Genomic DNA, 61600 nt, shown 5'->3' on the forward strand with positions numbered 1-61600 from the left:
ATTACCGGTATCCAGGCTATTGCTCACAAGGACACAGAAAATACAGCAAGCCCTTCCTACTGCTACATGGTGCCTCTGTACTCTTGATAATAGATGATTCATCTGACAGTGTTGGATTTTTTTTATAAGATAAGAACATGAGCTTGCGGTTTTCATTGTACACACTTCTGTGATAACAGGTAAACATATCACTTTCTTGGAATGATAAATACCATCCATTGTCCAGAAAGCTTTCAGAAGAGGAAAACACTGAGCAGTTCCATATGACACATTCAGTGGATTATTTGAGGATGATGAAGCGGGGGAAATTCCTCCCCTCTAAACCATCTGATCTCTGCCTCTAAACATTCAACTATCTCCATGCCTTCGTCCCGTCCTTCTTTGTTTTCCTGTGGGTTGTATTATCATTTGCTTGGCCATGCCCTGAGTCGGAATCTCCCACTGGTGTCAATGGGAGATACAGGTGCTCAGTAGCTTGTTGGATCTGACCCACTGTGGTTAGAGGAATTCAAGCTGCCAAATTCAGATCCAGATTTCAAAAGCAATGAAGTTTGCGTGTGTTCAGATCTGCTGTTTTGGCTGAGCCTGCCCTAATGACAGGGGCCACTTGGAAAATTCATAACTAGATCTGGATCCAGATTGCAGACACCTCTATAGACCCTGTCCATGAGGGCTTTTATCTGGGGTTTCTGTGGGGGCCCATCACTAACGGTGATGTGGTCTTTTACTTTGATCTGCAGCTCAGGGACTTTTGTGTCGCTTCTCCTTTCCCACCAGGAATTTCACAAATCTCAGGCTGCATCTGAACCCAACTAAATAGCGTGGATGAAGTTCAGGAATGACTCTGGAGATTATCCTCAGATAACTTGTGCCTAATCCAACCCCAGAAGACACAGCCTACTTGATTCTTCCCTCCACCCCCTTCTGTCAGCTTCTGCCACTGCCTCTAAGCCTTTCCTTTCCCTTCATCTTTACAGACTACACATTAGGAAGCAAGGACATTATATAGGAAGAGTTAGTTGCATGTTATTATGAGAAAGGGCTGAGCTTTTTTGTTTTGCTTTAGGTTTTCCTTTGTATATTAAAATTGTTATAAATCCAAATGTGACCTCACATCTAAAGGTATAATTTAAGTAAACGTGTCTCTGGGTCTTCTCTCTTTCCCCCTCCTCCTGTGTCTCTCCGGTGACCTTCTTTTCACTCTGTCAGTTTCCTCTTGGATGGAGGGAGGAGATGGGAAGGAAGTTCATTTGGGAGCTCGTGACCTTCCAACTTGACCTTAATGAGATGATTAGCCAAGGCAAATTCCTCATCATCCAGCATCCCGTCCTTGTCAATGTCAGCCAGTTTCCATATCTTGCCCAGTACGGTGTTGGGCAGCTTGGATCTCACCATTTCCCTCTTGGCGTTGGCCCCAGTTATTTTACCATCGACGGGCGACAGCGTGTAAAAGATCTCATCGTACATGGGCTTGTCTCTGGCCACCACCCACTCTGCATCATCGATTCCTTCTCCCGCTCCTTCGCCGTAGCCGTGTCCGAATGGGCCATGCAGGGTGCCCTCAAAGGCACCTCCCTTCACCATCTGCATGGGCCTTTGGGACTCTTCCTGGCGTACCAGCACCATGAGCTGTGCAATGTCATTGGCCAGCATGTCTTCCACTGTCTCCAGCAGTTTACTCTTCAGTGGCTGGAATTTGCTGAAATCTTGACCCTGCAGCTGATCCTTAAAGCAGGACAACAACAAAGAGAGGTAAACTGCAAGCATTAGTAAGATTTAGCCAGGCTGCCGGGCAGGAGGTGACACAACAGCAGCGCTCAGTACACCTCTTTTCTGCCACAGATCCCAAAGCACTTTCATAAAGGGGGGTGGGTAAAGATCAGGGACTCGAGTGAGGGGGACCAGAGGAGAACACGGCTCCCCCTCCTCTGCCAAAAGCAAAGGGAGAGCTCTCTTGTCCCCTTTGCTGGTGCTGGTAAAAGTGCAGTAGGTAGACAGACCCCTTCCTTCCTGGCTGCTGTGGCAAAAGCTCTCACTCCTGCTTCAATCAACTTTAACCCTTGGTAAAGATTATTATCCCCGTTTTATAGATGGGGAGAGACAAGGTGCAGAGAGGATCAGAGACTTACATAATGACCAGGAATAGAACCTTCTTGCCAAAAGCAGGCACAAGTAGTATTATGCAGAGCACCCTCCCCGCAAGCCATGACTCCTTGACCCATTCAGCCCGACATCTGCTTCTGCGTCTCAGAGCACTTCTGCATGGCTTGCTACACCCCAGCTGGTCTCTCTGATGCTCTGCACGGCAGAGCTCCCACACCCATGCTCCACAGAGGAGGGAAGCCACTGCTGGGACATAAGAATTGTTTGTTTATATGGCTTTGATTTTAGCCATCATGAACCACAATTTCAAGACATCAAAAAGAGGCCAGTACTTTATGGCATGTACTATGGAATGTACTACTCTATATTACTGTGTGGGGACATACAACCCTAGTATTACAGGGGAATGTACTACCTCATATTACAATAAAGAGAGGCACGGTTCAGTCTACATCCAAATAGTTTTAGAAGCAACTGTGACATTTCAGGAGTAATCCTTCCTTTAAAAATGCACGAGCGCCCCTCTCCATTATCTTATGGAGCAAACTGAGAGAGTGTCTGACGTGAGCTATAATTTCATTCTACCCCTTGTACTTCAGGGCATAAACTGATTGCCCATGAGAATAAGGAGGGGGGGGGGGTTCCCCTTAAGCGCAGCATTGCACAAATGGTGGAGTGTATACTTGTTTTCCTCTGACACATCAGATACCAGTCACTTTCTACACCTGCGTTCTGGCCTTATCTGATGTGACAAACTCTACTGGCCCGACTTTTCACAGCTAAGTAAAAGTGCTTAGAGCAAGTGTTACTAGTTCATCCTCTACTGAGAGAAGTCAAGTGACCTATATCTTTATCCTTCAACCTCTACTTCCTTCTTAAACAGCATTTACTCCTAACAGTGGTATAAAATTCACATCTTAACAACTAATGAACTAGATCCTCCAGCTGGCTCTCAAGGACTTAAGAGTATTTTCCTCCTCTTTAAATGAACAGCGGATTCCATCTGCTCCATAAAGATGTGGTAATAATCTTCACTATGCAACTGCTGGAAACAGGCTGCAGCCTGGATTGAAGCCAGCCAGTGGTTTGAACATCTCCAACATGGTTAGCATACACTATACGAGGTCCTGATCCAGAACTCATTGAAGTCATGGAAAGGCTCCCATTGACTTACATGGCCGTTGGTGCAGGCCCCAAATGTGTAGCACAGAAAACCTGCTTGTCCTTTTAAAAACACAGAGGGATACTTTAATTGTCACATCCTCTTCCTCTACAGGAGTCTTTCTTTGCCAGAAATAAACAAGCAAGGGAGTAGAGAGCAAAAAAAAATAGCCCCTATTTGAATACAGAATATTATAAATATTACATTAGTAGTATTTGTGAGGCCAGGCTGGTCCTGAAAGCTGTAAGTCTGAGGTCTGAAATAAAAGGCAGAAGGAGCTAAGTAACTCACTGTAAGAGTTGTTTGTGCCATAGACTCAAGTGACGGAGTCTTCCCTCTCGCGAGGGCGTTAACCTGCCATTGTTGAAATATCTATGTCTAAATATAGCCTGGACATAACACAGGTTTCATTTCTGTCTTACAAAAGTCCTGACATACTTGTAACAGCATCAGTTCAGCATTGCTTCTGACTGACTCCCTACAGCTGCTATAATGCTCTTGCCTTGGTCAATGCTCCGGCCTTGTTATTCCAGCACTTACCTGCATCTTTCTGAGATTCGGGAAGTCTCCTGGTGAGATCTGATGCTCCCGTTCGATCCGGCTATAAATCTCCCCCAAATTGTTCACAAGCTCCTTCTTCTTATTGTCTTTACCAAACACTGATGGCATTTCCTTCTTCAGGGAGCTAATGATGTAGGCATGGACCTGACGGGCATAAAAAAGAGATGGGAAAGAAGACCAAGAAGAGCATTAATGGGTACATCTGAACATGATCTCCAGCAGGTGGTACTCATGCATCCAAGCTTCGGAGTAAACCCTATCCTCTCTCCCTTCCCCTTCACTGAGCTCTTTCTCTCTGCCTGCTCTTGCTGGTTATCACTGCTGCACAACACATACCATTCTGAATTGTGCGTCCTGATTGGTCTGACACAAGAATATTGTGCATGCTGGGAGATGTGTTTGAAAGTCACCTGTCACGGGGAATCGTTTTGTTTAATTTTACACCTCCCTGCAGGACAAAGCATCCTTCCAGCTAGCAATGCCAGTTGGGTTAGCAGACACCATGCACTTTGGATCTAGCTAGAGTTTAATCTTAAGATTCATACTTTCTGTGTGGCCGACTTTAATATGAATACATAAAATGAATATCTTATGTGCAAAGATTCTGCCGACGCAAGGGAACTAATTCCACTGATGTCGACTTACATCAATGTGACTAAGGGCAGAATCTGTCCCAGTGCCTCCATTGCTAACCTGACCTACAGTACTGGGTGAGGCCATCCTTCTATTTCCTCCCCTAATAGTGTGTTATGCTGGTCCAGATATGATACAAAAGCCTGAAGTATCACCTGGTCCCTCTTTTCAGGCAGTGCAGGACTGTGCCCTACAGTATATTCTCAAGAGCTACATTCGGCCCAGTTCAAATAGTTCCAGTGGGTTTCCACCATTTGCTTTGAGCAACTCTTCCACAGGCTGCTACTAAGCTCAAGTATGTTTCAGTGAATTGCACTGTATCTCCTTCTCCGGTGTGCATTGTTCTTGTGGGTCTCCTCTGAGCCAGATTTGCTCTGTTAAGACTATTCAAAATTGGAAGCCAAAGGCCCAGAGCTGACCAAACGCCGATGTGTGTATTATTAAGTCTGGTGATCCGGGGTGAATTTTAAAGTTGCTACTTTAAAGCAAAGAGACTGTAAGAGATGGTGTCCATCGCCTGCCACTTCCTGTGCTGACAGCCTCCCTGATATGATTGCTTTTGCTTCACCCTACTCCCACACACATTATTATAACAGCACCTCTGGGTACAGCAACAAGGGCTAGTCGCTGCTGGGACATTTGTTTTTTCCAACCCCCCCAATGCAACATGATGGGCAGTGGCTATGACCCAGTGAGCTGAAATAGCCAAGACCTCTCCTCCATCCTCCCCACCGTAAACTCTACAAGGCTGAGTTTCTCTGGCAAGACCCACCTTGGCCAGCCGTGCCCGCTTGATGAGATCGTTCAGCTTCCGCAGGGCTGCATTGCGGGGCAGGCTTTGAATATCCCTGAACAGGTCCTGTTCCTCGGCCTCAAACAGCTTGCGGTTGTCAGGGATCAGCAGCGGATGGGACCAGAAGGAGCCGATATAGACCCTGATCACCTCGGGTGTGTTGACGATCTTCCCCAGGGACCACATGAGGGCGCCATATACGCGCATCAGCTGCTGGGTCTCGATTTGGTCAGCCTTGTTGAGCACCACCCTCATCTTGTCCTCGTGGTTCTTCAGCGCCTTGATGACGTCAGAGAACTCGTCTGAGATGTCCAGCTTGTGGGCATCGAAGAGGAGAATGATGCGGTCGACCCGCTCTGCAAACCACTCCAACACGGCTGCAAAGTCATAACCTAATGGGGGAGGAGGAAGAGCAGAGAGACACATGGGAGACGAGAGAGGCAATGCGGTGCTGTATTCATTGACAGGCTGAGAAAGAATAGGCAGCATGCTGCAGATTGTGCAGAGCTCTGTGGGAGCCAGATAAGAGTGGTACTGGAGATATCACTCTCCCCTCCACCATATCCCTGACCCCAACATGTGTGCTTCCCACACCTCATTCTGACCAACACTATTTTGCTTAAGACATGCACAGTTTCTTTTACAGACAATAGTCCTCTTCTCTGGACTAGCTATAGGGGAGCAGCCAGACAAGTTTTAAAAGTCACACACACAAGAAACTGCTATGTTCAGAACGCAAACTGGTATATCCCTGCATACAGTCACATGACAGGAAAGGCTAGCATCTTAATTACTTTTCATCAAGGTAACCCATGAAGGCTGCAGGGTTCTGGATAATTATAACCTGTACCCTGGCTGCTCTGAGGTGTATTTCTTTCTCCATATTAACAATATTTAGCTGTGGCAAAATTCAGTTTGTATTTTTTTTATATAATTTTGAGGGATAATATGGATGTTTACTTTTAAACTTTTTTTTTTTTTTTTAGAGTTTTATCCATGTTTACAGTTGCAGGAAATTATAGGAGGGTATCAGACAATAATTATTTAATGATGGCAGATGTTGAGATTCAAAAAGTTAAAGCTTTCTAACTAGTAAAACAAAACCTGTCAACATCATGTCAAAAAATACAAATATATAAATATCCTTAAATCAAACTCTAATTTAATGTTCCCAAATAGCATTTTTCTTATGTTGCCTATCTGTAAATGTCGATGATTATCAGTGGCAATATTTTTTCAGCAGTTTGTGTGTGTACGTTTACTGACATTTAATGACCTTGTCAGGACCCAAATGAAGGGAGTAGCTATCGCATCAACTCAATCATTTCCGCAGCCAGCCTTGGTTACATACCCATCTCCCCTTTTCCTTTTCACAGATCGTCCTGCGCTGTAGAGTGCAGGCTTTCCCACCCCTCTCTTTTCCTCCTCTCTAAACTCTTTTGTCCGTTTTTAAAAAATCTCCCCCACCTGCGCGTGTTTTCCTTCTGAGTCTAGCTGTGCCTGTCAGTGCAAATGACAACAGGGAGGACTGGAATGCAGCACTGGTGCACGCTAGAGGGCTATTTATCACTCTGCTTGGCACAAATAGGAGCTGTGCTCATAAATTCCTTTGAGTGTCAAATGCAATGCAACACATCTGAGTAGAATGTAATTCCTCTGGGCTTTCCATGGCCTGCTTGAGTTAGTGAGTTTCATGGTGCTGATTGCTGGAACTTCACTGGCAAAACGCAGGAAGAGATATAAGCAGATGCCCTGCCCCAGGCATTTACTCTAGCTCTGAAATCACATTCCCTTGCTGCCGCTACGTAAGACTCGGGCATGAATGGAAAATGAGTCCCGACAGTGGAAGGGGAAGCAGACAAGATAAACAGGAAAACTATTTGCTTCCATCAGATGTTTCTTCATGGGACAGGTTTCCTTCTGCCAGCTTGAGAGGCAGTCAACGGATTTATCCCAGCTCCAGGGCTGACAAGCATTTCAAATTGGCAAGTCTGATGCGGGGGGGATTTTTCATAGGGTGGACTAAATTGAAAGAGATACAGGTCCTGTTGTGAACACCTCCGTGCCCAGCCCCAGCTCCACGCACTCTCTGTGGCACTTAGAGCTTAGTTACATGGGGAAATAAGATCAAGAGGGGATAAAATAGACAAGCCATTTATTCACCCCAAGTTGCCTTTTGTAGCCAGCAGCCTCCACTGTGCTAAACGGCGCAGCTTCCTGAGCCGTTTGGCTCTGTCCACCAGTGTTTTGGTGACTTCCACCCCCGCACACCTCAGATTTTGGTGTTGCCTGCAAATTTGAACCTGGCCACTGAATTTATACCAACGAAAACCCTAAGGAAGTGAGATTGCATCTTCCACCAATGGAGAGATTGGTTCTGAGTCAAAAAAGCTCCTCCTGGATACCTAAGAGCATCCTACACTGGGCTACAAACCAGTGGGGCATATCATGACTTGAATACTAATAGGCTCAACTGCTGTGACAGTATATCAGCTCTGGGGAGCACCTGGGATTGCTCTGTAGGTCAGTCTTCAGCACTATTCTAGGCCCTTTTGCATTCTGTACTGGCACCGCTCATGCTAACGCCAAATAAGTTCCCACCAGGCAACATAAGCCTGTTTCCATCAGCCTACTTTGGAGTAATCCCTTTATTGCATCCCCCTCAGCCTGTGATCTTATCAGATGTCACCAGGTAGGAGGGATCAGTTCTAAATAATAATAATACTTGGGACCTCTAAAGCAAGGATCTCAATGCGTTTCCAAACATTAATGAACTGAGTCTCATAACACTCCAGGGAGGGAGAGACGTTTTATCATGCCCAGTTTACAGATGTGAACACTGAGGCACAGAAAGGTTAAGTGACTTGCCCAAGGCTGCACAGTTAGTCAGTTGCAGAGTCAGAGAGGGGCACATGAGCAATGTTGAAGGAGCAGAGATGATGGTCAGGAGAGGAAGCAGCCACACTAAGCAATCAGAGTTTAGTGAGAAGATTGAGTAGGTAGCCACTTTGGTCAGAGAGATGAAATCAAATTAGGTGGTGAGGAGTCAGGATCTAATGGATCAGACAGGACATCAACCTGGGAGCCGAAACCACCAGGGTTGAGGGCAGGAAACTGGGCAGTGGAAGGAGAGGCAAGAGGCTGTGTCGGAGAAGTGGGCAGGGAGTCAGGTGGGTATAAGTGATGGCTACATGGAGGGGCAAATGGAGAAGAGTTGGATGGAGAGTTCTTTAGAGAAGAATGAGTGAGAAGGGGGAAGAGGACGGGCCTAGAGGTGGAAACAGGAGGAGCCCTGTGCCCTTGCCATGGCTCTTTGTCATGAATCAAGGTAGGGAATGTGCAAAAATGCTGCAGAGACAGTGGCCACAGGGACATGGGAATCTAGGTTTCAGCTGGAGCCAGGAGAGGGAGGGAGGGAGAGATGAGGAGGTCATGGATGGTGGTGATGGTCTTTGAGGTGGAGTGGCTGTTCCAGCTGGAACAAAGGGTGGAGGCATGGGGGTGAAGTCTGAAAGGGAGGAGACAAAGGTGAGAAGGAGGGCAGGAAGGCCAAGGCTTGGGCAGATGCCTCTCGAGATGAGGATTAGTGGATTTATGGGGAGAAGATAGGGTGAGGAGTATAGTTAGAGCTGGGGGGAGCAGCAGCAAAAGGAGGGCAAAAGGGAAGGGAAGATGAAAACAGAAGGAGACATGATGGATCCTATATTCTTCTTCACATCTTGTCCTAACCTATTGTTTTAAGCAGCTGCCCTGTTCCTCTGCAGAGGTGGCTGCATTTCAGTGATGGGTAAAGATATTCCTCTCTCCCTCTCTAGATGTACTTGTAAAGTGCATAGGAACTCTTCAGAATGAAAAGGCTTATATGAACGTGTCATCATTCCCAGAGCAGGGCTCACCATGATACTTCCGCCCTTGCCTGTGTTTAAGGAAATAATCCAACACAGAGCTAGCAATTTAAAGCACTAACAGTGCATGAAAAATGGTGGGTGGGTGGATATGTGTGTGTTAGAGAGAGAGAGAGAAACTGGCTAGCGGAATCAGGGCCGGCTCCAGGCACCAGCTTAACAAGCAGGTGCTTGGGGCGGCCAAGGGAGAGGGGCAGCACCCAGGGCCGGCTCCAGGCACCAGGCAACCAAGCTGGTGCTTGGGGCGGCACCTGGAGGGGGGCGGCGCGGCGCTCGGGCCGCCGGGGAGAGCGGGGCCACAGCCGGGCTCGCCGCCCTCCCCCCGGCGCTCTGGCCGCCCTCCCCCCCGCGCCCTCCCCCCGGCTGCCGGGGGGAGAGCGGCGGGGGCTCGCCGCCCTGCGCTCTGGCCGCCGGGGGGAGAGCCGAGCCCCAGCCGGGGCTCGCCGCCCTCTCGCCGCCCTGCCCCCGGCGCTCTGGCCGCCAGGGGGAGAGCCGAGCCCCCGCCGGGGCTCGCCGCCCTGCCCCCGGCGCTCTGGCCGCCGGGGGGAGAGCCGAGCCCCCGCCGGGGCTCGCCGCCCTCCTCCCAGGGCTCCGGCCGCCCTCCCCCCCGGCGCCCTGCCCCCGGCCGCCGTGGGGAGAGCGGAGCCCCGGCCGGGGCTCGCCACCCTCGCCCCGGGGCTCCGGCTGCCCTCCCCCCGGCGGGAGAGCGGAGCCCCCACCGGGGCTTGCCGCCCCCCCCAGGCTCCGCCCCCCCAATTCGGGGGTGGCAGGTCCCTCACTCCCTCTAGGAGTGAAGGACCTGCCGCTGAACTGCCGCCACCAATCGCGGCTTTTTTTTTTTTTGCTTGGGGCGGCAGAAATGCTGGAGCCGGCCCTGAGTGGAATCCTCTCACACATCTTGGATATGTAAATGTTTCCAAAGCAAAGGTACAAGTGACCACACTGCTTTCTCAGTCAGGAATGATGTGTTAATGTGAACTTTATAACACTAACATTTACATTAACAAGTATTTGGAATGGAACAGAGCAATCTCTGCTTTCGTGGTGTTTATTGTAGTGGTTTCAGGGCTAAGAAGAGACATGGGGCCTGATTCTGTTCTCGCAGGGTAAATCAAGAATAATTTCAACAACAGCATTTGAGTCAGATGGGTGTAAAACTTGGGGGAGATGAGCCAGTTCTCATGTTTCTAAACCGAACCCACGTTCCTGTCAACAGGCTGTTTATTTCTACACAAAATATAATTGCTACTTTCTTTAAGTGTTATATCTCATAGTTTGTACCAGCCAGACTAAGCATTTCTTGGTACTTGGAACCACATTTTGAAAAGAGTTCAAAGTGAAATTTTTAAGTGCTCAGCACCCACAACTGGGACCACATTTTCAGAAGAGCGAATTTCCCATTTAGGCACATAAATAAGCTCCAGATTTACAAAAGCGCGCAGCATCCAGCAGCTCCTATCGTGACACTTGTGGCCAGGTCTCTTTTGAAAATCTGATCCCATTTATGAATATTGACTTCTGAAAATCTGGCCCCAACTGAGAGTGCTGAGGCCTTGGAAAAATCTAGCCCTTAATGACCATCTGCAGTAAGAACCTTCACTCATCCAGCCACAGCTACTGACAACTTCGAAATACCTTCACCATCAATCATTATTCAGTGCATTGAAAGAAAAAGTGATCTGCTTAAATACTGTGAATTGATTTAAAATCTGATTCATAAATATGGTAGAACATTCCCTGATTAATAAATGAGACACTGATGAAAACATCTGTAAGTCACTATGGTTATAAAAATAAAATATCTTACAGAAACCTATTACAGAAACCTATTAGAAATTAAAATGTTTTATTTCAAAAATGCAACATTTGCCTCTCTGCTGTTGGTGGAAACACAACACAACTGCAGCATTTCCATCACTGAGCATTCAAGATTCATGAGTAAGGCTGTGAAAAAAAATCATGAGACTGGCTTAAAAATCATGAGACATTAAAAATAAATCTTGGGTTCTTTTTATTCTGGTTTCTGAGCCTTTAGTGTTACGCTCAGGTTACATTTTCAAGCTTTTCTCTGCAACTAGGATGGTTACAACTTGCTTTTTTTTAAAAGAAACCTGAGTTGCATGCAATCATATGACTCCAGGAGCAGAGGCATTTGGTAAAACACCAAATATTGTGATAATATTACAAGAGCTGGCAATACTGTAACAGCATTGTGCTAATGGATGAGAATGAGGAAGCTGAAATTGACCAATGTAGTTTCATCCTGTGAGTGAGTGAAATGCAAAATGTAAGCAAACAGCATCTGTGGTGAAGACTAGGCACAGGTTTAAAATTCTTCCCTTTTTAATTTTGGTTATCACACTGTTCTTGATATTACATAAGAACATAAGAACAGCCCTACTGGGTCAGACCAAGGGTCCATCTAGCCCAGTATCCTGTCTTCCGACAGTGGCCAGTGCCAGGTGCCCTAGAGGGAATGAACAGAACAGGTAATCATCAAATGAGCCATACCCTGTCGCTCATTCCCAGCTTCTGGCAAACAGAGGCTAGGGACACCATTCCTGTTCATCCCGGCTAATAGCCATTGATGGACCTATCTCCCATGAACTTATCTAGTTCTTTATTGAACCCTGTTATGGCCTTCACAACATCCTCTGGCAAGGAGTTCCACAGGTTGACTGTGCGTTGTGTGAAGAAATATTTCTTTTTATTTGCTTTAAAATTGCTGCCTATTAATTTCATTCAGTAACCCCTAGTTCTTGTGTTATGAGAAAGAGTAAACAACACTTCCTTATCTACTTTCTCTATACCAGTCATGATTTTATAGACCTCTATCATATCCCCCCTCAGTCATCTCTTTTCCAAGCTGAAAAGTCCCAGTCTTATTAATCTCTCCTCATACGGAAGCCGTTCCATACCCCTAATCATTTTTGTTGCCCTTTTCTGAACCTTTTCCAATTCCAATATATCTCTTGAGATGGGGCGACCACATCTGCACACAGTATTGAAGATGTGGGCGTACCATGGATTTATATAGAGGCAATATGATATTTTCTGTCATATTATCTATCCCTTTCTTAATTATGCCCAGCATTCTGTTTGCTTTTTTGACTGCTGCTGTACATTGAGTGGATGTTTTCAGAGAACTATCCACAATGACTCCAAGATCTTTCTTGAGTGGTAACAGCTAATTTAGACCCCATCATTTTATATGTATAGTTGGGGTTATGTTTTCCAATGTGCATTACTTTGCATTTATCAACATTAAATTTAATCTGCCATTTTGTTGCCCAATCACCCAGTTTTGAGAGATCCTTTTGTAGCTTTTCGCAGTCTGCCTGGGTCTTAACTATCTTTAGTAATTTTGTATCATATTGGTAAAGAAATATTGGTAAAGAAACTTTTTGTAAAATTAGTTTCATGTTGATAGTGTCCATTTAACTTAATTTTTCATGCAGGATAGGAGGTGAAAAGCCCTCTGGCTGCTCTCCTTTCTGCTCCAAGCACAGACATTCCAGGCAGAACCTGTAGTCACATAAGATTGCTATTGATTTCAACTTTACACTGTACCATGAAAATGCATGACTCTCATGGACAGACTTGCTTCTAAAAAGAATGACTTTGCCTTGCATTTGTCATCACTGATGCTTATTCTTCATAAGAGAGACATCTGGGCTAGAATATACATTTCCTTGGCTGTGCAGATCCCTGGGCTGGACTTGAGCCAGCAAAAATGGACATGACTAAATGCATATGTTGGAAATGAAACCTAAAGCCAGTTTAGCAGCTCTCATCCTTTATCGCCAGGCTAGGCTCTCAGGGCTTGTCTACATTACCCACAGGATCGATGGGCAGTGATCGATCCAGCAGGGGTTGATTTATCGCGTCTAGACTAGACGCGATAAATTGACCACGGAGCGCTCTCCCGTTGACTCTGGGGTACTCCATCGGAGTGAGAGGTGCAGGCGGAGTCGACAGGGGAGCGTCAGCTGTCGACTCACCGCAGTGAAGACACTGCGGTGAGTAGATCTAAGTACATCGACTTCAGCTACGTTATTCACGTAGCTGAAGTTGCGTAACTTAGATCGATCACCCCCTCCTCCCCCCCCCCAGTGTAGACCAGGCCTCACACTCAACCGCTAGTGCGGGAAGAAAAGCAGACTGGCTTGAAGGATTTTCATTAGAAGAAGATTTCGTTCACACAAGCACTCAGATTTCTGGATGTCTATTCAAACCTTACCTCAACCAGGAGCCCAATACAGCCCAGCCAGAACACCATTGCATTCAGTGGAATTCCATTTGCTTAGCCGAGGGTCTATCTTTAGGCCAGTGTGAAGCTGTCAATCATTGGTTAGCAAAGTGTGCAATGCTTAGCCCTCCAGTGCTGCACTGCTATAGCAGAGGATGAGTAATTGTTATCAGAGGATTATTGGCTTATTTAGGAGTGTGATGCAGTTTACTGCTCCATGCAGGGCATCACTGCAAAATAAACAGAGGCAGCATGGCCTAGTGATTTGCACATAGGGGCAAGGAGGCAGAAGCCTCTGACTCCTGGTCCCTACTCTGTTACCGAGTCGTTGTGTGACATGGCACAAGCTGCACCCTTCCCCCTTGTGTCACAGTTATTCCCATTTTACAGGTGCGCATAAAACTCCCCTCCCAAGAGCGTGGTGAGGATTAGTTATGCAATATCTGAACAACGCTTTGAAGAGACAAAGCATTCAGTATTATTATCAAATGATCAAAGCGGCCAAGACTACAAAGCGACCGCTGCTTTGGTAAGAATACCTCCATACAGGCATCTACGCAGACTGCTATAGCCCTCCTCTTGAGCTGGAGGAAATAAAAGAAAGGGGAAGGAAACGGAGTGAGAGACAGAGCTAGATAATGACAAATGCTTTAAATGTGGACACCGACACCCATCTCAGCAAGGGAAAGAAATGACCACTCTTCTCATGCCCAGGAGAGTCCAGAGCAGTGAAGGGATGCCCTGTGCTGTGGCTTCCAGGCAACACTTCCCTCAGGTACTTTAAATCAAGCCACCTTTTACCTCTCAGTGAGCTAGCTCCACCCCTGAAGCACAGCAGCATTGACCCTAGTGATCCCTAGGCAAGGAGCGTGCTATGCTCCAGGAGCGGAACAGGGCAGATCGCTATAGGCAGCTCATCAGCAAAGTTCCGCGCCTTTCCTGATTTCACAGCCATTTACCTCCCTCTGTGTAATTTCCCTCTGGCACTCAGCCTTCTGACTCTGGCCCTGTTCTGCTCGGCAGCACGAGCGATGGAGTTCTTACTGCACACTTAGATGCCCCGGACCTTTGCACGGACAGACAGTATGGGCCGTCAGCTCCTCAGCGTCCTGCACCTGTCTGTTCCTACATCCAGATTCTCAAGGACCCTCAGGACTTTCGTTTGGAGGGTGACCACTGGTAACGTTAGCACCTAAGGAGAGCATTGGCTTGGAGCTTTCTGTTTACCCATAGCATAGCTGCAGCGTGGGCTGTGATACTGCACTCCTGCATGCCTCATCCCTGCTTGGGAGGGACCACCCCCAGGAGTGGGTGAGGTATCTAGTCTCCAGGCTCTCTCTACTGAGACTGTCAGCAAGGGGGCAGTTAGTGCTAACATGTGCTGGTGTTCGGGGGGGTCACCTGCCTACTGGAAATGGACTGTGACCCCCCATTTGACAGTGGCTGTCCAGTAGCCTAGCAGACAGCCGTGAGTTTTGGTCAACGTGACCCTTCGCTGGGTTCAAATTAGTGAGAGGCTCCATACCTCACTCTCAGTCCCCTGGGCCATGCAGACACCAACGTGTACTGATCCTGCCTTGAACCAGTGTGTCCCTGCGGCACCCAAGACTCCCTGAACCACTGGGACAGGGATTATTTCTATGCTTCTTTTCTGAGGACTAGTGGAAACACGCCAGGCCCCTGTGGGTTAAACCGCTTCAACACAGCATGCAGGAGTCTCCTAGTGTAGTTCTAGTCTCCGTTTCCCAATAATGCCCGCTCCGCATCAGTGGGAGAAGGAGATCTACAGATGCCAGCTAGATGTTGCTAGCTGGAAGGAGAGCCCCTAGCTTTAAGGATTTAAAAAATAAAATAAAACGCTGGTTTAGTTCATTCAAGGGGAGAAATAAATCAGCTGCATCTTACGTATTTCACCACTCCTATTATCAGCCTTATTTTCCCCTTCAAATAGTTTTCAAATATAGGGATCCATGGAAGCTGCCCCTTCAGGACCCTACACCACAGGTACGCTGGGGCGAGGAAAGCAAGGCTTCATAGTTGTTACAAGTGAGCTCCCCGAAAGAAAGCCATTCCTTCCCCACTCCTAGCTATTTTGAAGTCTCAGCTAAGACACTTCAAGGTCTCCACTGGGAAACATCTGCCAGACATTTGTCTCAATTAGGTGCCCAAGTGAAATCTCAGTGAGCTGGCAAGGTGTGTGTGTGTGGGGGGGGGGGAAAGCATTTTGCTATGTCAGCAATTCCTGGCACTTTCCCATTCTCTTCCCAGAAACCACACTGCTGCTCCACCCGCCTCTGACACCAGCTTGCCAATGAGAGTAACTGGCTAGCCAGGTGGGTGGGGCCAGCCTCCCCACCTCTTCTTGTTTCTTCTCCATCATAGTTGGGAGTTAAAATTCCCCTTTTCAAAGATGGCTTCCTTGAGAAGAGCTGTGAATCATAGAATATCAGGGTTGGAAGGGACCTCAGGAGGTCATCTAGTCCAACCCCCTGCTCAAAGCAGGACCAATCCCCAACTAAATCATCCCAGCCAGGGCTTTGTCAAGCCTGACCTTAAAAACCTCTAAGGAAGGAGATTCCATCACCTCCCTACGTAACCTATTACAGTGCTTCACCACCCTCCTAGTGAAAAAGTTTTTCCTAAGTTTTTCCTGTGGGCAGCCTCTTCCCTCATGCATCACACCCTGACCCCTTTAGACCCTTTCTGTGCTGCAAAGCAGATCCTTCGGTGGTGCAAGTCACCATCAGGCCATTGATTTCAACAGAGCTACACTTATTTACACTAGTGGAGGATCTAGTCCTACAACCCTAACCAGGTCATTGTACAACCTGCTACAAGATGAATGTAGACACAACCCAGCCACATACCCATAATTTAGCTAAAGCCTCAGACGGTCCTGGATTTTAATTCAGTTATGGGGACATTAGGTCTCTTCTACACTGTACCCTCTGATTGGGTGGTGGTCAGGGGACAACCACACTGTCACTGCTTCCCTTGACTTGGTTACAATTTTAGTGTAGAAAGGGCTTTGGCGTGTGGGACAATTAGCTGCTCAAACAGCAGCAGATGGCCACGTTCTTCCTTACACAAACTGTGTGGCAGGCGGTTGCTGGTGATCCAAGATGCAACTGGAGCAGTACCCTTGATTTTTTACTTCAAGTCACAGGCCCAATCCATCACCATCTGACTGCATTAGAGTCAATAGAGTCAAGGGAAGAACTGGGTCCCATGTGCTGAAGCAGTCCTCCAGACTGTAATCTGCAAACGGGTACTGTGTGAACAACTCACACAATGCTCCAAGCAAGAGAGCTCCCATTATGCTGCCTGCCATAGCTAAGATGGGGGAATAGGACACAGGGTATGTCTACACTGCAATCAGAGTAACCCACGCTAGCTGTGCCCTGGGCAGCATGGGCTAGCTACTCGAGTACATACACAGGCTCCTGGGTGGGGTTGTACAGCCTGCAATGTCATGGTTTTACTGCTGTCATTATTCAAGCTAGCTTGGAAATATCCACAATACTGCAGTCACATCTCTGATTGCAGCGTAGACACACCCTCAGAGGCACGTAGAAAAGCACTGGGGAAATTTACAGCAGAGATTGCAGAAAACACTGGTCCATTTTGCTACAGGATATTGTCTGTGTATCTTATATTGGTTTTTTAACTGAGAACTTGCTACTGGGTGTCAGCAAAAAGCATTAAACCTTGTTCATTGCAGAGTTGATTACTCAATGACAAGAGAAAGTGAAATGCACAAGAAAAGCCCTATTTATGGGATGGAGACGAGTGTAATATTAGAAAAGGCATTCAGGGCATCAGAAACATTAGGGGAAGGGCATGCATTAAGGTGAGGGAGAGGGATTAGCAAAGCCTGCATTGAGATTTAATTAGCAAGCATTAAAACATGACTTTCACAAACATTTATTTTTTCAGACCTGTGTTTGGGGTTGTCGGTATCGCTTACTAGGTTATTCATCCTAATGTCTGCATAGCGCTTTCTGTCATCAAGACACTCTGCAGACATGAACGGCTGTATCACCATAATCTCAGGAGATGCAAGTGTCACCAATCCCACTTGACAGACGAAGAAACAGATTCCGAGATGTTATGGCCAAAACATTGAAGACTATCCACTCTTTTTGGGTGCCTAAGATGAGGCATCTGCATGTCTCAAGCTGGGCTCCCAAAAATGAAGACACCCAAAATGAGTGGACACTTTTGACATTTCTGTCCTCAATGATTCCCCCAAGATCACATAGCAAGGGGTAGAGGGGCAGAGCTGGGGTTAGCACAAAGGAGTCCTGAATACCATTAAACCACATTGCTCTCTTGCCACTCTCTTTTTTGAGTCAGGTCAGAACCCTGACAGTTACAGCCCGCACTCCTGCTGAATGCCCACCCAGAACCTGCAGTGCAGAAAATAAAATAAAATAAAAAATGGTGAGGAAATTACCAGGCGACCAGACCTTCTCAAGCCTCAGAAAAGTTCAGCTTAGGTTCCAGGTCAATGCTTATTCCATTTGTCTCGGTTCTCCCATCTCTGCTTGGGTGAGATGCAATTAATTCAGTCCCTGTTGGCAGCCCATTCTGGGACCATTTCCGGTACCATACTGCACACTAAGTCCAATATTAGATCAATATGACCATAAGGTAACTCTGAAGACTCCCATTATGGTTACCTACCTCTTGAGTTTTAATAGTTTGAAAAGAAACTCTGAATACTGGTCTCTATTTGTGTCTCCAAGCCAGAAGATGGCCTAGCCCTTACCTCGGCTAATTCTTTGCTTCTCTCCTGAAAGGATCCCTGGAGTATCGATCACACTGATGCTCTCTAGAACTGGGTTGGGCAGCTGGGCACATACAAATCTGTGTAAAAAGAAGGGGAAAAAATCTGGTGATAAATTGATACCTCAGGATGTATGATTCAGCTCCTCGTCTCATTTACACTGCGGTAAATCCAGAACTCTGTTGATATCAATGGAGTTCCTCTGGATTTACACAGGTGGAAATAAGCCAGAATCTAGTCCCTTCTATTCTTATTTGGCTCTTCTGGAAAATATTTTTATGTTCACTCTGTTATGCGGCACTTTTTCCATGTGGGCCCCAAATGTAGGTTGCTAAAGAAAAACAACGTGCAAATCCCAATGTGGAGAAAACTATTTTCTTTTGTTGTTTAGATTGCAGTGAGAAAGGATTTTTGTTTTTCTTCCTGTAAACATTCCCCTGCAGGGTTCTGGACTCAACTGAGCTGAAACAGCAACACATCTGAAAAAGCAACAGCATAGTGCTAATGCCAGGAAATCCAAAAGCAAAGCTGGCTATAAACGGGAAGCAAAACTGACCATTCTAACCTCACTGATGAGAAAGCCAAAAGAAGACCAAAAGCATACACTGTTATTTATCTTGTTGGCCCGTGGTAGCATTGCATGGGTGCCCCTTTGGCGATCATATCACAAGGGAGGGGAGTTGGTGTGGGGCAAGGCGCAAGGCAGTGGAAGTTGGCAAGAAAAGTAACAGCCATGCATTGTCATGGGAGGAAGCAGCAGCACCAGAAGAACTTTTGGCCCAACCCAGAAGTAAATTTGGCCCACCGGACAGCTGGGTGCAGTCAGGACGGGGGAACACAGTCCAACAGTGCTGCTGAAGTCACCATGGCATCTGGACAAACTAGTGTCACTGCTATCGGTTGTTTCTTCAATACCTTTTCACTCTGAAGTATGACACAGTCGTTTTTTATAGGAATGGGCTTAGTCATCTGGCAATGGGAGTCCCACAAACTTCTGCCCCACATGGTTAGGGATTTCAGTTCAAACACTACCCCAGCTTGGCAAGTGGGCATTTCTCACTGCATGATTGTTAGCTAACAAAACCGGAGTATTCAGCAGCATTTCTGGCGTGGCTTTCTCACTGCATAGCTTACGTATCAACAGTACAGTCAGCGCTAGAAAGACCCATTAGGACATGTAGCCCATCCTCTACCAAGACAGGATTGTTCCCTGCAGTATATGCCTGAGTACTCTGTCAGGGCTAGTTTTAAATGACCCATGCAATGGGACTTTCAGCACTTTCCTTGGGGAAGCTATTCCACAGAGGAGATCAGTTCTGAGGCCAGAAGACGGGGATTTAATAGAATGCCAGTACAAGTAATTGCATCCTGGCTGCTCTTGAAATCCTGCCGTTGTTTCCAGTGGGATAAGTTATGCCTCACTAAAACGTTGTGCGGGCAGCTGTTCTGTGCCAGCAATAGATGTTCCACCGCAGAGATGGTTGTGTCTCAGTAGTTACGTAGCTGGGAGGGAGGGGTTGAGCTGAAACCATTTTATTTACTAGCACACTCACCTCAGGTACCACTTTCTCCGAAAAATAAAAAGGGCAAAAAGCAGGCCTGTCTATTAAATATTAAGGGTTCTCTGCATCACTTGGAGGCAGCCACAATGTATTTTCCACAGTGTAGTTGCTATGATTCCACTGCTAAAGTGATCAATGAAACCAGAGTTTAAAATGTGGTTATACCAGGGAAAGGAACCACATACAAGTGACACCTTCTTTCTCCACAGATAATGCTTGATTAGTTGTGCTTAGCACTTCACGTGCTTAATGAGACATAGCCCCAGCCCCCTAGAGCATACAATCTAATACCCATTGCTGTGGAAACCAGGATGGGGTTAAACACTTTCTATGGGAAAGCAGGGCTGCTAGATCTGGTGGAAAGGGCTGGCAGGTGTGGCTTGTCAGACTTTAAGTATCAGAGGGGTAGCCGTGTTAGTCTGAATCTGTAAAAAGCAACAGAGGGTCCTGTGGCACCTTTAAGACTAACAGAAGTATTGGGAGCATAAGCTTTCGTGGGTAAGAACGAAAGCTTTCGTGGGTAAGAAGGAAGAAGTGAGGTTCTTACCCACGAAAGCTTATGCTCCCAATACTTCTGTTAGTCTTAAAGGTGCCACAGGACCCTCTGTTGCTTTTGTCAGACTTTGAGACTGAGAGGAGCAACTGACAGCTGTGCTAGGGTGGGCGTGAAGCAGCCTATAAAAGGGAAGCAGTGGGGTATGAGGAGGAGAGAGGAATTTCTCCTCAGGCAGTGGCTGTCATAGTCCTAGGCTGAGGGGAGAGTAACTGTGGAAGTTAAGGCCTGCTAGGACCCAAGAGGATCATATTATCATGGCAAGACTATTTCTGTTTTGTTTGGACACAGCGGTGAGGTGGAAAGCAGCTGCCCTGTAATTGGTTCATGCCTTGGGACCTAAGGTTAGGGGGAACCATGCCTGGGCTGGGCTGGGCTGTTTTCTCAGGACTGAGTCTACAATGTTTCTTTTGGTTCCTTGCTGTTTCTCTGCTGGGTTTTGATCTGCCTTCAAGGAGGTGTGACTGCAACTCCATCCTCCACACCCTCTCTATCCAGAGAGTAAGAACACTCCTCTGATGGTGGAGGAAGAAAGGGAGGGCTGGATTCTGTTCTGGCCCAGGCATTGTTAGCTCAATTTCAGCTGCAGGGCCAAACCCAGGTGAAGACAGTAGGGATTGCATAATTGTATCATACGTGGGGGGCAGACTAGCTTCCAGAGTATCTCTTACTGTTGACAATACAGAAACAAGGAGACCCAGTTTGGCCAATGGTGCAAACTTGATGTGAAAGTGATGGGCCAGATTTTTGGTCCTGCTCCATGCACTTTGTGCCATTCAAGTTGCCCTAGATGTGGGCACTGCCTATACCTTCTCTGCTGGGGATACTTCCAAGAGTCTGGGAGCCCCAGCTGATACAAAGTGCGTGTGTGTCTCCCTCACTTCAGTCCCCATGGCATGGCATGGTCAAGGAGGGGCCAGAGCATGATGTTGCCTCAGCAATCCCCAGCTGGTGGAGGGTCCTGCAGCTGGTGCTCTGTAGAAACTGAGAGCAACAGTTGTTACCTGCTTACCCCATCTCTGCTGTGGGAGCTGAATGCAGCAGAAAACCTGGCCCAATACAACAACAAAAATGAACCCCTATGATAGTGGTCCCCAAACTTTTTACCTCATGTACCGCCTTACCCCTGTCATGGCTCTGGCTTGGGGTGAGGGGGAAAGGGGATGTGGTAAGGGGGCTGAAGCTGGCAGGCAGGGACCTGTGGGGCTCCCTCCCTGCCCCTTGTGGGGACTGGCCTTGACCCTAGCTGTGCCCCCCCAAGCATTTCTCTGTGCACCCCACAGTTTGGGGACCTCTGCCCTATGATGTCATGCTGATACCACTTTTCAGAGTAGAACTGCACTATAAGGTGCAGGATCTTCATCCAGGAAAAATTCCAAGCACATTACACAGCTACAGCCCTGAAATGCAAGGGCGAAGGACAGGTAGTCTGATCTTCAGGGTGACTGGCTGACCATTATGATTGACTACTCAGATGACTCATTCACTATACCAAGTTATATTTGCTACCTCCTTTAACAGGCTGGTGAAATTCTCGTCTCAGTTAGAAATTCCACCCACTTCAGACATGGGTTGAGTCTCTTAATTTGCTTAGGGAATGTTACTTCCCCCTTCCCCCACCCAATGGTATCACTGGGCAAGAGTTCTATAGGCAACTGATCATATGTGCCAGAGTGATGGCTTAAAATAACCAGCCGCAGTTCACTACAAATACAGGGGATTGCCAGGGATGCACTATGAAATTTGGTTCATCAATAGAAATACATACAGGACAGAATATAATCTTTCCCAGTCTTGACTGGGACTTTTGGGTGCTGCTGCAATATAATGGCTAAACAATCACAACCATCCGGTGGTAGCCACTGCTAGCCTGGGTTGGATTTGAACTCCAAGAGGCTCTGTATCCACATACCATTCTCCTTAGATTGAACATACTGAGCCAAATTCACCTTGGTGTTACTAGGTTGGCAGAATTAGCCAAGCAGGGTGGTATTTGGCTCTCTGTTCCCTGGCTTTAACTCTTAATGGCCTGATTGTCAGAATTTAAGATACGTTCTTTCCAGAAGTGGGTTTACTGAAATCCCAAAAGGCTAATGAATTGAGCAGCACATTCATTCTCTGGAATGACCCATGGAACACAATGCAAAGGGATGGAGCAGCCAATGCCTCCCTGGGTGATGACAGCCCCATCTCCCCTGCATATGCAGATCCTGCAAGTGTTCACTGGCAGAGAGATACGTACCAAGAGCAGGATATTCCCCAACTGTAGCACTTGCCGCACTTGGAAAATAAGCTTCCTACTTCTTTTGGGAACCCTGCCTCCCTCTGGCCAGTGGGCCAGATCCTCAGCTGGTATATACTGGTATAACTTTGTTCACTTCACTGAGGATCTGGCCCATGACCTCTTGGGGATAAAGCAGCAGGACCATTCTTTTGGGACTTACTTATCTTCTGAAGCAGTTGGCTGTTGCTTTATATAGTTGTATGCACTATGCAAAATGCACCTCCAACTCTGCCATGTGCACTGTACCAGACTTTCCCCCTTTGAAGTCTCTACAGCCGGCAGTTCAGAAAACACTGCCCCTTTCTATTTACTGCATGGTGTTGGCAAAGAGGGGGTTAATCAGATTTCTTGGCTACTCCCTGAATTAACAGCAGGACCTGTGCTGCTGCTCCTGCCACTGAATCACTGGTGCAGACAAATGCCCCCCACGCACCCTACATGCACATATCCAGCTCCTTCAGCACAGAAGGATGATAGGATAACAGAGCACAGTGTGATGAGATGAGCTAGTCCACTGGAAGCTTAGCAACAATATGAAGATTCATGGTTTGTACTAGGTCACCAGCAGAAGTCAGGCAGCCAAAGTAAGGTGCATTTGTATTTTACACTTTGTGTAGCCTCCTTATTACTGCTCCTGTCCCCTACCCTGAACGTTTCTGGCAGCAAGGGCTCTCCTGCATTGTCTTTCTGTGGTGAGGAAGCTTCTGCAACTCCTTTCCGAGCTGCTCTTAATGGTGCTTTTTTGATCCAATGCCTCTGTGCCCTAAGCAGGGGATCTGTTATTTCCACAGTGCAAACCACCCCCTATCCCGGACGGCAGAGTGGGTTGGCACAAGTCCTGGTCATTGGCTGGATGCAGATGTTCTGGGCCCTGTGGGACACTGAAAACAGCTGGAAATCTCTCTGGAACTAGTGCCACATCACATTGGCATTGTCAGAGTGCTGTGATCAAATGTCACTTTCAGAGTCAACCAAAGGCACAGCGAGGCTCTTTGCAAACTGACACCTACAGGAATCCATCTAGCTCTCTGTGTCACAGGACAACTCTCCCCACCCGCCCTGTATGCCCACACCATCTCCTGCCCGGCTGCAGCAATACCCCCACGTTTCTCTCCTAATGGCAGCACTGCTGCTTTTTGATTACCACCTTCATGGCCTGGAAGCCAAGAGTGGAGCCAAAGTGCAACGCTGCAGAACATGTGGCAGAGTGTCTGCATGCCCCCCTTTGCTGTGTACCAGGAACCATCAGGGAAAGTGAGGAAGGGCAGTTAGAAAACTCAGTTTCTGTTGCCAGTGCTAGCACTGGAGTCAGACAAGGCCACAGGAAAGGCTGGGACTCGTGCCCTGTCTGCATTAGGGTTTGTGTGTTGCTGGGTCTCTGGAGTGGGAAAGGTCTGTGTGGCTGCCTAGACCTAATGCTCACACTGGCTGTCTTGGGCCTGGAGAAATGAGCCCAAACCAAGGACCTTGAATTTTGGAGAAGTTAAGATCTGAACGGGCCCACGTCTAGCTGTGACACAGCATACATCCCTCCTTGCAGAGATTGTCCTGGGGGAAGTTGGAGCCCTAGTCAGTTTGTATTTGAAACCAGTGCAACAGAATGGAGAGACCCATATACTGTTTCAAGTCATGCTCAAGCAATGCTGAAATCCAGAGATGAAACATGAACACATTGAGTCAGTTTCATAAGAACATAAGAATGGCGGTACTGGGTAAGACCAAAGGTCCATCCAGCCCAGTATCCTGTCTACCGACAGTGGCCAATGCCAGGTGCCCCAGAGGGAGTGAACCTAACAGGTTGGCTGATTAGGGGGCCTATAAAAGAGGCCTCCCAGCCGAGCAGCGGCCCTAGCAGCGAGCAGCGGCCCCCAGGAGCCGGCCAACAGGGCTGCTAACAGGGGAGTTTAAGTGGGAGTTTAAGTGGGAGTTTACAGGGGGAGGCGGAAGGGGAGGCAGGTGTGCTTTGTTCCCTCAGAGGCTGCAGGCAGAGACCACAGCAGCCATGAGCCAGGCAGCAGGGGACACAATGCAGATGAAAGCATGTAGCAGCTGCGGTATGTATATAGTCCTAGCAGGTGCACCTGATCAGAGGTATGTCTGTATGAAATGCCGCCTACTTGCCCTGTTAGAGGAAAAGGTTCGGGGGTTGGAGATGCAGGTAGAGACCCTGGTAGAGTTTAGAAGGGGGTTTGAGCAGCTAATGGAGCAAAGGCAAGGGGTGGCTGAAGGGGCATGCTCAGGAGTGCAGATGGAAGCGGGGGCTATGGTCTGTGAGGGGGGAATGTCGGGGGGAGAACAAGAGCAGTGGAAGCATGTGACCGTGAGAAGCAGGCCAAGGAAAAGGAGGGCTAGTGAGGGGGAAATAGAACTCAGGAACAGGTTTGGGTGTTTGGCTAACGAGGAGGGGACGCAGCAGGTGGTACCTGATGGTGGGAGGCAGAGGAAGAAAAGAAGGGCAGCTAGTCCAATACACAGGGGGGAAGAGTTGATGGAAGTAGCATCAACACTTGGCCCCGGGAGGATTCAGGATGGCAATAGGGGGACTATAAGGGAAAATAGAGACAGACAGGAGTTACGGCCGCAGGGAACAGGGGATAGATTGGTAGATTGCGCTGCCCCCAGGCAAAGGCAGGTTTATGTGATTGGGGACTCCTTACTGAGGAGGTTAGACAGGCCTGTGACCAGGGCGGACCCGGAAAACAGAAGGGTGTGCTGTCTGCCGGGCGCTAAGATACGGGATGTGGACCTGCGGTTGAAAAGGATCCTAAAAGGAGCGGGTAAGAACCCCTTGATCGTCCTTCATGTAGGAACGAATGACACGGCTAGGTTCTCGCTAGAGAGAATCAAGGGAGATTATGCCAGGCTGGGGAAGACGCTTAAGGAAGTCGAGGCTCAGATTATCTTCAGTGGGATTCTGCCTGTTCCTAGAGAAGGACAGCAAAGGGCAGACAGGATTGTGAGGATAAATAGCTGGCTAAGGGAGTGGTGCTATAAGGAGGGCTTTGGGATGTATGGCCACTGGGAGGCTTTCGGGGACAGACAGCTGTTCTCGCGGGATGGACTTCACCTGAGTAGGGAAGGAAATAGACTTCTGGGAGGGAGGCTGGCTCATCTCATCAAAAGGGCTTTAAACTAGGAACTTGGGGGAGACGGTTGGGAGATGTCCAGTTGATCTCCACGCCAGATTCCAACACTGAAAAAGAGGGCGAGGAGAAAAGCACAGATATAGGTAGGGGTAGGGAATTGGACATAAGAAGGAGGGGGCAGATGGACACTACGGGGTCCGTACCAAAGTGCATAACTAATGGGAGAATGGATAGACAGCATATGGTAAGATGTTTATACACCAATGCGAGAAGCCTAGGTAACAAAATGGAGGAATTGGAGCTCCTGGTCCAAGAAATGAAACCTGATATCGTAGGAATAACCGAAACGTGGTGGAATGGTAGTCATGACTGGAGTACAGGTATGGAAGGGTATGTGCTGTTTAGGAATGACCGGAAAAAAGGTAAAGGTGGGGGTGTGGCATTGTATGTCAATAATGAGCTAAAATGTAAAGAAATAATAAGTGATGGAATGGATAAGACGGAGTCTGTCTGGGCAACAATTACACTGGGTAAAAGAACTACTAGAGCCTCCCCTGAGATACTGCTTGGGGTGTGCTATAGACCGCCGGGATCTAGCCTGGATGCAGACAGAGAACTATTTAATGTTTTTAAGGAAGTAAAAACTAATAAGAGCTGTGTGATCATGGGGGACTTTAACTTCCCAGACATAGATTGGGGAACAAATGCTAGTAACAATAATAGGGCTCAGATGTTTCTAGACGTGCTAGCAGATGAATTCCTTCATCAAGTAGTAGCTGAACCGACGAGGGGGGATGCCATTTTAGATTTGGTGCTGGTGAGTAGTGAGGACCTCGTTGAGGAAATGGTTGTAGGGGACAACCTTGGCTCGAGTGACCATGAGCTAATTTGGTTTAAACTAAATGGAAGGGTTAACAGAAAAAAAACTGTGACTAAGGTTTACGATTTCAAAAAGGCCAACTTTAATAAATTAAGGCAACTACTTAGGGAAGTGGATTGGGCTAACATACTTAGAGAGCTAAAGGCAGATGAGGCCTGGGATTATTTCAAGCTGAAGTTGCACGAGCTGTCCGAGGCCTGTATCCCGAGAAAGGGGAAACGGTCAGTAGGCAGGGGAATTAGACCCAGCTGGATGAGCGGGCGTCTCAAAGGGGCGATTAAGAAAAAACAGAAAGCGTACAAAGAATGGAAGAGAGGAGAGATCGGCAAAGAAACCTACCTTATTGAGGTCAGAGCATGTAGGGATGCGGTGAGAAAGGCCAAAAGCCGTGTAGAGTTGGACCTCGCGAGGGGAATTAAATCCAATAGTAAGAGGTTTTATAGCCATATAAATAGGAAGAAAACAAAGAAAGAGGAAGTGGGGCCACTGAAGCTTGCAGATGGAGTGGAGATTAAGGACAATCTAAGCATGGCACAATATCTAAATGAATATTTTGCATCGGTGTTTAATATGGCTAATGAAGGGCTTAGGAATAGAGGGAGCGGGACAGAGGGGAATAAAGGAGGGGGGATTGACATTAAAGTATCAGAGGTGGAAGCCAAACTTGACCAGCTAAATGGGACTAAATCGGGTGGACCGGATGATCTTCATCCTAGAATATTGAAGGAACTGGCACAAGAAATTGCAAGCCCCTTAACGATAATTTTTAATGAATCTGTAAACTCGGGGGTGGTACCGTTGGACTGGAAAATAGCTAATGTGGTTCCTATTTTCAAGAAGGGGAAAAAAAGTGACCCGGGTAACTACAGGCCTGTTAGTTTAACATCTGTAGTATGCAAGGTCTTGGAAAAAATTTTGAAGGAGAAAGTAGTTAAGGACCTTGAGGTGAATGGCAATTGGGACAAATTACAACATGGGTTTACGAAAGGCAGATCGTGCCAAACCAACCTGATCTCCTTCTTTGAGAAAGTAACAGACCTTCTAGATAAAGGAAATGCGGTGGATCTAATTTACCTAGATTTTAGTAAAGCGTTTGATACTGTGCCGCACGAGGAATTACTGGTTAAATTAGAAAAGATGGGGATCGATATGAAAATCCAGAGGTGGATAAAGAACTGGTTAAAGGGGAGACTGCAGCGGGTAGTACTGAAAGGGGAACTGTCGGGTTGGAGGGAGGTCACCAGTGGGGTTCCTCAAGGTTCGGTTTTGGGTCCGATTTTATTTAATCTATTCGTTACTGACCTCGGAACCGAATGTAGGAGTGGGCTGATAAAGTTTGCGGATGACACAAAGTTGGGAGGTATTGCCAATTCGGAGAAGGATCGGGATATTTTGCAGGGAGACTTGGATGACCTTGTAAATTGGAGTAACAATAATAGGATGAGATTCAATAGTGGGAAGTGTAAGGTGATGCATTTAGGGATGACTAACAAGAATTTTAGTTATAAGTTAGGGACGCATAGGTTGGAAGTGACGGAGGAGGAGAAGGACCTCGGAGTCCTGGTTGATCGCAAGATGACTATGAGTCGGCAATGTGACGTGGCTGTGAAAAAAGCTAATGCGATCTTGGGATGCGTTAGGCGAGGTATTTCTAGTAGGGACAGGGAGGTGCTGCTTCCGTTATACAAGGCGCTGGTGAGACCTCATTTGGAGTACTGTGTGCAGTTCTGGTCTCCTATGTTTAAAAAGGATGAACTCAAACTGGAACGGGTACAGAGAAGGGCCACTAGGATGATCCGAGGAATGGAAAACCTTTCCTATGAAAGGAGACTCGAGGAGCTCGGTTTGTTTAGCCTAACCAAAAGAAGGCTGAGGGGGGATATGATTGCTCTCTTTAAATATATCAAAGGGATTAATACCAAGGAGGGAGAGGAATTATTTCAGCTTAGTAGTAATGTGGATACGAGAACGAATGGATATAAACTGGCCGTGGGGAAGTTTAGGCTTGAAATTAGACGAAGGTTTCTGACCGTCAGAGGGGTAAAATTTTGGAACAGCCTTCCGAGGGAAACGGTGGGGGCAAAGGACCTCTCTGGCTTCAAGATTAGGCTTGATAAGTTTATGGAGGGAATGGTTTGATGGGATAATGTGATTTTAGTCAAATAGGCATTAACGGGCCATCGCGGGTAAAATGAGAGTCCGGCTGTAGAATCTTGCCTGTATGCTCGGGGTTCTGCTGATCGCCATATTTGGGGTCGGGAAGGAATTTTCCTCCAGGGTAGATTGGCAGAGGCCCTGGAGGTTTTTCGCCTTCCTCCGCAGCATAGGGCAGGGGTCGCAGGCTGGAAGATTCTGTTGTGGGTGAGTCAGCTTTTGTGGCCTGCATCATGCGGGAGGTCAGACTAGATGACCATATTGGTCCCTTCTGACCTTAAAGTCTATGAGTCTATGAGTCTATGAGGTAATGATCAAGAGATCTCTCTCCTACCGTCCATCACCACCCTCTGACAAACAGAGGCTAGGGACACCATTCCTTACCCATCCTGGCTAATAGCCATTAATGGACTTGATTTCCATGAATTTATCCAGTTCTCTTTTAAACCCTGTTACAGTCCTAGCCTTCACAACCTCCTCAGGCAAGGAGTTCCACAAGTTGACTGTGCGCTGTGCGAAGAAGAACTTCCTTTTATTTGTTTTAAACCTGCTGCCCATTAATTTCATTTGGTGGCACATTGTTCTTATATTATGGGAATAAGTAAATAACTTTTCCTTATTCACTTTCTCCACATCACTCATGATTTTATATACCTCTATCATATCCCCCCTTAGTCTCCTCTTTTCCAAGCTGCCTCTTTAATCTCTCCTCATATGGGACCCATTCCAAACCCCTAATCATTTTAGTTGCCCTTCTCTGAACCTTTTCTAATGCCCGTATATCTTTTTTGAGATGAGGAGACCACATCTGTACGCAGTATTCAAGATGTGGGCGTACCATGGATTTATATAAGGGCAATAAGATATTCTCCGTCTTATTCTCTATCCCCTTTTTAATGATTCCTAACATCCTGTTTGCTTTTTTGACTGCCGCTGCACACTGTGTGGATGTCTTCAGAGAACTATCCACGATGACTCTTTTTCCTGATTCGTTGTAGCTAAATTAGCCCCATCGTGTTGTATGTATAGTTGGGTTTATTTTTCCCCAATGTGCATTACTTTACATTTATCCACATTAAATTTCATTTGCCATTTTGTTGCCCAATCACTTAGTTTTGTGAGATCTTTTTGAAGTTCTTCACAGTCTGCTTTGGTCTTAACTATCTTGAGCAGTTTAGTATAATCTGCAAACTTTGCCACCTCACTTTTTTTTTTTTTTTTTTTTTTTTTTTAAACCTCTTTCTCCAGATCATTTATGAATAAGTTGAATAGGATTGGTCCTAGGACTGACCCTTGGGGAACACCACTAGTTACCCCTCTCCATTCTGAAAATTTGCCATTTATTCCTACCCTTTGTTTCCTGTCTTTTAACCAGTTCTCAATCCATGAAAGGATCTTCCCTCTTATCCCATGACAATTTAATTTACCTAACAGCCTTTGGTGAGGGACCTTGTCAAAGGCTTTCTGGAAATCTAAGTACACTATGTCCACCGGATCCCCCGTGTCCACATGTTTGACCCCTTCAAAGAACTTTAATAGATTAATAAGACATGATTTCCCTTTACAGAAACCATGTTGACTTTTGCCCAACAAGTTTTCTTCTATGTGTCTGATAATTTTATTCTTTATGATTGTTTCAACTAATTTGCCCGGTACTGATGTTGGACTTACCTGTCTGTAATTGCTGGGATCATCTCTAGAGCCCTTTTAAAATATCGGTGTTACAATAGCTATCTTCCAGGCATTGGGTACAAAAGCTGATTTAAAGGACAGGTTACAAACCATAGTTAGTAGTTCCGCAATTTCACATTTGAGTTCTTTCAGAACTCTTGGATGAATGCCATCTGGTCCCAGTGACTTGTTACTGTTAAGTTTATCAATTAATTCCAAAACGTCCTCTAGTGACACCTCAAACTGTGACAATTCCTCAGATTTGTCACCTACAAAAGCCGGCTAAGGTTTGGGAATCTCCCTAACATCCTCAGCCATGAAGACTGAAGCAAAGAATTCATTTAGTTTCTTCGCAATGACTTTATCGTCTTTCACTTCTAATATTTTTCCGCTGGCTTCAGTGGAGTTACACCAAAGACTAATTTGGCCAAGGAACTGAAGTGATTGCATAGTAGAGAAATCTAGGAATATCAAATCAGGGGAGAGCAGAGTGGTATGCAGTGATCCTTCAACCCTGTTAGTTTCAAGGGAGTATATGACACAAGGCAAGTTTGGTGTTCTCAGCTCTCTCTAGTGAATGCTTGTCCGTGTTACAAAACAGCTCAGCCCAGGCCATTATGCCTGGTGGTCTGGCCCATGACAAGGAATGGTAGGGCAGGAGTGCTGCCCAGTGTGACTGGGGTGGCTTTGCACCGATGCAATGTGGGGAGAAGCTTGGGTGATGTCTTGCCCCCATGACACTCATTGTAGTGTTTGCCAGGGACTCATTATGACACTGAAGAGCAGCTCTACCTTGGTGTACAAGCGCAATACACTCACCTGTTCAAAAAAGCATTGCCAAAAGCATTGAGTTTCCTGAAGGGTTTTTTCGGATCCACCACCAGTGCATTACCAGGAATGATCCCCTCCACGTCCCCCTGCATCACTGCGATGAAGGAGTCAGTCGTAGGCTCTGGTCCAATTCTCATCCCTGGGAAATCCTGTTCCAGCAGGTACCTTGAGAGAGAAAACAGGGCATGATGATGCATGAGATCTGAGCTGTTGAATTCCTATCAGAGCTGCTGCTGAGGTGCACGGTGCAGCCCCTTGAGACTATTTTTAGCACTGGAAATCTGCAAATGCAATGGTAGGTTTTCATTTGGGATCTCAAAGCTACGGATGCCTCAGCATAATCAGATGAAGAAACGGAGAGAATGTCAGATGCTGTGAAGAGATTCTCATCATTAGTCATTCTGTAAGTCTGTGTCACGACCCCCTAGAAGTTTAGAACTGATCCATTTCTTTATCCAAGAAAAGTGCAAACTGCCCCCATTCATTGCAAGTGGGGCTGTTAACTCTGAAACCTAACAACATTCAATATTAACATTACTTCACTGCTGATCATTTTAGCAGAAGCGTTCAGCTGATGGGCTCAGCCCACAATCCAGAACTACTTTGCAGATGCTGAAAGCCACAACTATCCCATACTCCACTGTCAAAATCTCTCTTCCCTTCCTCCATGACAGCTTCTACAATGCAGTTCTTGTTACAATAGCACACTGAACTTTAAAAGGATAGAGGGGAGGTAAGTCCGTTTACTTACCAATTCTGTGCTACAGAACATCTCTCAATTAATAAAACCCTCAGGTATTTTTTAACGTAGACAAAGTTGGAACGCTGCAAAAATTAGGGCAAGTTTATCACAGTATATGGGGCATTGATTATAAGGCTGCTTGTGAATACAGGGCTGCACATACTGACTTGGCATTGCCTAGTTTGTGAGTACTGGATTTCTACAGATGATAGAGTGCTGGACTGTGCACATTAGTTTAATATTGTATTGATCATCAAAGCCGGGTAGCTGGCACTTTGTTTTTTCCTGTTGCTTAAAGCACACCATTGAACCTTGTCATGAGGTGGGGGAAAATACATATTGTATGGACTCTGCAAGTCAATACAGGGAAAAAATAGGCTGCATTTTGAGATTACCGTCTTTAACAGCTAGTGGAGAGACGAGGAGGGGGAGGTTATAGCTTTTCACAGCCAGTGTTGTTTTAATATGAGATGAGTTTTACGAAGGAGGGTGATACTGGGCATGCCACCCATAATCCATCCTCCATGTGAGGGTCTATGGGTCAATCGTTTGGGTGAATTCTCATCACCTAAATGAATGTCATCTCATCCAGCAAAACCATATAGACATAAGGAATGGCAACCTTTATGCTCATCCGGGTACACTGTACTCAGGGACCTGTGCTGGAGCTGCATTTTCCACTCCCGCTGAGCAAGGAGGAACTCACTACAGACAAGTATAAGATTTAAAAGCCAATTGAAAGGCCATGTGGCAAGGAAGCACACAAGATTGATGGCTATTGATCCTGTAAGGGATTAATTAGCAAACAGTGCAGCTACAGCAGCATTAACTCTACCGGTGAGTCTCCAGTAGGAGCTGGTCTTGCCCTGCTTCTCCTGTCACAATCATTTTATCTTGCATGCCTTTCATCCCAATGCTTTCGAAGCTCTGTACAGACTATAATATACCACTGAAATATAAGGAGCTTTGGGGTGAAATGTGGAAACTGCTTAACAGTTCACAGCAACACTCAATAATTTAGGACAGGAAGAGAAGAAAATACAACAGCCCAATAGCTCCTAGACTAGGCTACCTGAAATTCCTGAGCAGTTGACTATTGTAGAGGTTCTCAAACTTCTCCAGAACAGTAGAACCTCAGAGTTATGAACACCTCAGGAATGGAGGTTGTTCGAAACTGAACAAAATGTTAGGGTTGCTCTTTCAAAAGTTTACAACTGAACATTGCCTTAATACAGCTTTGAAACTTTACTACGCAGAAGAAAAATGCTGCTTTTAACCATCTTAATTTAAATGAAAAAAGCAGAGAAAGTTTCCTTACCTTGTCAAAAAAAATGACTTTCCCTTTATTTTTTAGCAATTTACATTTAACACAGTGCTGTACTGTACTTGCCCATTTTTTTTTTTTTTTTTGGTCTCTGCTGCTGCCTGATTGCATATTTCCAGTTCCAAACAAGATGTGTGGTTGACCGGTCAGTTCATAACTCTGAGGTTCTACTGTAGATGGGCCATATCTTAACAGAGAGATTATCTCATGGGCTCAGCTCCCCTCTCATTCATGATCGTATGAGCCACCTCCCTTCCTGATCATGATCACATAGGTTCTCTGTGGCAGTTACAGCAGCTCTTTACGTACAAGAATATTAGGAAAATATGGATGTATGTTTTACTATCTCTACTGGGATTTAGCAGCACTAGATGACCAGCCAACTTTCTACCACCAAGTGCTTCATGGAGCTGGATTCAATTCCTTGGGCCTATCTTTCTGCGTTAGGAAGGGCTAGCTCACTTCCTGGAAAGCTCATTTTAGCATCCCTGTTAGCCAGTTCGGAAGCTGTACTGATGGATTCTAGAAACTGAACATAGACTTCCTGTGTGGCAGTGCAGAACTCTAGCCCCTAGGCCAGATGTAGGCAACCTATGGCACGTGTGCCAAAGGCGGCACATAAGCTGATTTTCAGTGGCACTCACACTGCCCGGGTCCTGGCCGCCGGTCTAGGGGGCTCTGCATTTTAATTTAATTTTAAATGAAGCTTCTTAAACATTTAAAAAAATCTTATTTACTTTACATACAACAATAGTTTAGTTATATATTCTAGACTTATAGAAAGAGACCTTCTAAAAACATTAAAATGTATTACTGGCACGCGAAACCTTAAATTAGAGTGAATAAATGAAGACTCGGCACACCGCTTCTGAAAGGTTGCCGACCCCTGCCCTAGACCAATAGCATAGCCCTAAGATACTTTCATTTCTATTGGCTTTCCTCTGATCTTTTTGCAAAGTTTTTTTATCTGAGCCAATATACACAAAAGCTCTCCCCGCACAGACCTAGATTGAATCCACCGAGTTAGATATTTTAGAATTCCTACTTTAAAATGCGATAGGAAAATAGATATTATACTCTGAGGAGATAAAGGCACAAAGAGGAGTTAGGCGCCTTTTGAAGGCCTCCACCCTGACCTTTAACTTTGTAATAAAATCATTTTTACACTCCTTTCTGTGATGCACAAGCACCATGACAACATGCAACTAGTCTGTGAATACAGACTTAAAAAAAAAGCCTGTGGTTTCACCTTTGTTATAGACAAGACCTCTAAGAAAGAAGAAGCAAATAATGATCCTCTTCTAGTCACCTGGAATGGATTAATTTTATCACATCCCTGCTCATCTAGTAACCCCCCCCAACTGTTTTTGTTTATTATATAAAACACCTTAAAAAACCCCAAGCACTCAAACAGATACAAAAGAAGTTACAAGTTAAAGCTAATTGATGTGTAACAAGTGGTATGAAATCAAACCGATGAAGTAGATTCTAAGATACTTGAGAATTTACACTGCCCAGGGAGAACCCTCCGGGACATTTGGGCGCATTGTACAGCAGGGCAACTACCGAACAAGGGTTCTGCTATGCTGTGGGCAAACACAAGGTGATCTATTGAAGTGCTGTGTACACTCGTCTGCTGGGCTGATGGTCAGTGAAGCAAGGAGCCTGCGCTGAAAGAAGAAAACCAAAGCACGCTGGGGGGGGGGGGGCGGGGGAATCCTATAAATACACAGGCACAGTGAATACTGGCTTGTAAAAGGTGCTGGGTGACAGCACCAGTGTTCTCTACCCCTTGAGACTGGGCAGCTACAGTGCAAGCTTCCCCCAGCAGCCACTGTGCCTTAACCCTCAGCTGTGAGACCCCCTGCTAGGGATAAAAGGGAAGACAAATCTCCACTGCCCCCGTGGTCTATCAGGTCCAGACTGTCTTGGCAGCCTCTCCAGGGCACGCTTGCAGGCTCCTCCGTTCTAACCCCAAGACACTGCTGCCTCCTGCTAGAAAGGACAGAAGTGATGATCTTCATGCAAGGATGCTGCAGGCTGTGTGTGGGGAGGGGAGGGTTGCTTTAGCGATGAGTCAGGCAGGATGCTGTGGAGAGGCAGAGATGATGTAGTGATTGTAGAGGGGAGGCGGGGAGCAGTGGCTGGAGGAGCAGCTTGGAACTGGCCTGGGGAGCAGAGCATGAGAATGTTTGGAGTGAGGAGATGCCTGCACCAAAAGCAACCTGTGCTGACGGACAGCAGGGCTCTAGCCCCTTGTTTATTTTATTAACAGGGAGGCTGGACCCAGGCCAGAGCTATTTTTAGCAGAGACTACAGCCCACTAATTAATTAAAATAGTAACATCCTGTCCTGCCGTCCCCTCCCCAAGCAGGAAACATAAAAGGTAATAATGCTGCAGAGCCAGACTCTGATGGGATCCTGCCGCTGCTAACATCAGACTGGGCTGCTAGTGGTTAAAGGAAGCATTTTTAACTTCCCAGGTAAAAGTGCCAGCTCACTGCGTCTCTTCGGGCACGTATGCCCTTTCTGCGGATCTGGAAACTCTGCCAAGACAACCTTGGGAGGGAATGGGAGGAGTGAGTGATGGGAGGGTTGAAATGTACAAGCTGAAATTCAGGACAATACATCTTTCACCTAGCAAAATAAGGCTCAGTCCCCTGCGTCTCCGAAGGCAGACAAGAGAACAGGCTGGTTCCACCTAAACCAAAGGGAGCATTTCAGTCTCGCTTCACCGACTTCCAAACACACAGCAAGCCTCCCCCCTGCCGGGCCGCTAGAAATCTTTCACTGATGACCTTGATTGTCTTGTTTCCACCCCCACCTCCAGATACAGCAGGAGCCTGATCACAAGATGCTGCCGCTTAGCCCTTGAGAGAGAGAGACCCCGTAACATTTCATCTGGATCTAAACCTTGGCTATAGATGCCCCCCTTCAACTTTCAGGGAGGAGGCTTGGGGTCCAAACCCAAATTGTGTGGCTAAGGTCCTGTTTGTCGCTGGGAGCTCCTTAAATCAGTGCTCTGAGACTCAATGGTCAGGTATCTGAATGAGTTTTATTGATCATATCTGCACTGCACAACAGGACTGAGTAATCTCTCCAAGTCCTGCCCTGAAGCACACAGAGCTCAATGTAAAGATAAGATGGATTCTCTGAGGGCAGCCTGTCCTTTCATTGTTCCAGAGTCGTGGTCAAAAATCTGGAGGGGAATGTCCCCAGGATGGGTCAGAGCCATTGCTAACTTCATCCTAATGCTGAGGCAGAGGAGGAGTTTCTTACTTCTCTGTTGTTGTGGTTAGCTTCTGATGCTTTTATCCAGACTACCTGGACCCACGGGATCTGCGAGCTCGGGCTTCCTGGCATTTCCTGCTTCCAACAGGCTGGAACTACCTGGAGACCAGCCTCTTATGTTATTTTAATGCTTTTGTATCCAGTCCCAGCACCCCTACATCCCCCGAATTACACCCACCACCCACTGGCACATGCAGAGGGACAGACACACTTCGAAAGGCCCACTCATCCATCCTGGTGGAGCTGCTCCTGGGAAGAAACAGGCTGGCCTCTTCTGCTCTGCCCAGGGCTCCCACGTGTGTTCCTCACATCTGTGTCCACAGCAGGAGCGGAAAGCAGAGCAGCCAGGCATGGGGTAACTAATGAGAACTTGCTGCTTCAGGAGAGACAGCTGACTTACCAAACAAGTGCATCAATCCAAGAGGTGAGGGGATGCTACCCCCCCCCCCCGGCCACTAATTACCCCATAGCGGTTGTGGAATCTCACTTGTGTCACCTGGGCGTACTCACCTAGTGAGCAGCCCAGCTCTCAGGCCTGGAGAGAAGAGAGGGATTGAGTGGGGGAGGGGATCTAGGAGGGAAGGCGGGTAGGTGGTGGTGAGTCTCGTGCTGCTGGGGTTAGTGATGGAAGTAGGGGAGAGTGTGGGGGGGAAGCCAGTGGAGGCTGCAGAGACCAGGGAGGAAGCACTGGGTATATATGGGGGCTGAGAGGCAAAGAGAGGGAGTGGATGTGCAGGCAGCGAGCTTAGAGGGGAAGAATTAATGACCTCCCCAAAACTGGAGTCAGCTCCGCTCTGAAGTGCGGCTGAGGATGAAAATGAGGAGGGATCCAACATGTGACCCCACCACACCTTTCAGATCTTCCAAGAAGTCTGAAGCAGAGTTTAAGAACAAAGATTCAGGTCAGGTGTGTGGAGGAGAGGAGGGCAGGGTTAGCTCTGCCAGCCCGGCTTCACTTTATGCAGGGCAATTCCCTCCCCGCACCCAACCCATCTTTAAAAATAACTTCACGAGACCAAGCAAGACCCCTGCACTGTCTGCTTTCTAGCACACAGGGTTCATGCGCCAGCCAGGTGGCTGGCTGGGCATTGCAAATTCATTCTGTGTCTAGCTCTTGGTTACAGCATTAGGTTGCAGGAATATTAGAACAGGTAAAAACTCCTGCATTCCACAAGGACGTTCAGGCACAGCCAGTTTCACTGGCCCTCTCCTATTCTCCCCACACTCCCTTTCAAATGTTGGTACAAAATAAAGCTTCCTCCCAGGTAGACAAAGGGCTGGCCTCACCTCTGGCTTACTGCAGTTTTATGCCGGTGTTACTCCTTTGATTTCAATGCAGTTACCCCAGCATCACACTAGACACACTCAGTGGTGAATCTGACCCAAGATATTCATCTTGTGAATCCAGAGAGAAAATGGAGAAGGTGCAGCCCAAGTATGATCTGAGGAGAGAGGATACTGGGAGCTGATCTGGGGTTAGTATCACTGCTGAGGTATATAAGTGGTGCATCTGAATTGACCTGCAATCAAGACCAGCTCATCCTGAGATTGTGAATATGTTTAACCCTCCCTCTGCTAGTCTTCCACCAGACCTGCTATCTGCCATTAACCTTCCACTGAAATCAGTTCACCTTTAGGATGTACCTGACACCTGCAGCAGCACAGTCAGTACATAGGTGCTAGATGGATCTGAAACAGGTAGGAGGGGCTGCTTTTAGCGCCTTGAAGTTTGACCGTCCTTTTTCACACCCACCCCCTCACCCTCCCACCCTTCTTCATAAGGGCACCTCAGGGCACTATACAAAGAAAAAACAATCCTAAAATAACTTAAAAAATATAAATACCAGAGAACCCACAATAAGTTTTATCCAGGACTTGTCAGTTGGGAAATCAATGAATTCCTTGAGAGAAAAATGTCCAGGGGCCACACTGTTCTACCACCTTCCAAAAGCCAGGGGGATATTCGATAGTAAGCCCATATTAGGGGTCATGCTTACCATGCAACTGCAGGAGCACCGAAGTGTAAATGTTTGGCATACCTAATAAAAAGGTGTCAATGCGACTTATTTCTTGTGGGTGATGCCCTAACTCTCCAGCACTTTTGCTGTGGGTCATTTGGTCCTGATCTGAGTACTGTACATTTCTGTTAGAATTTGACTTACCCATTATTTTAAAGAAACAGCTCTGAGAATTTCCTATGAAGCAGCCTTTTTGTAAGTCATTGGTGGCTGGCACCACAGGAGATGAATGGAAGAGAACCAGGCCTGCCCTCGCCCTCAAACATAAGCAAAAGAATACAATAGGCCAAAACCTGCCCTGGAAAAGACACGTACAACCCCCATTGACAGTGATGGCAATTGTATGTGTGTATCAGACAGCAAAATTGGCTTCTTCCACCCCAGCAAAACTTTCCACCCCTCAAATAAATAGGCCAAGTTATTACCTGATAAAGGTGGTCTTCCCAGTGGAATACTGCCCCACCAGCAGCACCATTGGCTTATTATCAAAGTCAGCATCTTCCAGGGCTGGCGAATGAAACTCGTGGAATTTGTAGTAGTCTTCCAAAGGGAGCAGCTTGGTTTTGTAGAGCTTCTTGAGTCCCTCGCTCACAGTCTGGAACACTTCAGGGTCTTTCCTCCTCCTGTCATCGGTACCCAACCAGCTGAACATGATGGAATGGCCGGAGAGGTGATTGCCTTTCAGTGCTCTCTCCTTTTCAGTGAAGCTTGGTCTTCAAAGCACAGAGCAGAAGAGGTATATAGCTCAACCGGTGGTCTTTCTGGGGAGGGTTCCAGGCAGCAATTCCTAAATTTAGTCACTGTATATTTGTTTATGTTAAAGCAGCAAATTTCTGTTTATCTCCAGAGGTTGCTGGTTATCCTCTAGGAAAGAGCATTCTCTGTAATGCAAAGCAAGACACTAGGGCAGGATGCAGTGGAGAGGGGGGATGAAATACCCGTAGTGGCTGCAAAACAACGTCCTTTTTCTTGCATCAATGGAAGATGAGATGACTGCCCTTGATTTCCTCCAGGATCTCTTGTTATCCACTACTGGAGCTTTGATTGTTTTGTGGGTTTAAATCTGCAATAGGTAGGCTTTTTTAAGCATTTGCATCAAAACTCATCTTGAATTGCAATTATAATGCAAAATGAAAATGCCTCCCCCCCAGCCCGGTTTGCGAGGCAATTAAATGCTAAACTTCATTCACTCTTTCCTTTCAGATCGTAGAGGTGGGACTGAGGCGCTGATTTGCTCCCGGCGGGTGCATGCTGCAGCTCTGGAGAAGAGGTGGCTGAATCACAACAGCATCCTCCCCTGGTGCCGCAGCTGGTGTTTAAATGCCAGCATTTCAGGAAATTGACGAGCGACGGAAGTCATCAGCTCCTGGCAAGGTCTGGCCGTTCTCGCGGGCAGGGTGAGGCTGAGCAGGGAAGCACCATGTTTGGAGGAGGAGCTGGCTTTGCTCCTGCTCAGGATTTGCTGCAGTGGCTGGGCATGGTCAGATTGCAAGCTGCGATCAAGGACAAAGTCATCTCTGGGGTGGGAGAGGATCAGGGCACAGCGCCCTCTAGAGGGAGACGCAAGGATCTCGATTAGAAGATTACACACAGACACAGTTTGTTGATGTAAAATACTTCGTTTTTCATTTTTAATCTGGCATACATTGGCATAGCTCCACTGACTGCAATGGTGATGTGATGAGGCAGGCCAGGTTAGAAACTGGACCGTAATGTATGTGTATTATGGTGCTTGTCATCCCAAAGAATCTAGAATGACAGAGCTCTTTAACTATATCTCTCTATTTGTGCGTGTGTGAGAGAAGCCTTATGATCTCTCATACTGCCCCCAAAATGTACCTCAATTCTGACCCATAGGAATGACCTCCGGGGTCAAGAGGGTAGTTCAGATTCCAAGGCCTGTTTGGGCTTTGAGGTCTTCGCAGAACCTGCCAGCAAGGAAGCTTGTATTGTGGTGGATTTCATTTTTATGTGTGTCAGCAGCCACTAGTGTGGCTCTCCCGGATCTGTCTTATGTTTGCATTGGCACCACACCTTCCAGCTGAGTAGTATAGTTCATTGGCATTTTAGCTCTTCTGTTAGCAAACGTATTCTTTTTCTTTAATTGTGTTACATTACAGTAGGGTATATAACCACGCAATTAAAATATGAGCTATATTAATCCAGCCTGTCTACCATATACCATATATGTGGCTGGCATGGTACAAGAAAACCATGGCAAATATTTTCAAACTAGGATGCCTAGAGGTAGGTATCTAGCTCCACATTTAGCCACCTAAATAAAAGAGGGCTGATTTCCAGAGGAGCCAAGCAGCCTTCTCCCAGTGAAGTCCCTTTGAAGCATTACAGGTCCTCTGGCCCCTCCTGTAAAGCAGGCCCCTTTTATTTAGATGCCTAAATTTAGAGTGAGGTGCCCAACTTTGAATATTTTACCCTATAGTCTTACAGTAATAACTAAAGATTATTTAACAGGACACTTAATTTGGTTGGCCCATAATCCGAGTAACTTTTCTCCTTTAAGTGTTTTTAATGCAAAACAGCCCTCAATAAAACCAGCCAATGGGAGATGCGGAGCTGGCACTCAGGGTGCAGACAGCATGCAGAGCCTCCCTGGCCGCCCATGCAGCTAGGGTCCACAGGGACCTGGCAGCCACTTCCGGGAGCCGTGCAGAGCTAGGGCAGGCAGGGAACCTGCCTTAGCCCCGGGCCCCCGCTGCACCACCGACCAGACTTTTAATGGCCCGGTCAGCAGTGCCATCCGGAGCCGCCAGGGTCCCTTTTTGACTAGGCATTCCGGTCGAAAACCGGATGCCTGGCAACCCTAGTCAGGACCCAGCATAAAACCTGGGCGTGCTACAGCACCCCCTGCACCCCTAGTTCCTGTGCCTATGCTTCCACTGAGGGCTGGTCTACACTACCATTAAGTCGATGTAACTTACATCATCCCGGGTGTGAAAAAACCACTCCTGAGCGACGTAAGTTACATCGACTTAAAGCGGTGTCCACACCATGCTATGTCAGCTACCGGCGCCAATGTAGCGCGGTAGTGAAGACAAACCCTGAGTCCTTTGCCAAGAACGCTGTCAGGAGGCATTTTTGGAAAAGCTCCCAGCTGTCAGGAGACGTTTTTGGAAAAGTGTCAGAAGCTCTGACACCTTCCCAGCAGGTGGTGGGTGGTTCATATAACACACTCTTCATAGTGAAAAGAGTCCCTAGGCCAAATTCCAGCTAAATTCAAGAATCCCTCAACCAAATGTGTTTTACATAAACAACTCCAACTCTGCATGAAAGACAATTGGCATATATCTGCTGAAGCTAGGGCTGAATTTGGCCCTCTGTGTCTGCCATACAATATGACAACAAACAATCCTTGCATTTGAATAAGAATGAACAAGTTAGGGATAATATGATCTTCAGGCTCTTAAATGTGGTTTTCCTTTCCTAGGAATCTCCAGTGAAGAGGCACTCTTGAATGCCAAAAGTAGAGTCTGACCACCAGTGGTAGTGTTTACTCCAACCACACAAACTAAGAGATTCCATAGAGGTAACTTCTTGTGAAAGTGGGAGCATTTTAAAGATCGGGGTGAAATTCTGCCCCAGTGAAGTCAATGGGCCAAGATTACACCTATATTATTCACTTGTTTCTGTTGTATCTATCTTTTGTGAAGAATATAAAAGATCTACATCTGCCCCGAGGGCCGGTTCCATCATCTCTTGGCTACTAAATATTTGATAATAAATTTGTGGTTTTTTTCCTGTTGGTTAAGCATTTTGTCATTTCTGGTTGCTTCCATTCTATAATCTGACTTATTTGTACAAGTAGTTCTTCCAGCTGGTCTCCCAATCTAGCATGGAAGTTGGATAGTTCTGAATCCAAGTGGTGATTTATCTGCTCTGCAAGTATATCCATTGTGGCAGAAAATTATATTGTTGCATTTTCTGCAGAAGGTCAAGGTTCTTACCTCAGATTCTTCATTAGTTATTAGAGATGATGCAAAAGTAAAATTAAAACAAACAAACAACTTTAAAGCATTTGCATCTCAACTGAATGTGCATTTTTTATTTTTTATTTTTTTTAAATGGATAATTCTGAAGAAATCAACATGGCTTTGCAAAATGTTTCTGTTTTGTTAAAAATGGCCAATTTCATCTCCTAGTTGTCTCTACCATTCAAGAATGGTACACCTGCAAGAGCATTCTAGTATCTACCCAGCTATTTTTGAGTGGCTGGACTCTTCTGCTTTACAGTCTGTTTGTGATTGCCTTACTTGTCACAAACTAAGCCAAGTTTACCCAGGTCAGGCCTTGGATGGGAGACAACCAATGAAAACCTAGATTCAGAGATTATAAAGCAGAAAGGGACCACTGTATCATTTAGTCTGACCTCCTGCCTAGCACAGGCCACAGGACTTCCCTGAATTCTTGTTTGAACTTGAACATATATTTCAGAAAAATATTCAATCTTTATTTCAAAATTGCCAGTGATGGAGAATGAACCCCAACCCCAGGTAAATTGTTTCAATGGTTAATTTATGTCTTATTTCCAGTCTGAATTTGTCTAGCTTCTTCTTCCAGCCATTGGATCTTTTCACACCTTTGTCTGCTAGATCGAAGAGCCTATTATCAATTTTTGGTTCCCTATTTACAGATATATAAATGGTGATCAAATCACCCCTTAATCTTTTCAAGAAGCTAGATGCTGTAGAAAGTGGTGTTGGTGATTCAGAAGCACTGAATCTATGCCCCATGATGATTGTGCTAGGTGACCACCGGTGCTTTAGAGGTACTGTCTTTCTAGTGAGATGTAAAATGAAGGTCCTGACCACTAGTAACATAAGAGAGCCCATTGTACTGCTCGTAAGAGAGAGATGTTAACCTCCATGTCTAGGGTTACCATACGTCCGGATTTTCCCGGACATGTCCGGCTTTTTGGGATTTCCCCCCGGACGGGGATTTGAGTCCCAAAAAGCCAGACATGTCCGGGAAAATCCGGCGCCGCTGGGTGCTGGGCCGGGGGCCGGGCCGGGGCCGGCGGTGCTGGGCCGGGGGCTGGCCCGGCGGTGCTGGGCCGGGGGCCGGGCCGGGCCCAGCAGTGCTGGGCCGGGCTGGGCCCGGGGGCGCTGGGCCCGGGGCCGGGCCGGGGGCCGGGGCGCTGGGCCGGGGGCCGGGGGCCGGCGGTGCTGGGCCGGAGGCCAGGGGCTGGCAGTGCTGGGCCGGGGGCCGGGGCCGGGGGTGCGCTGGGCCGGGGGCCAGGCCGGGGGCCGCAGTGCTGGGCCGGGGGCCAGGGCCGGCAGTGCTGGGCCGGGGGTGCTGGGCTGGGGCCGCGCTGGGCCGCGGGCTGGGGCCGGGCCGGGGGCCGGCAGTGCTGGGCCGGGGGTGCTGGCCCGGGGGTGCTCGGCCGGGGGCTGGCCCGGGGCCGGCACCCCAGGGCCTGAGCCGAGCCAGGCTGGAGACGCTGGGGCCGGGGCCGGGGCCAGCCGCCGGAGGGGGTCAGACTGGGCCGCGCCTCCTCCCCCCACCCCACCCCCAGCTTACCTGCTGCCTGCTTCAGGCTTCCCGCGAATCAAATGTTCACGGGAAGCAGGGGAGGGGGCGGAGTTGGGGCGGGGACTTTGGGGAAGGGGTGGAGTTGGGGAGGGGGTGTGGGCGGGGCTGGGGGCAGGGCCGGGGCCCCGTGGAGTGTCCTCTTTTTGGACACTCAAAATATGGTAACCCTATCCATGTCTCTTAAATTCTGCTTCTGGTATTATTACATTTTACCAACCTAAATTCCCCTTGCAGTTTCAAATGGATACTGTTTTCTTTGTTTCCTGTTTAAACCTGTTCCTTGTGTTGATGTTAAACAGCTACAAGACTCCACTCCAGGGTGGATATATTTTAGTGCTGGGTGAAGTGATCATTATTTGTATGTAGCCTTTGTCTATCCCACAGGGACATACATCTAATATCCATGAGATCGTTGGATGAAAAATGCTAGGAAAATACTAATTCTTTGGGTCTAACAGCCAATATGATTGTCTCTATTTCTATCTTAAAAATATAGACATTAAATAATGGCCACAAACTTTCTGTGTCATTACATTTTTCAGGTAGGTGGACATATCATACCTCAGGAGATAAAGCACACTGGAAATCAAGCGTTTGGCATTCTGTCCCTGAACCTGCCATGGAATTTCTTGTGACGCCTCATGCAAGCCATCTAACCTCCGTGTCTTAGTTTTCCCATCTATAAAACAGGGATAACACTTCACAGTTATCAGCATACTGTGCTGCTTTTCATGAAGGCAGCTACAAATGTTTGCTGAATTAAGGAGAACAAATGCTAGGTGCAATATGTGTAGATCCAAGAACTAAGTGGGTACTACTTGGGGAGGCAGCATGGTCTGGTGCAGGGGTGGGCAAACTATGGCCCGGGGGCCACATCTGGCCCGTCAGACCATTTAATCTGACCCTCAGCTCCCACCAGGGAGCGGGGTCGGAGGTTTGCCCTGCTGCACGCAGCTCCCAGGAAGCAGCCGGCATGACACCCCCCACAGCTCGACCCCCCTCTGGCTCCTACGTAGTACACGGAGGCATCGCCAGGCGGCCCTGTGCCCAATCCGCAGGTGCACCGCGCAGCTCCCATTGGCCGCACCTCAGAGCTGGAGAGGGGACATGCTTCTGGGAGCTGCTTGCGGAGGTGCCGCCCAGAGCCTGCACCCCTGAGCCTCCCAGTGCCCCAATCTCCTGCCACAGTCCTGATCCCCCTCCTGGCCTCCGAACCCCTCAATCCCAGCCCAGAGTCCCCTCTTGTACCCCAAGCACCTCATCCCCAGCCCCACCCCAGAGTCCGCACCCCCAGCCAGAGCCCTCACCCCCCGTGTCCCAACAGCCTGCCCCATCCCTGAACCCCCTCCCACCCTCTGAACCCATTGGTCCCAGCCCGCAGAACCCTCCTGCACCCCAACCCCTCATCCCCAGCCCCACCACAGAGCCCACACCCCCAGTTGGAGCCCTCACACCCCTCTCCCATACCCCAACCCCCTGCCCCAGCCCTGATTCCCCCTCCCACCCTGTGAACCCCTTGGTCCCAGCCTGGAGCCCACTACTGCACCCCAAACCCCTCATCCCCAGCCCCACCCCAGAGCCCTCACCCCCAGCACCCCAACCCAGAGCCCCCTCCCACACCCTGAACTCCTCATTTCTGGCCCCACCCCAGAGCCCTCATCCCCTCCTGCACCCCAATTTCATGAGCATTCATGGCCCACCATACAATTTCCATACCCCGATGTGGCCCTTAGGCCAAAAAGTTTGCCCACCCCTGGTCTGGTGGATAGAGTTTGAGACTAGGAGACAGGAGACATGTTCTATTTCTGGCTCTGCCACTGACTTGCTTGTGTGATCTTGGGCAATTCACTTTATCGCTCTGTGCCTTGGTTTCCCCTCCAAGTTTGTGTGTGTTTAGATTGTAAATCCATTAGGTCAGGGACTCTGTTTCTCTGCGTTTGTACCGCACCAAGCACAGTGAGTCCCTGATTTCTAATGGCCCCGTAGGTGCTTTACATAATACAATTTGTAATAGTAATTACAATATTTTGCTCAAACAGTTCTACACAAACACTACCTCACCTTCCTGGAAGTGGTGTCAATATAAAAGCCTGTTCTCTTTCCTACTTTCTGGGCAGTGGAGCAGCTTGCAGAAATACTGCTTGTCCAAGGAATCTGGTTTAGCCTGCTCGAAAACTGACAGATAAATATAGCTGCCGTATAAAACAAGTCATATGATCAATGGTGACATGAACCTTTGTGAGTTATCTATAACTGTTATTGATACCTCTCTTCATATACCTAGTGAATTTCGCATTGTACAGTCATGTTATTTTAATAGGGATATGTCCTTAAAAATGCTGCACTATCAGGCTTCTGTGACAGCTTGCCACATTAAAGTGATTAGGCAGTGTCTGAAACTAAAGTTAAACTATACAATGGCAAAAAAATGTTAAAACTGTTGTTAACAGGGTTAGTATGGCTAAGTGGCTCCAAAATAGAGCTGGACAGGAACTGGAATTTCCACTTTTTCAGGATATTCGGTGATTTCAACATTTATTTTTGTTCTGAATTGGGACAACCAGAAGTAATTTGGAAGATTCCCACAATGAAATTTTTTTCAGAAAATATTTTGGGTCATTCAAAACCAAAAGTTTTTTTTGAAACAAAAAAATCAAAATGTTCCATTCTAAAAATGTCAAATGAAAACATTAAGATGTTATCAAAATGCTTTTTTTCATTTTTTTCCAAAGTGAAATTTCATTGAAATTGACACATTCCCATGAATAAATTCAGTTTCAACAATACAGCATTTTCCAATGGAAAAACAATCCATAGAAAAGTTTTCAATCAGCTCTACCTCCAAGCTTTGTTATTCTGCACCGTGCAATACAAGCTGCCTCTAATGAACAATATGCTCTTTTAAAATGTACATTGTCCCCAATAGCTTTGATGTTGATGAAAGCGATACTGTTAAGGGAACTTCAATAAATAGTAGGAGAGCGCAAGAGAGTTATTGCAGAGTATTTACAGAGATTATTAGTATAAATTGATCAATACAATGGAGCCAGATTTTGCTCTGTTACCCAGGTGTAAATCCACATAAATACATTGAAGTCAGCAGTCTGTAACAGAATTACACTGGCTTTACTCTGATGTATCAGAGCAGAATCGGGCTCACAGCATTTATTTTGGGTGTTTTTACTTATTGGATTGGTGCTAACTTTTAACCATTACTATAGCTGGTCAGAACAATTCCATCTAAATATTTAAAAAACAAAAACAACTTCATAAGTTTTGTTTTTGTTTTTCTGCCCAGTCCTAACTAACCACAAGAGAGAGTCTAGTTAAAAATGCATGCCAAACAAATTAAAGTGATCTATTAAGAGACGTGTCATCCAGGTATAACATATTATGTACATATTTGCAGAACCTCAAGATGACAGCAGAACCTCAAGATGATAACATTACCTGCCTAGTGCTGGTCAGAGGTTTGACCTACTTCACTAGTATCTTGAACCGTAGTCAAGACATGAAATATGCATTTTGCAGTTCATGTTTAGTATAGCTAAAAAGATCTGACAGTCTTCCAAATGGGAAGAATGTGAACATGTCATCTGCTAGTATTATTAGGAAAGTCAAGGTAGAAAATTTGGTTGAATTGTGCGTATCGGATACTGAACTAAGTTTCCAATTGTCAAAGTTAGACTCAGGACTCATAGTTTGTCGGACCACTCTGTTTTATTAGCACAGCGCTCTGCTAATACATTCAGATAATGTGAGCCCCATGCAAGATTCAAACAGTCTTATTTATACAGATAAAAGGGTGCGAACTAAACAAAGGGACAGAGAGAGCAAAATTGTAAAATTTGCATGGGGCACAATATGCATATCCTGCTTCCTTATTAACTTTTATCGATCTAAGGCTAATGCTTCACCAATTGCCCCTTAAGTGGGGCAATTCATTAAGCAGTTAATGTCTGCTTTCCTGCCACATGGATTGCAGCATTCTCATTTCTACTTAAAGGTACATACAGCATTCTTTAATTCATTCTATTTCTTTAATATAATTCATTTCACTTTCACAATCCCTCCTTTTGGTCAAGCTTACGCAAAGACCAACAATTACTGGGTTCCATATATTAATCGTTCTTTATCTCTTCGTTAATCAGTGATATTTTAAAATCATCATATTAGCACTCTGTTTTGGGGCAGTCACTTGGGTGGCATACCTTACACAATTCTGGATACAACAGGAGATTAGCTGAAAGCATACAAAAATCATTAGGATTTCAAACAGGATAGTCAGGGCTCCCTGAAACAACCAGTTTCCTATGCCAGAGAAATTTAACAGGTTACTTAGCCACTTCCATAAAGAACTTGGCTCTTCATGGGGAAGATATGCGATTTGTTCTAAGTGATTAGCGCGATCTATTACCTTATTGGTGTTGTCAGGTATATACACACAATATTTTTTCTTTTTCCAATGATAGCACAGGTCCCTCCTTTGGCCGCCAGCACTATGTCCAATGCCTGATGGTTTTGGAGGGCCATCTGTCAGATCGCCCGTTTCTTTGGCCAGGGTTTTTTTTTAAACTCTCTCCAGTTTCATTTGCCATTATTTCAACTACTGCTTGTAACCTTAGGAGCCTTTTTGCATGGTGTTGAAAGATTTTATTGTTTTCACTAAGGTTACTGTAGGGCAGGCCTGCACAACTCGTAAAGCGGCGAGGGCCATATTACTCCAAAGAAAACAGCTGAGGGCCGAAACCCCCCGGCCCCGCGGAAACACCGCCCCCCCCCAGCACCGCCCCGCCGAAACAGCTAAGGTTTGGGGGGGAGGGTGTGTGATACTTTATTAATAATTTTTCAATTAAATCAAACAATTTTTTAAATTATTTTAATTTTTTTTATTAATCATGGAAAAATTAAAAACATCTGTTCCATTGAAAGAAAACATTTGTACTTTTCATAATTACCTTGCAAATTTAATGAGAAATATTACATCTCTTTTCGGCAACAAGCTTGTCGCATTTGGGGGTCATATTTGAAGTGGATATTTTCATAATGTCTTCCAAATGGTCGTCAGTCAGAGAAGAACGTTGCTTGTTTTTATTCATGTTCATGATGGAAAATGTTTGTTCACATATGTAAGTGCGTCCAAAAATGCTGAACGTTTTCAGTGCAACTTCATTGTCCAGACTTTTGTAGAAGTCCCGCAAGCTGCTTTCTCTGTGCTTATTTCGGTAAACTGCTGAACACTGAAGTTCAATAACCTCCAACTGCAAATCTAGTGGCACTTCCTCTGGATCCACAGAAAAGGGATCTTCAATCAGCTTCAACTGGACGTCTTCTTCTTTAGACAAAGTCAGTCTTCTGTCAAATTCTTCAATCAAAAGAATGATGTGCTTTGCGTATTTTTCTCCTAACTCGGCGTGTTTGTGCTGAGGGATACGCTGTGCACAAGTGGGAAAGTGACACATTTCACCTTTTGACAGCTGACTTCTGAAAAGTTTCAATTTCATTTTGAAAGCTTTCACTGCTGCACACATTTGAAATATAAGTTGATTTTTAACCTGAAGTTGAATGTTGAGATCATTCAGGTGTGCTGTAATATCACAAAAGAAAAAGAGATCTTGATTCCAGGACTCATTTTCAAGCTCTGGGAATTTTATTGGCCCATTTTCTAGGAATTTTGCTACCTCCTCTTTCAAAGCAACAAAACGCTGGAGCACTCTTCCTCGACTCAACCACCTCACTTCTGTATGGTAGATTAAGTCATTGCACTCGGTGTCTACCCCTTCAAGAAAGGCTCAAAATGTCCTATGTTTTAGTCCTCTAGAACGGATGTAGTTTACAATGGAAACTACCACTGACATTACATGCTCAAATTTTAAGACTTTGCTACACAAAACCTGCTGATGCATAATGCAGTGATGTTTGGTTATTTCTCTCCCGATAAATTCTTCAAGAAGAGTAACTGCTCCAACATTTTTTTGGCACATAGCTGGAGCACCATCAGTACAAATGGCCACCAAGTTTGTGAAATCTAATCCCGACTTATCATTCATGCACTTTATCACTTCACTGGAGATTTCTTTTCCGGTTGTGCGACCCGTCATGGAGCACATGCCAGCAAGTTCTTCAGTAATTTCAAAGTTTTTATCAATACCTCTAATAAAAATAAGAAGTTGGGCGGTGTCTTTTAAATCGGTGCTTTCATCCATAGCTAGGGAGTAAAAGCAGAATTCACTGACTCTCTGCTTTAACTGATCACTTAAATTGGTAGAAATGTCAGCTATTCTTCTCCGTACAGTCATGCGTGATAGACTGACATTCTCAAATATTCCCCTCTTTTCTGGACATAACTCAGATACAGCAATCAACATACACTTTTTTAATAACTCGCCTTCTGTCAAGCATTTCCCAGCAGCAGCAATTTCCTTAGAAATTTTAAAGCTTACTTTAGTAACTGTATCATTCTCAGTGCTCACTTTCTTGAAAATTTGCTGTTCTCTACTAAGGTTTTCCGCTAAACTGGCTGCTTTAATTATTTTTTCATTTGGGCTCAATTTGGCGAGATTGGGATGCTTAGTTTCAAAGTGCCACCGAAGGTTGTATTCTTTCGGAACGGCTAACGTTTCGCGACACACGAGGCACAGTATTTTGTCTTTGGAAATAGTATATAAGTATTTATTCGTCCATTCAGTGTTGAAAACTCTGTGCTCTGATTCTATTTTTCTCTTTTTCTTTTCAATCATGGTATCCATTATGAAGCTCAAGATTTTGTTGAATAAATTCACACACAAGGGAAACACTCACAGTCACACACAAAGAGAAGAGATATCTCACGGCGCATGGCACACTAGCAATGCACTGACGGTGTGTGGAATCCTGAAGGTCCAGGGGTCACTATATTACTGCACACAGCAGTCAATCAATGCAGTTGTAGATAAATCTCTGCATTATGCATTTTTGTATAACTTTTATATGACTTTGTATTGAACCTTGGTACTATGTTATAGCGGGCTCCTAAGATAGTATAATTAAGGTAAAAGAAAAATTTCTTCTGTGCAAATTTTTGAAGCAGAGTTCAAATTTGTGTGCCATGAGGCAAATGCGCCCAAGTGAGTAAAATGCTTATACATTTAAAAAGTTTTAATTTGCAATTTGTGTCAATTTATATGGGTTTTCAGATAGACATCATAAGTAAAAAAAGAAAAACAAAAGTGTGCGTTTTAAAATGAAATTTTCCTAAAAAATATCAATAAATGATTATCAGCCAAGAATAAGATATGTAATTACAAATGCATTTTAATTTCCTTATTGGTCGAAATGTCAAAGACGGCTAAACTAACCTTACTGTTTTTCCCTGCGATCTTTTTCATTTGCCCATTCAATATAAACTCTGTCCAGATCTATCAGTCCTCAATCCAGCTGGTAACTCTTAATACACATCAGCACCCCACATAGAACCCCCCACTCGCTAGTTTCCCAATACACACAGCTTTCTCCTCCCTCCCTCCCAGTGCCCTTCCCCACAGCCCCACCACCACAACTAAACAATGCCCCACACAGACCCCCAGTGCCCTGACACACACAGATCTCCCTCACTGCCCAGCACCCCCCAACAGGCCCCCACTGCCTAGCACCCCAAAACACACAAACCTCCCCCACTGCCCAGCGCCCTCCACACCCTCACAGCCCAGCACCCCCCGCACATCTCCCAGACACTCACTCCACCACACCCTTCCCCCTTCCCTGGCCGTAATCACCAGCCCTGCTGGGAGGTCTCTGGCTCCTAGGGTGAGAGCGGCAAGGGGAGTCTCCAGTGGTGAGCGGGAGCCGGTTCGCACCGGTTCGCGGGAACCAGTTGTTAAATTTAGAAGCCCTTTTAGAACCAGTTGTCCTGCGCAGGACAACCGGTTCTAAAAGGGCTTCTAAATTTAACAACCGGTAAGTTGAAGTGACCAGGACCATAGCTGGGGGGGAGCAGAGGGAGCGGCTGCTCCCCCTGAGCACATTATCCAAAAGTGGCGCCTTAGGAGCCGACCCCATGGGTGCTCCAGCTCTCCGCCCCGCTCCCCGGCCCCAGCTCACCTCCGCTCCGCCTCTGAACACTCTGCCCCACTTCTCCCCCCCCCCACTTCCCGCGAATCAGCTGTTCGCGTGGGAAGCCTGGGAGGGCAGAGAAGCAAGCGGTGGCTTCGCGCTCAAGCCCAGGGAGGCGGAGACGGAGCGGAGGTGAGCTGGGGTGGGGGGAAGCCGCCCGCGCCACAGCAGGTAACCCGGGGGGAGGGGTGCGGAGGGGAACCGTTCCCCGCCCCAGCTCGCCTCTGCTCCGCCTCCCTGGGCCTGAGCGCGAAGCCGCCGCTTGCTTCTCAGCCCTCCCAGGCTTCCTGCGCGAACAGCTGATTCGCGGGAAGCGGGAGGGCTGCAAGCTCAGCCTGACCCGGTGCTCCAGGCACTGCACGGTGGCGGCGTGCCCCAGCTCCAGCCGAGTGGCGTGGCTGTAGCGCCGCCAGCCACCTCCAGGCAGCGCGGTAAGGGAGCAGGGAGGGGGTGTTGGATAGAGGGCAGGGGAGTTCAGGAGGGTGGTGGGGGGGTGGATAGGGGTCGGGGCGGTCAGATGGCAGGGAACAGGGGGATTGAATGGGGGCAAGGGTCCCGGGGGGCAGTCAGGAAGGAGCAGGGGTTGGATGGGGTGGTGGGAGGCAGTCAGGGGCAGGGGTTCCAAGGGTGGTCAGGGGACAGGGAGAAGGGGTGGTTGGATAGGGAATCAGGAGAGGAGTTGGATGGGGCGGCGGAGGGCAGTCAGGGGACAGGGAAGGGGGTGGATGGGGCAGGGGTCCCGGGGGGGGCATCAAGGAACGGGGGGGTTGGATGGGGCAGGAGTCCCGGGGGGGGGGCAAAAAGCGCTCAGGACGGGGGCGGTGGCTGAGCCCCGTGTCCCTGCTGGGGGGGGGGGCGAGGGCTCCGTGCCCGTGTCCCGCTTGGGGCAGTGGGGAGGGGCAGCGGCGCGCGCGGGTTCCGTGTCCCGCTTGGGGCGGGGGGTGGAGGCACGGCAGTGCGCGAGGGCTCCATTCCCGTGTCCCGCTTGGGGGGGGGGGGGAGGCGCGGCGGCGCGCGAGGGTTCCCTGCCCGTGTCCCGCTTGGGGCAGCGGGGCCGGTTTCGCGCGCCGCGGCCGCTCGGGATCTCCCCCTCCCTCCCAGGTTTGAGAGTGAGCCCCCGCGGGCCGCACAGTGAGCCCCCGCGGGCCGCATGCAGGCCGCGGGCCGTATGTTGTGCAGGCCTGCTGTAGGGGGAACATGAAATTGATTTTTCTGTTTGATCCTCAGGTCAAGAAAAAATTTCATATCCCCATACCCAGCCCGCCACTTTTTAGTTTTGTTCGAATAATCCCATACACCATTGGCCACAATATGCTGAAGGCAACGGCTTTTTCCCAGATCCAGCCCTGTCCCATTACACACCCAACACCAATGACCTTTTCCCTCCATCACACTTATCCATTTAGATACATTTATTCCCACTGCTTCCCAAGTGTCATTATTGTTCCATGTTTTGTTAAACGGAGGAGGTCCTCCAGTGAGGTCTGGGGAATTGAGTGCGGTTGCCAGGGCAGGAACACCAGCTTGAGAGTGGGCTGGGATGTGGCTGCAGACCCAGCAATTAGAAATATTAAGGGTCTGAGCTATCCACACTTGCTGCTGGATAAAAGAATTGTCATTGTGGACTCCCCAGACCTTAAGACACCAGTAGCCGAGGACCAGGCGCCACCAGAGGCGCATGTTGGAGGCAAGGCCCTTCTGGTTCTGACAACCTCAACTGAGGGAACCGCAGTCACGGTTTTACATCCACGAGGCAGCAGGCGCTAGGCTCACTACTGCTTCTTTTTGGGCCTTGCTTTAGGTCGTCGTCTGCTTCTGGCAACCCTTACAAGAGCGTAGATGGTAAGGTATTGCAGGCTGTTCCTCTACGTCTTCTTCTGGAGTCAAAATTGACTCTGCGTGATCCTGAGGTGATGATTGGTTTGCTGGGGGTGGCTTCTTACACTGTGAAGCATGTATCCATGCTGTGATGCCAGACAGTTTAACAGCCGCCTGGATAGTAAGCAGTACCTGATGATTCTTTGATGTCCTTTAAGTTTCTTTACTTCTTTTTCCTTGACTCTGGCTATAACAATGGCCTTCACACCTTATCTTTTTCTGATGCATACATTCCTCATTCACACAAACAGATTGAGAATACAAACAGTAGTATTTTATATCGAGCAAAAAGGCATTGCAAATTAAACCTTGCTAAGTTTTACAATCAATAACCAAAACAATTTACATTGAGACCCAGGCCTTTAATGTTCCTCTAATCTACTTAACATAGACACAATAGAGAATCCTGTTTCTTACTTACTAAACCTTAAAACAAAGAAATGTATATTTAACTAGAGTGCCTACTTTGTAATACATATAGGAAACCATAGTAGACATTATAACTTATTCTAAAACAAAAGGGTGATCATAATCAGTCATAAGGATTGTTCTGGTTTGTCATTCCTTTCTGCTATTCAAAAAGGGTGGCTGACAGGATGAAATCAAATAATACATTAATTCTTATGGGACATTATAAAATCCTACTCCTACATATCCCCCTTTTGACACTAAGATTATTAATCGCCAGTGTCACTTCTTATTTAGTCCACGTAATAGAAAATACTGGGAGGTGATTTGGGCCTGTGGCTCTAGCTTTGCATACATTTGTTTAATCCAACAGCACATTGCAAACATTCCAATTAAACCCACATACAATTTAAAACCAAAAACAATTAGGGATAGTAACATTAGTATGCCATTAGTTGTGGGAGACCATTCAGAAAATATGTTATACCAATGGTAAGCTGTTATGTCTTTCTGCAGTGGCAATTCTTAACATGTTGCCATTTGCATGTATAATATGAATGGTTCGGTTTCCCACATTGCCTTTTTGTTTGTTTTAGGAACTATGTTACCTTTTTACCTTTTGTAAACACATTACTTACATTACATTTACATTTGTCTATTGGAAGGTTGCTAACACTTCCATTCTTTTAAAACACTTTTCCCCCAAGAATTAACATATACACATAGCCCATTATACAGTACTTTGGTCTCATTATTCATTTTATCCCACATATAGGATCCTAGTGAGATGTTTTTACTACAGGGCTTTGGAGCAACAGGCATGGATAATCATACCCACTTTTATTTGTTTCTGTATTAGGTTGTCCTGTAGCTGGTATCAGCTTTTTCTGAAAGACAAAAATAACATTTTTCTACCCCTTTTGGGGTGGCATTCATTATTACTTAAAATATTACTTTCTTTCACAAATACCCTTGCTGATTGCAGGCAAAACAAGAGGAATTACCTCCATATTTTCCTGTGTTTTTTTGTTCTATAGGCAGGCCAGGTTTTAATGGCTTCTATCTTTTAAGAGTTATGGGGAAATCATCCCACTGTTCAATCATTAAATCCATGAGGTGGTGTACCTCAGTTTTTCCTTTACAGCAGACCAAGTTTACAATGTCTTTCCTGCTGTGTTAAGCTTTAAGTTTGTTCACAGGTAATAGCTGAAAAGCATCATTACCATAAAGGATTTCCCCCCCAAAAATCATACACACTATACATTGTTACAGGGGTACTTATTAACATTAAATTTATTTTAATTAAAGGTATCTTGTTATACCGTGCCTTTTATTTAGACAATTTGTTTGCTGACCAGGTATGTTCTTTATCTGCAACTTCTTTGTGCTGGCAGTTCTCTCACTTCCTTTATCAGTTAGGTAATTTGCATCAACACAGGCTTGGCTTTTGGATTCAAAACCATTAGCAGAGCTCAGAGACTCTGTCTTAAAAGGAACACAATTAACTTTTACCAGAGTTTTGATTACTTTTAACTCTTGCTTCCAAAACACACACAGATCTGAAAAAGAAAACACAGTCTATTGTGGCTCCTTTGGAGCCCTAATAGGATTTTAATTAAGTAGCATGTTTCATTTGCATTTCTTTTACCCCCTCTATAATATACACTGCACATGTCTGCACATTCCTTCTATACTTTAACTTTTAAAACATTCGCCATATTAATTTTTACATAAGGTGTAACTGTTTCTTTTGTTCTTACAGAGTTTTATGTACCCTTATCAAAGTGACAGTCTGATTACACAGAGTCATCCCAAGGCTCAGTGTTTCTAACATTGCTTCTTTTTGTTTTGTGCACCTCACCCCTGCTGTTGCTTCAGAGGGCCACTGTCTTTATTCTTTTCCTACAGCTTTCATTTGCTATTTTGTTACAAAAACAAACAAACAAACAGAATCCAGAATCTCTCCCTATTCTTCTGATTTTGACTGCCCTGCTGCAGTCATGACTTGGTCTTTATTTGAAAACATTTAAATTTTGTAAAGAATCAAGTTACCCCTTAAGGGTTAAATACCAAATCTCAAAGTCAACCAACACTGATTACCTGTGTCTGGCAAAAAGGTCTGTCAGTTTTGCAACTTTGAATTAAAGAGTCAAATGGATTTTTAGTGGCATTATAAACAAAACAAAACCAATTTATCTTAAACTTACAAAACAGGAGTTTTACAAACCTCACATATTCCCACAGACAGACAGATACATACACATTTTCTCTTCCTTAACATCCCTCTTACACTGCTTTGTTTTTACATAGCTGTACATAGATTACATTACCTTTATACATTTGGGGCAGTTAAGTTCCAATAGAAACCCCCCCCCCCCCCCCCTTATGTTCTTTTAGCAAATTTGACTCAATTGTCCATAGTCAAATGATTTTAATTAGATAGTCTCTTTACCTGGATTATTTACAGACATTCCTCTGGAAAAGGGCCCATTTTTCCTTTAGAATGGCTGCAAAGAAACCAAGAATTCTTTTAACAAGATCCTTTTTAACATTTTCACAAAGTTTAACTGTTTAATTCTCTCCAGCCTCTGTAGAGTTAACTTTTCACTCTCTTTCCTTAAATCACTTGTTTATTTCCCAAAATGACACCTTTATTAACTCAGATTTCACCATTTTAAGTATTGTTCCAGGGGTTCATACTTGCACTTACTCCTGACACTATGCCCTTAGGGCTTCCAACCTGTTTTTTTTAGTTTCTTTATCTGTTGCTTGCCTGCTTGTCTGGGCCCGATCCTGCTTTTTCCAATGGACCGTTTTTGTGAGTGATATTGTGGTCATTTCACAATTTTGAAAGAAAGGCTTAAGGAAAGGGACCAGGAAGGGTGGGGGCTAGTTGAGGAGCCCATCCTCCTTGCTGAATTGGTAGTGGAACACTAAAGAATCAGTTTCTGAGGCAGACAATGAAGGGGAACAGAACAAGGGGCATTTTATCCTTTTTACAATGAGAGGGGAGTATGAAGGGAGTTGGGATCGATCCAGGGTTGTTGTTTTTTTGTTTTGTTTTTTTCGGAGAACGGGGTAAAGAGGAGCGCTCGGTCTGGTGGTGGGAGAGGAGGCTTTTAATAAAGCTTTTAACTTATTATTTGAATATTTGAGAGAGGCGAGTTTTGATTTTGTCCACCTACGATTTGCCTCTTCCCACCACTGCATGAAACAATTAACCTCTCCTTTAGCCAATTTAGTTTTAGGTTGGTCGAGTTTGTTTTTTAAGACGTCCACTCGGTCTTTGTTCCAAGATTTGAACAGTGGCCACTGAGTTTTGGGATTCCCCTGAGTTAGCCTAGACCATTTTTCCAGAAATGTACAGGAGTCCAGACCCTTTCTAAAATACAGAAAATACAGAGCCGGCGTTCCTTTAGGGAACTGTCCCGACTTAGACGTCTGGTTACCAATACAGGAGGACTTTACACACACCAATCACACAAGAAGGAAATTCGGGTTTGTCAGAGCGATGCCCGGTGCAACAAACAAAAGGAGCCCACAGGCTACTGACTCAATCGCCCTTGCTTTCACACCAAGGGTTTTACCCAAGGTGCGGTGCGGCTGTGATTGTGCAGATTTCACTCACTCAGACCGCAGGGACAGGAACCCCTTGGTCGGCCGATCCCCGGACGGAGATGGCACCCAGACTCAAACACTCCACAGGAGGACGGATAGACACAGAGACAGGACAGTCCTCAGTCCGGACAAAACACAGAAATAATTACCTGACCAGATTCCTGATGTCAGATCCCGGGATCCCTACCAGAACAGAGTGGGAACCAACAGGTTCGATGGCGTAGACCTCACTGTGGTTGTGCGCCCTTCCATTCAGTAGGAGACCGCTCGGGCCAAATGCCCAGGTGCCGGCTGCCACGGTCATCCTACAATAATGGTCAGGAATCACACGGTCCCAGTGAAGACGGTTGCCATCTCGGTGGGACCTCCAAATTGTCAAAGTTAGACTCAGGACTCATAGTTTGTCGGACCACTCTGTTTTATTAGCACAGCGCTCTGCTAATACATTCAGATAATGACAGGTTTCAGAGTAGCAGCCGTGTTAGTCTGTATCCGCAAAAAGAACAGGAGTACTTGTGGCACCTTAGAGACTAACAAATTTATTAGAGCATAAGCTTTCGTGGGCTACAACCCACTTCTTCGGATGCATATAGAGTGAAACATATATATATTCAGATAATGTGAGCCCCATGCAAGATTCAAACAGTCTTATTTATACAGATAAAAGGGTGCGAACTAAACAAAGGGACAGAGAGAGCAAAATTGTAAAATTTGCATGGGGCACAATATGCATATCCTGCTTCCTTATTAACTTTTATCGATCTAAGGCTAATGCTTCACCAATTGCCCTTAGGTGAGGCAATTTATTAAGCAGTTAATGTCTGCTTTCCTGCCACATGGATTGCAGCGTTTCTCATTTCTACTTAAAGGTACATACAGCATTCTTTAATTCATTCTATTTCTTTAATATAATTCATTTCACTTTCGCACAATCTTGCAACTGTCAGTGTCTGTGAGCCATGAATTGCAGGACAGGGGTCTCAGACTTTTGTTGTGAAAGTTAAGCTAACTAACCACTATAGCTGAGAAGTAGTCAGACACTTACAAAAGGAGCTTTATATTAACCACTAAGCTAATCACGGATATCACAGGCCAAACAATAAGAAGCGAAATGCACATCCTCAACTTTTATGAACAGAAAGTTCCCCAGTTTGGGGTTTTTATTTCAGCAAAATGAGCCCACAGCCTCACAATTTTTTCAGAGGTGTCTACCCCCCAATCTTTACAAAGGTTAAAAAAAATGGCTTACTTGCTAACTCCTTCCAGGAGGGAGACAGTCTGTTTTGATGGTCTCTCAAAGTCTCCTCACCTTGTGGAAAATAGAGCGGGTTGAAAAATAAGGCAGAAAAAAAGTGAGAAAAATGTCAGAATAATTGGTTTCATTTTCCCACCTATTCATTGAAAAGTTTAATCCAGTTTTTATTGTTTGTTGTTGTTAATCTTTTGAAACAGGACATTTTCAGATGTGATTAGGTTGCTCAGGTTAGTCATATGGTGAGAAAAATTATATCAAAACTGTGTAAAAATAATTTTTGAGAATGCCTTATTTTAAAAAAGATTTTAAAATCGATACAAGTTTCCAAAAAACAATGAGTTTTCATGAAAAATGTCAGTGTTGAGAACAGGGCAGTTTTCAATAAAATGGTTTGATCAGTACTAGTGGAAAGGTTACAATTTATATACTCCCCTAGTAACCCACTAGTCAGTCCATGTTGTGTGTCCCAGATACAGAGGGGATGTCAGTCTGTTACAGCGCCCAGCTGCTGAGGTTGGTTTTTCAGATGAAGCTGTAGCAGCTGACGCTTTTAGCTCTGTAGGTCCCTGGTTCAATCTCTTCTATCAAGATGGTGACCATCACATAAATGGGGCAGCTGTCTAGGTTTGCTAGATAAGGTACTTGTTTGTATGAAGAAGGGTGGTGGAATCAGGCCCTTAGTTTTTTTTTAATCTTATAACACCCACATTCCTGTAAAATAGGAGGTGAGTCTTTGGGTTTAAACACAACATTGTTGAGATTCAGCTAGTTTCACTTAGGGTCACGTCGATGCACAGTGTCGATGACACAGTGTTTTGGGATTTTGTTTTTGTCCACTTCCCTGTTGTATTGGAAGGTGTGTCTTCCATTGAATCCATCTGAGGTTGAGGTAAGGTGAGCAGGGCACCTCGCTTTGAAAACAAATGGTGATTCAGTCAGTCCCATAAACTCATGGCTTTTTGTCTCTTTTCCAGGAGGTTTGAGGAAGGAATGTATTCAGAAAAAAACCCACTTCCTATCAGGACAGTCACAGAGGCATTGAGGCCTGTTCATTACTAAGCATTAATACCTAATGAAAAGTGTCAAAGAGTTCAGGTAGCAATGGGTGCAGAATGAGCAGGGGCTAGGCAGGGGTGCTGGAACAATTTGCATAGTGGGGGTGCTGAGAGCCATTGAACAAAACTGTAAACCCTGGATATAATGGAGTGTCACTTCAAGCCAGGTGGTGGGTCAGCTCCCCCAGCACCCCTACTTCCAGCACTTATGGGGCTTGGTGGTAGGTGAGGGGTAATAGGGTTCCCCAGTGTTAAACCAGTCATTAATTTAATAGATATGGAAAGGAGAGTTTCCCTTGCTGCATTTTTACTGATGGACCAAGCCTCTCAGTATTGGGAGTAATGGAGGGAGAAACAAAGTATCTGAGGTGGAATGGAAGAGAAGAGGCGATGAGGGCGATAGATGGAAGGGAGGGAGATTTTTGAGCTGCAATGGAGAGACAGAAGAAGTGTGTGTAAGTGGGGACAATTTCCTTTTAGGGTATTGTAGGAGTGCGAGACTCACCCCTGCGGCACCTCCTGCTGGTCATCTCCAGGAATTAGCTCTGCCAGCCTTGGAGCGCCCTCTGCAGGCCACAGAGGGTCCTGTGGCACCTTTAAGACTAACAGAAGTATTGGGAGCATAAGCGTTCGTGGGTAAGAACCTCACTTCTTCAGATGCAAGGCCAGTGATCCACCTTGCCACTGGCCCCATGTCCCTCCCAGGACCCCAGTGCCCCTTTCTCTGGGTGCTGCCCCCTGGCAGTACTCCCACAGTTCTGGGTCTCCCCCTCCCAGGGGAACCCCCACCCACTATCCCCACTTTGCCTCAGTCTTGGCTACTGCCCAGTCTCCCATTCACTGGGGCACACTGCAGTATCAGCCACTCATCACAGGCAAAGGGGTTCGGACCTGCTGCCTCTGCCTACCCATTGGCTGCCCTCTGCAACCCCCAGTACCCGTTGGCCTTTTGCTAGGCCGCAGCTTGGGGCTTTCCAGGCTGGAGCTTCCCCAGCTCCTCTGCCTTTCCCCAGCCCTACTCCACTCAGATACTCTGCTCAGGTCCCTGCAGCCAGGTCCATCTCCCTCTACAGCTAGAGAGAGACTGCTGAGCTCCTGGCTCCCAGCCTCCTATATAGGGCCAGCTGAGGCCTGATTGGGGTGTGGCCCAGCTGTGG

The 61600-nt window shown here is 46.4% G+C and overlaps 1 protein-coding gene across 1 annotated transcript; it reads right to left on the minus strand.

Annotated features, from left to right (window-relative positions):
* Positions 1-1197: 1197 nt before the first annotated feature.
* On the minus strand, positions 1198-39243 carry EHD3 (EH domain containing 3). The gene is made up of 6 exons (XM_065401049.1): positions 39017-39243; positions 31205-31381; positions 18178-18275; positions 5232-5644; positions 3806-3970; positions 1198-1725 (listed from the first exon to the last, which is right to left on the minus strand). Exons 1-6 carry the CDS (start codon positions 39241-39243, stop codon positions 1198-1200), a joined length of 1608 nt encoding a protein of 535 aa, XP_065257121.1.
* Positions 39244-61600: the final 22357 nt, after the last annotated feature.

Source organism: Emys orbicularis, chromosome 3, assembly GCF_028017835.1.
Source record: "Emys orbicularis isolate rEmyOrb1 chromosome 3, rEmyOrb1.hap1, whole genome shotgun sequence".
NCBI classification, from domain to species: Eukaryota; Metazoa; Chordata; order Testudines; family Emydidae; genus Emys; species Emys orbicularis.

Excerpts from the sequence above, each read along its gene's own strand:
- EHD3 (XM_065401049.1), bottom strand. The coding sequence starts at position 39,243 with ATGTTCAGCTGGTTGGGTACCGATGACAGGAGGAGGAAAGACCCTGAA. Across the intron at positions 31,382-39,016 it reads GGGAAGACCACCTTTATCAG|GTACCTGCTGGAACAGGATT; the intron begins GTAATAACTTGG and ends TTCTCTCTCAAG. Across the intron at positions 3,971-5,231 it reads AGCGGGCACGGCTGGCCAAG|GTCCATGCCTACATCATTAG; the intron begins GTGGGTCTTGCC and ends TATGCCCGTCAG.